This window comes from Phalacrocorax carbo, chromosome 24, assembly GCF_963921805.1.
Source record: "Phalacrocorax carbo chromosome 24, bPhaCar2.1, whole genome shotgun sequence".
Taxonomy (NCBI): Eukaryota; Metazoa; Chordata; class Aves; order Suliformes; family Phalacrocoracidae; genus Phalacrocorax; species Phalacrocorax carbo.
In genome coordinates this window covers 6608494-6680582 of record NC_087536.1, presented here as the reverse complement: position 1 = coordinate 6680582, position 72089 = coordinate 6608494, and the positions used below count along the sequence as shown (strand labels likewise).

The window sequence follows — 72089 nt, the reverse complement described above, 5'->3', positions numbered from 1 at the left end:
GGCGCGACACTAACACGGCACGCTGCTTCCAAAACAGCGGCTCCCCTCAGGTGCCCCCCACCGCTCGCTACGGACGCGTTGAGCAGGTTGGAGGTTGCGGCAAGGGGAACGACAACACGCTCCCTACAACGTCACAGGCTGCTCGGTGAGAACCGTGCCGCGTTCTCCTGATTTTACGTTGTGTTGGAAGTGCCTTAGTTCATCCATTTTTTTAAAAGCTCTTTTAAAGCTCTGCTCTAATTTAGACCTGTGTTAATTAGCACTATCCCTACTGAGGTGAACAGAGTTTCTTAGGAGAAGCAGGTAACAGCTTTCCCTGACTAAGCTGAATAAATTGCTCAGAGCATCACCGTAATGTGAAAAGCAGACCAGGTCCCATGGCATGAAAGCCTCTGAACCATACAACTACTGCAGGTCACGCAATCCAACTGCATGCTCCCGTTGCTATTTCTCCTTAGCAATCCCATGCTGTACACAAAGGCAAACATGTTTCTATTTTAAACTCTAATCCAAGGCTACTGCATGCCTTTTGGAGTGCGGATGTCCTGGAAATGTCACTGCAGAGCAGCGTGCTCAGGAGATTAGAGCCATTCTATTTTGCAAATGACAGAGTACAGCCACAGATGTTACTCTAGCCATGGGGTCAGGCACAGTTGCTCAGGCTTGACTTGTTGAATTGCATTAATAAACAGGAGAAGAGGCAAACGCTGAAAGATCCTGAGCAGCTGTAACTTTCCTCAGGTTAGTATTTCCGAGGCTTTTATCCCAGATAAATAAATGTCCTTTCCCCCATAACAACTAGTAGCCATCACAAGCTTTAGAGAGATGACTTTAGTGACTGAATTCTCAGGCAAAAGGTACGCTTAATGTTTCCAAACTGAGTTCAATTAATGTGCACTAGCAGCCCTGGCTCCTCAGACCAAGAGCTGCAAGAGGTGAGCGGTTCTCACCAAGGCTACGGTGCGTGGCAGAGCGGGGCTGCGGAAAGCACCACCTCTGAACGGTGACATGGTGCGGTTGTGACTGAAGTTCCCAGGCAAAGAGTAATGTGAACACGGCCTGCCCGACTCCCAGGGGCCTGCTTCTCCCATCAGTAGTCATTTACACTTGGGCCCTTCACACAGCGAGCGGCAAGCACAAATTGCAGACTAGAAGGAAATCAGGCTGCGTTAACAATATTTCCAGAAGAGGCTAATACTATGGGATGCTTCTATTTTTACGTACCTAATCTGAGAGCTTCTGATTTGCAGATAGTAAGAAGTGAGTAGCTTTTACATTTTTAGAAAACCAGATGCTTTTAAGATGTACCTTTAAAACCAAAATCCATTTTAAATCACCGCTGACACTCTTGGCTGGTGTATAATAACGCTGCTAGGCACTTGCTCTGAAAGCAGCCTGAGCTCTCTCCTAGATCAGCATGCACTGACACACATCATTCACACTAATGGACTACTTCTAGCTGCGTTGGGGGAGAGAGAAAGGGAAGAGCTGGGGAAAGAGTGCCAAGCCGTACTCAGAAAAAAAACCCCAAAATAAAAATCAGGTGCAGTCGCAGCTCCAGCCTGCATGCTTGGTGTTAATCATGTGCTCCATTTCGGTGGCTCATTTCTGTGGCTCATACCTGCTCTACACTTTTGCACTGTGAGCAATTCTGGTGCTCTGTAAAAAGCAAAGTACAGACAAGCTTGAATCTATAGGTAGTGCCATATCAGTGGGGTTTCTGCCTACCTGCTGCCCAGGGCAGGGAGAACCTATCATTTCTTTAGGGTCTGTAGCTGCCTGAGGAAGGCTGGGGAGAGGAAGAGCCATGAATTACCTAGTTATTTAATTTTTTCCAAGCAGAAGTTTGACTCAAGCACATGAGCCAAACACTGCTATAGCAAACTGACCTCTGCCAGATGTACTGAAGTTGGTAGGATAACATGGACAGAAAATGACAGGCATTTGTTCCCTACTGCCCACTGCTGTTTCAGAAGCAGTAGGCAGGCTCTCCATTTTCTTCTTCCAGCTGCAGCTGAAGACACGACACAATAATCAAAGCTGCTTTATGGTACATATCATGGAGCAGGGGAAGTTTCATGGGAGTGACCAGAAACGCACACAGCAACTGAGACACAGGTATACTATGGATATAAAGAACAATATGCTCTCTACTTCTCTAGGAGTTTCTCCCAGAGCTGATGCCCTCACAGAACTATCCGCAGAGCACTGACATCTCTATTCTTCAAGGTATTAATGAATTAAGAGACATTTTTTAACAAATATTTTAGAGATTTTTTTTTAACCATGTGAATTGACTAGCACTGAATTTCCACTGTCGTGTTGTCTGGCTATTCAGTACTGTGAAATCCTTCTGGAACAGGAACATCATCATTGTGACATCTGCTTTTCTGCCTCCTTTCTAAGTGATGAAACTTCTAGTCCAGAGCCTCCCGCATCACCCTGTTCTGATCACTAGTCCTACCCCAGCTCAAGAGTCGAATTTTTGCAGCAATTTGTTCCCTCCCCACCCCAGAGTTTTGCTAGAGTCACCAAGCCTTGCCACAGCAGTGGGGTCTGTAGGCTGGGCGGGTGATGACCCTGAAGAGGGGTGTGATCACTTTACTCAGACCACTCTGACAAAAACGAGTCCTGTTCTAAAGAGCAGAGGAGCTGAAGTCAAGGCTAGCAACATGTCCCTCACATCCCGAAGAGCAAGACCTACACCCTGACAAGCTCTTGATTGCGAGAGCTGATTTCTCAGCCTCAGACCGGCTTTTCCTTTTTCCTTGGTAGCAAATCTGATCCATGCACTTGCTGACTAACGCTAACAGATCAGGCCAATTGCCGCTTACTGGAATCACCTTTCAATGGGGAGCTGACAGCAAGAACAATGCATCTGTTTGCAGCCTGTGGAGGCTGCGGGGAGCATCTGTCATCAGAGGAGCTACCTGTCAAAAGAGGTTTCAGGCTCTGGCTGATTCTCAGAACGGGGAAGAGAGACATGTACGGACCTATAGCCGCCTGTTGTTTTGTACTGGTGGCGCTTTCATCTTCCCCTTTCTTTGCTTCCACAGATGACTTTGTTCTATCAGATGTGGCTTTTAATTACGAGAGTTCTACGTGCCATTAGTGGTTTAACTGAAGGGAAATTGAACCATATAAATAGCACCGTTTTGCTATTCTCTGTTTATATTAAGCTGGATTGCCCTTTTGATATTTATTGAGGGAGACGTGGACCTGTTTGAAGATTCCGTTCAACTAGTTAAGATTTTACTGGAGGAAGGAATTTAGCCACTGGAATTGCCATAGGCAGCATCGCAACTAGTTGGGTAGGAAAGAAGCAAGCAGCAACCACTACTTAGGCAAGACAGATGACATCAAAGAGGCATTCCACCAGGGGCTTTTTAGCAGTCAGTAAATTATGCGTGTACAAAGTAATAAAGGAAGTGTAATAATGCCTTATTGTTATATGGGCACCTTTCATCCTGAAGGATAGGAGTTTACAAGCTGGTGCTCTCAACACTAGAGTTGGTATTATGGTTGTCTCGCAGGACTGAAATACCATTTACCATTTCAATCTTAAGCTGATTAAGAAATTACAGTTTGGAGAATATTGTCAATGAAAAACATCACTGAAAAAATGCATGAAAAATTAACATTTGAAAAAGTCACTTTTTATGTAGTTTTAGAAAGAAAGCGTTTTTTTTCATGGAGAGAAAATTAGATCTTCATTTGAAAGATGAAAGGAGCTAGTTATGGGAAAAGGTGAGGGACATCTTTTAATTAAATCATGAGAAACACAAATTCTTTACATTGTAGGTAGCAGTTTATGGTCAGCAGTATGAGCTGGTCAGATGCAGTAATACTGGGTGGCCTGTGAGAATTCAGACAAGTTGAATTTATAAGCAGCAGCATCGAGGATAAAAAGGGGGAGACCAATGGCATAAGACACTAAAAATGCAGAACCAAGGAGAATATTGGTTAAGCCCCTAACAGGAAACTCCTCAGACTGATTCAGTGTGGCATCAATTCTCTGCAGAGACAAAATCCCAGGTCTTAACAGCTTATTCAAATGGAAACCTATAGAGCAAAGTGCTTGATCCCTAACTCATCTCACCGGAAAACATAAAGTGCTGAGTTAGTGCTACTGGAAACTGCAAGTGCAGTTGTAGGGAATCTGAATTACTTCACACCAGTATTTGGATCAAGAAGGCAAGATGCTGTAGCACCCCTTGGCTCCCAAAGCAACTCACAGCGTATGTGTCAAGTCCAAGAAGCGCCGACAAGGAATTACAAATACTTCTCAACACTGCCTATGAGTTACAGAGCACAAGCAAGAGCTGGTGGGAGACTGTTGCCCTCAGCCTTGCCTCTTTGTGAAGGTACTGCCTTCTTCTACAGTGATATATAATTTGGAAATACTTGTGCATCCACAAGGTTTACCAAATTAAGCAGGAATTGCACATGCTCAATTGCACCGTCGGTGACGTGGATCCACTGAGAGGTAATCGACCCTAATGCAGAAGGGGATTTTCAGGCTGTCTCATCTGTCTCCTTGAAAAGACCTCCTGGCAGGGATATTGCTTCATTAGAAAGCAACCAAGTGTTTTAAGTTCATTTCTGTCTTCTGCTAGGCAGAGGCTTAGCGCACCCAGAACCGACGAAGACTGCCAGCACGCAAACTACAATTCCAGTTGAATTATAAATTGTGAGGCATGAAAATAAGGGAAGGGGCTGGCTCCTTTTGTTTTAGTTAAGGCTCTGCTACCACCACTAGAAAATTCTTTATCAGTAAGGAGCGTTGTTGCTTGCTTGCACGGTAGCACATCCTCCCAGACAACGCTGCGTGCTAGAGGCTCTTCAGAAAGGAGCAGGAGAAAAATGGGTAAAATTAGTCTCTACTGCTCATTGTCCAGTTTTGCTGGACATTAGCTCGGCTGCCTCTACGATGTGTTATGCAATACAGAGCAAGGCTTGATTTCTTCTGCCCGATAACACTCACAAGCAGAGCTAGGTTGCAACATGACGTGAGGAAGAAAAACCTGAAGTTTAATAGAAAGCAGCAGACACAGACAAGCAGACATCGCCAACTGATGATGTTTGAAGAACTCCCCTCTTTCAGCCCAATGTCTGTTTGGCCTGTAGGCATTATGAACTGTATCAGTCAAAATTTTCTGTGCCACCCCTTGTTTATGAAGAAAGCTACAATTATTCATATTTGACAACTCAGTCCCACAAAGCCTTGGGAAGTTCAAAGCACTACCCACCTGGTATTTCTTTTTTACAAGCAGGCAACTACAAAGTGTAACTTTGAGAATTTTTTAACCTCTCTTTCCCACACACCCAGGTATTGTTGTTCTTCCCTCCCTCTCTTTCCAGCTTTCATTTCACTGGGTATCACACTGAGAAGGCTGAGATAATTCAGATAAGTGGGGGCTGAGACAGGAAAGATCTGTTTAGGATTGGTGCTTGACTGAGTTTTAAAGGAAGCTTGCCACACTGAATAAATTAGACCCGTGGGAGATTTTAAGTGTCCAAAATGGCCCACAGGACCCAGGTTCAGAGATGTTAACCAAGGTCTGAAATGACTCAGGGCAATGCGCTCCACACCAAAGAGCGCTATGGCTTCAGCAGAGCCACCCTGAACGCAGCCCAGACTGCACAGAGAGCAAAGGCTGGCTGCAGAGGTTTATGAGAGCTCCTCTCATACCACTGCATTATTATAGAGATGTGTGTCTGAAGATGCCGCGATTATAATGGAGAATGTTTATTTTGTCTGTAACCCAGCTGGCTGGTTTGCTGTATTTCAAATCTCTTCAAGTAAATAAATGAGGGGGCTCTACTTTCCCCTCTACACTGCAGTATGTATACACGAGTGTTATTTCCTGTATCAGATTCCTGTACAAAAACTGTTGTCAGGCTATTAATAATCTGGAAAAACACCTTGAAACTTGACTCAATGAGGGCACATTGCAAATGGGCTCTAATGGCTTTTATTTCTCATCTCTGTCACCTCAGATCTAATCTGCCATTTTCTCATTTTTTATCCTCTCTGGTCCCCTCAAAAATCATTCAGCAACTCTTCCCTCAGCGCCAGGCAGAGCAGAAGGGGGCCATGTGATGGGGTCAGCAGGCATTTATTAACAGAGGAAGGTCAGGTGTATCATGTAGTGTGAAACAGAGTCTTGGGCACACTCCCAGCACAGAGCAAAGGTGAGCGCGTGGCAGCTTTCTGCCACTTCAAGGCCTGGGATCAAAATGTAGACATCAAAGTGTGATGTAATCCTGGGGGGAAAATATTCCCGCCACCACAAACCAACCTTACACCCCCGCCCCGCAACTCTTCATTTTATGGGCCACTAAGGAAGCTTCCTGCATTCTAAGACTCGCTTGTAGCCACAGGGAAAGAATTAGGCAAGACTGCCAAGAAGCCAGGAGCAAACGCCTGGATAGCGACGGGCTTGTTTTGTGGATTGCTTTTTTTTTTTTTTTAATTAAATTTTAATTAATTTTTTTTTTTCAATTAAAAAAAAAAAAGCAGCCTGGAAGTGAAACTAGAGTCTAATTTTCTTCTGTGTTTTGGGGGCCACATCTGTGTCTTCTGTGGAAACAATCTAGGCACCGTCAAAATTTTGCAGCACGTGTCCCTGTGTTTAAACGCACACTCCTCACATTGAGTTTGGTGTGGTACATTTGCCTGGAGAAAAAATGCGAATCAAAGGCTACTTAGTTCCTTCTCCTCTGGAAAAAAATGAAAGAAAGAATGTGAGAGGACGTTGAAAAACATTATACAGGGCTTGGGGCCTATTAAGAACTTATGGTCAGGCTTTTAAAAGTTGTTCGGATGCTCTGAAGCCCTTAATTACATATCACTACATTTTTTAATTAGATGGCATTCCTAGGTAACTAATTACCTTTAAAACAACCAGACCCCAGGTACCAAGGGGGAAAAGGCATGAGGTAGTTTCTGACAAAAGTTGAACGGTGTGTGATTCTCAGAGAGAAGCCACAAGTCCTTTTTCTTTCCCTCAACCACCCTGACATTACAATCTGTTCAGGAGTTCCTTCTTTTCTGTTTTATTTGGTTATGCAAACATTAATTTAGGGAGTATTTCTCAAGCCTCCTGTGGGAATCCAATTTTCAGAGACAATGCGTGTGCAAAAATGACTAACATTTCTCTCTGAGGAGGGGAGGAGATTTAAGGCTCTTGACTCAAGGTTGATTCCCCCCCCCCTTCTCTTCTCCCTCCTTCTTCTAAGTATCTCTTTATTCATCACTTTAATTACCTAATCATAAATTTCTTTAGGGGGTTACTTAGAAGGAAAATTAGCATCAAAGCTTGGCAGTAAATTCAGGGGCTTTTGGAGCAGGTCCAAGCTGTTTCACCTGTGATTAATTAGATGATTTTTTTCTTTAAGTGCCAGAGGGCTGCTGAGGTCTTTAAGCAGTTACATGGCTGCTGGCAGCTCAGGAATTATGATTGATGCATTAGTCTGGCATTTAGGACTCCTGCTTCTTTTTGGTAGTTGCCTGGATAAGCAAGTACACAAGAGCAGCCACACTGGTGGAAACAAAAGGCTCTTTGCTGGCAAGCACCAGTGCTTGCCCTCACAGAAGAGCGAAGGTACTGGGTACCTTTGCTTCTCCACTGCTGGCAGAGTACTCAACAGGACTAAGGTGAGGGAAAGGGAGAAAGAAAAGCCTGTACTCAGATTATATTTTACAGAGTCACAATATCAAGTGATAGTAGTACTTCTTTTCTTTAAAGCTTTCTTTAAGGTATGGGCTTATTCAAGAATGAAACTGAGAGGAAAATGGAACTAAGCTTTTAACTTCAACCCTGGAAAACATCTGCAAAAAAAAAAGGATCTAAAAAAATGCATTTCTTTTTCACAAAAACCCCTAATATTCCTTTCCCCTTGCCCCAAACGGGAAAGAATGAATCTCAGTGGAATTGCATTTTTTTCTTTTAGCAGAAAACCTTACAAGACAACCAGATTCCAAGTCACAGTGACTGACCTGGCTCCTCCTTCTGGCTGGAAACAAAAGTCCTATTGTGTCACAAAAAAAAAAAAAACAACAAAAAACTAAAGCCAACCCCCAAAACCCCCAAGTTCTCCATTAAAACTGTAGCAGAAGTTCGAAACCTCAGCCAACTCCAATCATTATCCCCATGCAACTCCCACCCATACGCAGGATGGAGGAGCTTGGAAAAGCATCTTGACTTGTGGAGACAGCGAGCCCAGTGGGCCGTGTCTATGCTCTCACTGCTCCAGCTACATCTGTTTTCTGGGAGATGGAGACACTTCAGTCACTAATGTCTATTAGCTGGCACATGTGTACTACAGAAGAAGTGTCAGAAGCATTAATGATGCACTTCCAGATTGCTTAATACAGACAGCTCACCTAATTCGCTCTGCGTGGCCTCCTGCTGCAAGCGGAGAAGCAATCAGCAGTTAAACAGCTCCAGTCCCTTTATAACTGGCCACGAGAGAGACAGTGGGGGATAAGACTGGCTTTATGGTACGTTGGTGGTAGGTCAAGAGAGTAAGCCGAAGAGATGGATGGGAAAGCAGCAGAGAGCCCTTCCTTCAGTAGGAAGAGGCTAGAGAACCCACTGCCAACTAATGACTGAGGGACCTCCTGTTCTGGCATTAATTTGAACCATTAGGTGTTCAGAGTCAGCTCAGCAGTGTCAAGCCATCCTCCAGACAAGGTACGTGCTTTGCAGAAAGCTGCGTGTACGCTCTCAAAAACTGCTCCTGCTGTCATGCATCCTTCCTCCCAAGTGTTCTCAGGACAACAGGATGTCCCTTCACATCAGGAGACAGCTCCTCATCCTGCTGTGAGGTAGTTAATCTCCATGGGAAGTTCCTAGGCCTCTCACCACCCCTGCTCAGACAATAATGACACTTGGTGTTTGCAGCCACCTCTTGTTTTTGTCAATGCCCAGCCTGCCTCATCTAACATTTATAGAGTCTGGATTCTGCTCAGATCTCATTGACTATGTGTCAGTCGCCACCTGCAGCATGCCGTACTGCAAAACCCAGCCCAGCTCGCAGCAGTGACATCCTTCACTGCTCATTCTGCTGGATTGCATCTGACTGCGGGAAGGAGGAGGGAGAAAGCAGCCCTAGCCTGGATGTATATATTCACCTCCTTATGGGCAAGCGCTCTTTGTAGAGGCCTATGTCTGTGTGCGTGTCCTTATCAGCGTTCAGATCCAGATGGATGCATGTGTTGGGATGGTACTTCAGCACGTTTGAGTGTCTGCAGAGCCCACGTATCCCTGCACACATCTTCAGAGAGGTTTCTGCCTCCATTTGACAAGTACCAGCCTGAAACGACAGCGTGGCCCAGCTGACAGGAGACATAACCGCAAGAGAGCTGACTTAGCGGGGAACCTCGAGTAACTTTCCTGTTTGAAAGCATGATGGTACTTGGCTGCTTCTGTAAAGAGGCTGACCATCTCATAACAAATGGAAAAATAATTCATCAGGTAGTGCTCCATGAAGGCTACCTGAACCACCTCTGGAAGAGACTGTTAAATCCCTAGACAGGCAGGCAAGGGAATGATTGTGTTAGCAGGAACTGAGAAAGCTGCTAGCCTAGAAATCAGGAGATCTGGGTTCTGTTTTTATCTTCCACCAATCTGATATATGCTTTTGAGCAAACTACAACTCCTCTGCTTCCCTTGACTCGTTTCTGTATATACCACCTAAGCTCACTAAGGTCAGGGACCACCTTCCGATTGTATCTGACACAAAAAGTTTAATAACTCAATCGGAGACTCCGGTAACACTGCTAAGAAGTAAAAACTACTAATATTAATTGCCACCCACATGCTACGGTGGCCTTTACAGCTTAGAACGGGTGCAGATCAGCAAACTACGGGGCAGAGATCCTGTAGCAGCTTTGTGTACCGTGCCGTGGCTTTCGCTGCAGGAGCTGGATTTGCTTATACGATAGGTATACAAACATGACCCAAGCAATGCACAAGAAGATAGTGTTGCTGAAGATTCAAAGGTAGTAGCTTCAGGACGCACATTTGCATGCACCCACACACAAATTCTCTCCTACACCTTTGCTTTTCACGGTTTGTGACAACAGAGATTATTCCTTGCTGGAAGAATGTGGCATTGTTGACATAAAAAAAAAAAGGCAAAACAGGCCTTTGCTCTGCTTGAACAGCACAGGCGTTCTTGATCAGCTGTCTGAGGTGCCTCATCTGTACAAAGCATTTAAACCTGTCTAACATCAAAAAGTAAGGTAAGACAAGTCACTTTGATGCTCCAGAGCACATGCCTAACATGATTACTGCAGAATCTTCCTGGTGATAATAGAATTATGCAAAGGAGGCCTTGACCTATTAATGCCTTTACCTTTTTTAGGATTTCTCTCCCTCTTCCTTCTTTCTTGAGAAGCAGAACTGCTTGCTCAGATACCACAACTGAACAAAAAGGTGGAATAAGCAAAGTGAAAAAGGTCCCTTCTCCACTCTGTCGTCTCTCCCCACTCCACCTTACCCCAGTAAAATACACGCTCTAGCAGTTGCGGGTTAAGCAACTGGAAATATGCTGTACTGGAAAAGCTGTACGGCTGGAGATGGGCATATTCCCCCGTCACAGAGATACTGCAAACGCAGGGTAGGAAAGCGTGGCATGACTCATCCCTGGCAGTCCTGCACCTAAGGCACCTTGGAGAGAAGGAACGTGAAAATGCACTTGCTGCAAACCTCTTTTTCTGATAGAAAAAAACCAAGATACTCACACCAGGGGCTGCAACAGTTTTACACCAAGTATCATAGCTCTGGAGTAACACAGTAGAGTACCCAGTGTTCGGTGCCTAAAAGCTGAAACTAATATGTCCTGGATCTCAACCCGGAGGGAGCGCTTTCAACATTTGCCTCCATTTTCTAGGAAAAGCAGATGATTTCAGATAGAAGAATTTGCTGGCAAGATAGTCTGAGTTTCTCACCCACTCAGGGAAGTTATGAGTAAACAGGTTTTGGTGTTTCTTGCAGTTTTCTTAATAAAAGTGCCTTAACATTGCACAAGACCTGCTTAGTATCAGGACAGAGAGGTCCAAGCATGTGTAGTTATTTAAAAGCAATAGAAAAATAAGGAAGAAAAAGGCATGTTACCTCCTCCGTGCCCTGCTTAGACTGAATTACAGCTGAAATAAAGAAAGGCTCAGATGACAACAATATGGAAAGCTTGCAGAATCTTAGTATGAGGTACCCTTTGTAGTCAAAGGCCTGCAAAGCCTGCCCAGGCTCTTCCTTCCACCTTTTAACTGTCTTGTCTGTTTAAAATAATGCATGCTAGGGAATGGACTGAGACACTGTTTTCAAGCCTTGTTCTCACAGAGGGTAAACAGAATCCAGCGCACAAGTTCTTATCTAAGTTTGTATATACAGTGGGTAATTTTAAGCCAAAAAAACTTCTACCAAGAGATCAGCTGACTGCCTTGGCTCAGAGTTCAGGCCTGCAAAGGCCTGGCAAAGGGGAAGCATGCTTCCTATGTATTTTGTTTGCTCTAAGCACGGTTCACTGATTCCTACTTGCAATCTGCCCTAAATTGAGAATGTACGATTAGTTTGTTCCAGGAAAGATGAGTCCAACACATTAAGGCTTGGACCTGAATCCAAACTCCAAACTTCCCCAAGTGCAGACATGTTTCCATCTGGAGTTTTAGTCCAAGCTTTTCTCTTGCTTCTTATTCCTGTTGTTTGAGTGGAGTTCCTAAATGTCCTATCCTAAATCAGTACCTATTCATGCTAGGCCAAACAAATCACAAAAGACAGCCCTTTCCCCAAAGCTCTCATTATCTAAATTAACAAGTATGTTATTACAGTCCCTGTGTGCAGCACGCAGCATTAGGGTACAGTTAAATAACTCACCCAAGGTTACACAGCCAGCTTGTGCAGAGCTGTGTACCAAAGCCAGTTGCTTGACTCAAGGCAGTGCTTTATCTTATTCCTCAAGAGGAAAAGTGCAAGCCCAGATCTGACCACTCCCCTGGGTAGGAAAGCTTCTGGAGTATCTATCTGAAACAAAGATTTACTTTCCCCCTTCTGCTGTCTAAAATAGAAAAAGGACCAAGACCTTCTTCTTGAGCTTCAGGGATCTGTTAATTGGCTCCCTAGTAAAATTAGAGACTCAGCTGCCTGATAATGATTGTAAATGACAGAGACTATCAGGTTTACCTTGTGATGTCCCTGGGGAGCTTGCAGTTAGTTTAGTCTAAACTCTGCGTCAGCTGTTTGGGTTCCTTTCTTCTCGGCATGTGGTATCTGGACTCAAGCTGCAGTCTTTCAAACCTAATTAGTGTTAGGGGAGAGAGAGAGAGGAAAAAAAACCCAAACACCACCACTCTCCTTCCCTCAACCAGCTTTGTAACATACAGGCAGGACCTGATTTATGGTACAAGTTCATGGGGATTTTTTGCTTGGTTTTTTGTTTCATGTGTCTCAAGCCAGAATCTTCAGATCTGGCTGCAGGAAAACTGAATTTTAGTGTGCTGGAGTCTTTGAACTTTGAGAAGTTCAGCAGAGAATCTCTAAACTCCATGGAGTCATGTTTGTATATAGCTGGGTCTGTTCTGTGCAGTGCTCAGCAGAAACTCAAGTTTTTGCCCTTTTCCTCACAGAGAGAGCATTTTACTTTCCAATATGTTTGTTAAAGCTTAGCAATACTGTTTTCAGCAATAACCTCATCTTAACGTTTAGCCAAATTCAGACTAGCACCCCTCAGAAATAAGAAAACAGACAATGTTTTTTTGTCAGGATCTTAATAACTTGGACAGTTTTTATTTGCAGGGCATTTCACTCCTAAGTCTGGCATGGAAGTGTCAGTACTACCTGTTTTCTTGCTTGGTAACTGACTTCCATCCCACATCACAGGTCATCAGTTGTTGCAATGTTGAATGGAACGACACAGAACAGCAGATCTGTAGACAGCATCTTCAAATCACTGGCAGGCCGAGGAATCACGAACCTGAAAAAGCAGTTGCACATGACATTCAGGCTGCTTTGTGAGGCCTTTGAACTGAGTGTCTAGGACAGCAAGAAAGCTGTAGGGGTTTTTTTCAGTGACTGACTGCATGTGCAGAATTCTTTGGAATGATGAGACAATATACAGAGGGTTTAATTTTACTTAGGAATGGGATATATTTTAAATGAAGCTAATTAGTGTCTGGAACAGCTGCTGAAAGATGTGATGAATTTTTTGATTGCTCAAAATCTTTAAATCAAGACTAAATGTCTTTCTAGGAGATCCGAAACTCAAGGAATCACTGAAATTTTGAAATTGAAAGAATCAGTGAGTAAAACAAGTTAGATGAGAAGGTTCTCTCTGCCTGTAAACTCTCTAAAATCCTTGCCCTCAGCAGCATTACTAACTTCATGCTCCAGCAGCTCCCTAATGCAGATGGCTCACTCATAAAGATAAATCACATCTTCAGAGAATCTCATACAAGCACCAGTAAGCACCGTGTTCAGACCACACACCAGTTTGCCTCAGACTGCCTTAGCTACCTACAGGAATGTCAAAATCCAAGACAAAAATAAGGAATTCAGGTTGCCTATAACAGATGCCTAAATTCAAAGTCACGACTACTATCTTTTGAATTACGATACAACTTGAGGTAAAGTACACTTGCCTATTCTTGTATGGATTGGGCTCTTCCATCAGGCGGTAGAGCCCAAAGCAGAGTATCCCGAACAAGTCCAAAGCTCTGCAGTAAATGTCTCCAAAGGAGTCCTCCTGCTATAAAAGAAGCAAACCACTCTTATCTCAAAGGAACCAAAGTGGACAGTTCAGCCCGATACTAAATCATTTATTCAGCCAACTATCATCCCTATTCACTACTTCACTACTTTTAGTATCATAATATTTGGCAAGAAGGAAATGAAAATGACTGGTCCCCCATAAGGTTAGCATCTAGCATAAAATCAGGCTATCTGATGTCTTTGCCTCTTCAAAAGATGGCTCAAGCTACATCGCAAGATTCAACTGAATGAAACTAAACTTCAGGTAATGACAATATAAAAGTAGTAGCAGCAGGGATGAAAGCGTAGCCCATGAAGCACCACTCAGTGATGTAACTCACCCCAACACCTGTTAACAGCCTCTTGGAGAGTGGCAGGAGCGCTAGTTTGCATCTGACTTGGGAGGCATCGGGAATCGCATTGTCAGGACTTCTGCCCAGACCACTGCCCTCTTCCAGCAGCCGTTCCCCCAGTGCTAGGCTTGTCCCACTTGTCACCAAAGTCTGCAGCAGAGCCAAGATGCGATGGTTGTAGTACGTCTGGAAAGGAAGAGACGATGAAAAGCCAAAGACAAAAGAGTATGCCTTGGAAAGGAAAGCCAAGTTTTCCAATGAAAACCTAGAGAAAGTGACCGGACAGACACTTTGGAGTTTTTTGTATACTTAAAGTAGTCCTTAATTATGTTTTAAGTTTTCTGACTGGATTTCTGATTTATGGATCACCACCTGCTTATCCCATTTCAGCGTCAGAGAGCACTGAGATGATCCCAGCTCTGCTCTTATAATAGAATGCCCTAAGCTGTGTCTGAATGAGCGATTTTCAAAGGCCCCAGTGACACAGGAGTGGGTGTGAGGGCACATGTGTGCACACACACGCGTGTGGGTAAGAAAACTGGGCAGCAGCTCCGGTGTCACCTGAGTAGAAGCACACTGTGCAAGGTGAGACCGAGGAGCGCAGCTGCCCTGCCCAGCCCTATCGGGTCCAGGTGCAGCAGGAAACTCTGTCCTTGTAGTTGCCATATTGTTTTGAAAACCTCTCTCTGTGCCCTTATCTGTCAGTATTTTTTTGAAAAAAAAAGTAAAAAAAAAAAGTTACTGTGGTTCAAATTCAGGTCTGAGGCAAAAAAAGAGGCCTAGAGTGCCTCTGTCTCCCTCTCTTCTTTTTAAATCTCAAAGTGTTTCCTCTGCTTGCAGTGCATCAAATAACTTGTTTTCCACCCTTCCTCGGAAAGCTCTTTTCCTGCATTGAGCCACTTTGTGGAATCTGTCACCTGCATTTGCCTGAGTAAAGAAACTAAACAAGCTGCAGAGAAGGAACAGTGTTACTAAATCCACGCTGAGCTCAAATCCGCTTAAGAACATCTGACCATATTGTCGGGCAAATGGGTATAATGCTGTTAGAGTAATTCTCAGTCTTTTAAAGTAAGGAGCTATAGTCCAGGGTTATCCAGGAGTGATACAGCTTCGGGGGAATCTGCACTTTACATATTTAACAGAAGCGTGCTGAGCTCTTTAACATATCATTGCTGTACTTTCTGACATCAAAAGGATTGCATTTCCATACTTGGATGAATTAATAGGATTTGCATGTCACCCTCATTCTGTACTTTCTTTGCTGAGTTACACTGCAGGAATTTGAAAGGCGGGGAAACTATAGAGGTGTGTGCGTGCATGTACACTCAGGAAATAACACGCTGCACTTAGAATGGGTCTTGAAGCTGACTTCAGAGGAGCAACATTTCTGTAACGTGCCCACGAGATGTTACCTTCTTCGCCAGTTGTTGGTTACAGCTCCAGACAAGCAGATTTCCTGGGAACGCCTCTGCACACGAGGGCGAGGCTAGAAACCTTCTCCCATCCCCAAGCAGTTGCCTAGGCCCACTGAGTCCGTGTTGCTACTAAGCTTTTAAAACTGGTCCTGTATAGTTTAGGAACCCACAGCTGGGTCAGGAAGGGAATTCAGGGCTCATTAGAGTACCTGAGCCATAATGATCATGCTCAGTAAATCGTTTTCTGCCTACTGAGGCCCCAAGAGTCACGTTGAAGCAAATGCCAGTGCTGTTTCAGGCTTCCAAGGGGTCACATTTCGCTTTACAGACCACATTCTGCCCTTCAGAGTCTTCTGCCAGTCTCCTTTCAAGCTAAAAGAAAACAGCACTCCTGTTCTGAGCATCTTGAGAAATTTGAACAGATATTCACAGTGATAGCAAAAGGAGGTGATACTGGACTGCTGAAGGCTCCCTTCCTTCTCCTCCTCCTCCAGTTCACACATCTTTTCCCTGATACTGCAATTGCTAAGCAATATCTCTTTCTCTCCGTCTTCGCTGTATTTACAGAATTACTGAACCCAACCGAAGGTGCCCCTCTTCTTTAAAAGCAGAGTTGAGTGCTGATCATTCCTGGACAGACTTGGAATCTTATGCCTGAGTGAAATTTTATCCTTTAAGACAGGTCATGCTATGTCTTGAGTTACTTTTACACTTGACACTAGCAGTCATTAATTACCACCGGGCTGATTGACATATCAGTGAGTAGCAGCAATATAATACTTTCCCTAACACTGAAGCCTTCTCAGAAAAGCATAACTGGACTTGACACACTTATTTTGGACTGCTTATCCCTTGGAGAGATTTGTTTTGTATTTATTCAGTTTCTGTAAAACTGCCACCCAAGCACTATCCCCTTGGACATGAGCTGAGAGCAAGGCATGCGGAACTTGACTGCAGCGTGGAGAATTGGGGTGAAGAGGAAGAAAGGGGCTTTCAGAAAGAAAGAGAAGGTCGTTTTGGAAATGCCAGCTTATGAGCTGAACTGCTGTTTCGCTGCCAAAATCCTGGCCGAACTCCACCAAAGCGTGCCCCACACGAGTGTCACCACTGACAGTATCACTCAGTTTGGGCAGCAATGATTTTGTCACCAGGGTGGGATCACCACGTTCCCTCCATTCTTGCAGTTCTGGTGCAATGCATCCAATCGTTGTGATGCAAATGTTTTTAAAAGGACACACTACCAGGAACTTACAGAGAATCCAAATATGCGCTTTTAAAATCTGATGTGGCCTTGTGGGTCAGCAGCAGCCCCACGTGCGAAATTTGTTTTATACTTTTCAGAAAACAGCCATTGGGAGAGTCCCATTGAGTTCAATAGATTTGTCCATCCAAACTTCTGGCGAATTTCTGCCTGGGTGCTAGATGGACAGATGAGAAAAGTAAAATGTTCCGTTCATCCCCATGCCTGCTACAGTAAAGTGGTGGTGGTGCAAGCTCCCTGTTCCCTAGCTCACCAATGCACCTCCAGCCAGGCTTGTAAAACTCCTTTCTATGTGAACAGGTAAGAATTCAATCTTCTCAGCCCTCGGCATCAATGCTGGAGCAAGGGGCAAGCTGGTGTCAAATGCAATTTTGGCTTCAGTGACTGCAGTTTCCTTAGAGGGACTGACTAACATCACGCTGTCAAGGAATAAATAAATCAGGCTGGCTTTAAATACCTTTGGTAGCCTGTCAATATTTTGGAGCTGGGAACAGGAGGAACTTATGAAAACATTCTAAAAGTTTCTCCAAAGAATTCTATGTGTGTATCAACAACAGGCACAGTTGCTGCCGATAGCACATATTGAGAGCCATGTCTTTTGGAGCTGATAGCTGCCTTTTAGCGTATGGAACCCCCTACCCCAAGGAATCAGAGGCCCACTGATTAGCAAACTGCTTAAAATGGAATAGACGTGTGTATTCTTCAGGGCACTGTTTAACTAGTCACACCACCAATCTCTGCACCATTTCTTGTGCCTTCCTCTGACACACACGGCCTTGACCATTGTTAAGGCTAGATTAAGTGGGTTTGCCCTGGCTGGTAATCACTTTGCTACACACCGATGCCCCGAAGTATGACAGGACATGATACATCTACTCACCATAGACAAAAGGGAATTCAAGAAGCTATCTGAGATGATAGTTCCTGTGGGGGCACCAGTGGTGAAAAGCTCTGGAATCTCAGAATTGCCGCAGGGAGCCTGATTAATGAACTGGGCATTTGGTGAAGACTCTATTGGAAAAGCAAGGAAGAGAGAAGAAACATCTTAGCAAGAGAGAGAGAAACCATCTAGAACCAGAAACAAAAGTTAGTAAGTCCAGCACTAGCCACAGCATGCAGCAGCAGTAAAGAAAACATTCAGTAGTGCTCACTGACTGCAATGGCAGACAAGACACAGAATCCTAAAACTATGTTTTAAGATATCAAATCATAATTAATTTACCATCTCTGAAAAAGAAGGGAATAATCTAATTTCTTCCCCTCATTTTCCTGACTTAACAGAAACACAATTAGTATTTCTTTTGGCTTAAATTGGGGTTACAGAGTCCCTTTCACAGCTGTCCCACTGTTACAGGCATCTTTGCTGGTTTCTCACCCTTATTCTCACTGGCTGAGATAGTCTTGCGGAATTCCCCTCACTCCAAAAGTGATTCCTCCTTAACTTTCTTTTCTATTTTCAGGGAACTGTCGAAGCACACCCAGGCAGAAGGCCCCTGCTGTGCTACTGAAGATGCCAGGTATGTCCTGGCACTCTAGCACTACCAGGAAGAATGCTGATGAATGACAGCGGCACAGCAGGAGACTGAGAGGAATTGAGATCAAGAACCCATATCTTCCCATTAAAAAAAAGAGAGCGAGCACAACTAACTCTATGTGAGTTATGACTGATTTCTATTATATCCCCTTGGGTCAGGAAGCATTTCAGTGCATCATTTTTAAAGATGACTAAAACTAGCCAGAATCACAATACTATTAATGTCTCCTGTTGCCTTGCAGTGTTGGTGTCATCCCTCAGCCATGTATTCTCAATACAGATATTCCACCCACCCTGGATTTTAGAGTTGGCCCTGCATCTGGCATTAATCAGTATGACTCCACTCACTAGCTTATACAGTCTGGCTATGAAAAGCATGGTCTTGCAGCCTCAATAAGGGATCCATTTTATTCCTCCACACCATTCTCCTTCTCCTTTACATATTTGCTGGATTCTTTTTTCTTTGCAGATCACTTTGCTATTTCTCTCCCAGATCTCTGTCCCCTTACAGCAAGGGTTTCTAGAATCCGCTGTCTCCAAGGAATAACCATTTATAACAGCTCCTTGGGCCCCCTGAGCAACTCACAAATTCAGAAGATGCTCAACACATTGAACTGTGCTCAGCTTGGGGAATCTGGGCCCGCAGAAACCCCATGCAAAGCTTGCCATTTAACGGGCCTTGCATCAGCCTGATGCGAAGTGGCCAGTTTAGCATTTCTTATTTTTCTGCGTTTCTCACCATTGGGCAAGGAGAAGCAGCAGCATGTCAGAGCAACACAGAGCTCTCCTGCTCCTCAAGGCAAAATTCATATCCAGCCTCCTTTAGAGGATTGCAGGCCCTCAGTTAAGTGTGCCAACTCCGTCCCTGGCTACGCGCCCTTGGCTCAGTATGTGCTAGAGGGCCGCATGCTTTTGGGACCACGGCACACCTCTGGGACTCAGGGGGGTCTGGCGCGCCATCCTGGTCACACAGAAACGGTGGCAGAGGCAAGTCAAGCTTGGCAGTTCCAGCTCTGCTGAGATACCACATTGCTTCCTCTGCCTGTCAAGATTAATTGCAAAACTCCTAGTGACTTCCGTGGTGACAGGATTTCAGCCCTAGCTTCTCTTATGGCAGGTTTTGGGCAGCAACAGCGCTAGCGATATGTATCGTGTTGCTGGCTTTGGTGTGTCAGACACACCAAATGATACAGATGACCCTTGGTCAACACTCAGTGTGCTGCGAAATAAGAAGTTGCCCGGGAAGAGCAAAGCCCTTACGACTGAAGGCACATGAGTATTGCCCCTCTCAGCTTCTTTCTAGAGATAGGCACAAAAGCGAGCATTTGCCTAGATCAAGGTCTACCAGAGGGACTTACAGGAAGCTTATTCAATCACAAGAAAGCTCCAGCTGTTTTTGTTTAGCTGTTTTGTGCTTCCAGGTTTTAAATTCTTGGGGTTATTTTGCTTCGTAGCCCATCCCTGTAACTCTGAACATATTTCTATGCTGTTCAAGACTACAGCAGGGGCAGGCATCCATGTGCTAAGGGACCGGGCTCGATTCATTATTTTGTCAAAGATCTGACATGACTAAAATCCAAGTCATGTCAACAGATTGCAGATGTTTTCCCCTCTACTGACACACCACATCCTGGAGGGAAATCACAGGGGTGCAATGCCTGTCTGAAGACGTTAGCTTGACTGCACAATATCTTCTCAGAGGAGCTGGGCCTCAGTAGCCAGCTCAAAACATTTCTGAGACTTTTGGGCACATGAGAAATAAAAGCCTGAACCACAGCACAAGATAGCCAAATATCACTCCAAGAAATTCAAGAGTTCTGAAATCACTCAGGAGGAGGCATCATTATCTTATAGTTATTTTGTGCTTTTTTTATTTTGCAGTAGCTCCTCAGTGTTTCAGTCTAAGGAGCATTCAGGACTGAATATCCCACCGAGGTGCTTGGCTGCTTCTGGGACACAGCTCACCAGGTGCAAGCTTTGGCTAAGCAGCACACCAAGGCTTCATGTAAATAAAATATTGCTGGTGCCTGCTACAGGCCAGGGCTGCGCACTAGCCCTGTTCCAGCTGCAGACCTTGTGAGGACTGGAAAGCAAGGACCCCACATGCGCTCAGTCACACAGCGTTTACAAGCATTGCATCAAAAAGAAAGAAACAAAGAAAAACAAGCCTGAGTGAGTCAGGGCCAGTCATGATGCCTAGCAACATGCTACTCTAATTCGATGGGCACGTTCTTGTGTCAGCACTTTAAACGGAGCTAACCATCCATGTCCCTGGGGACTGGCAGCCCAGCCACACCACTCTGGTGTGACACTGCCTGCTATGTTACTAGTGATCAGTTAATCGGTGCACATGTTCCTAATTAACAGATCCAGTTTGTAACCATCAGGAGACGAGGACAAAGATAGCCAAGAGTAGCATGAAAGAACTCCATGGGTTACTTCAGTTATGAATGCAGGCTAGGGGGGCTGAGCCTTCCAGCATAAGGACAAAGGTGTTTGGGCTCTGGAGGAAAAAGCCTGCCCTCTCTGCCCACCTTGGCGTGTGCATGGACCCACCCAAGTCCCGCACCCCAGGCAGTCGCTGCACGACGCCGGGCACTGCAGGCTGTTTGGAACAGGCTCTGCTCTTCCACAGCCACTTGTACAAGGAAGCCTGCTGCTACCCCCATAATCCAGAAGAGGAGGAGGGAGCCATCAACAGTGTTTCAGAAAGCAGGGTTGGAACAGAGAGAATTAGGCCTTGATTTACCCCATTTTGTTATGGAATAAAAACTGGGCATAGAGTCTTTCTCAGTGCTTTTTAAAATCATCAGAGAGGAAAGCTTGGCCAAAGCACAAGTTATATTTCATCAAGGTAGTATTGCCTTTGGTGGTGCCCCTGAAAGTGGTGGTCCTCCACTGAAAATAAGGATAAACCAGGCAAATACTCTCCTGATCTATCTACATTAGTGAAGTATGTCAGGATAGGTGGGATGAATGCAGGCCATGTGACTACAACTCAGATCTCCTGAGATCCACTCCAGTAGAAAAAAACCCAAGGACATTATCTTTCTCCTAAATGGATGCTTCGGAGTTTTGCTACACACCGAGACCTTTGTAACACTTTGTTATATTTATTCTCCTGATAAACCATCCTGACTCCTTCAAAGCCAGTGAATTAACATCTAAGTCAAACCTTTTAATGTTCCTTGGACATGTAGTGCTTGTCGCTTTCTGCCTGTGAATTCTAAAAAGGGCCTGGGGTAAATAAATAATGCAGCGTGCATATTGCTTCTGTGAAATTTTTTTCCTAAAGAATAACTTACTCAGCTCAGTAGTGATGGGGATCCTTTTATAACACGGCTGTGATTGATTCCCCAATGCTCTCGCTCTGAAAACAGCATCTGTAGAAACAGTCAATAACAACATGAGGAGAGAGGGAAGTTAGCAGAAGCAGAAAGGGGAAAAAAAAAAAAGAAAGAAAAAAAGACAGAAACCAAGGCACAATGGTTCAGACTGACAAATGCAGGAAATATCTTACCTATGCCTAAAAATGTCATTGTCATGCAAAAATCCCAAGGCATTTCCTATATTTAGAAACTTTCTTGCCTTGGTTTGCTTTTCCAAGGCTTGCTTTATTCAGAGCTTCAAAGGATTAAAAAAAGAAAAGCTCTCCTGGGAGCTGCTTATTGACATCATAACTAAAATATAATTACCCTCGGTGGAGCAGCAGTGCCGGTTACAGTTTTGTTTGGCGCAAAACCCCCACTAAGCCAATTTGCACTCAGAGGGCTTTTGAGCAAGGGGCTTGTGTTTTTCCCTTCTCCTTCAAGAGGGCTGTACATAAATAGATGGCACATGTGCTGTAGGAATGAAGGCAAAAGCATATATGATTTTTTTTTTAAACCTGGCAACCAAAAAGACTTAAAAGAGAAATCCAGAAGTTCCTAGAAGGTTGTGTCTTTACTTCCTCCCAGTTCTCACCAGTTGGCTGATTTAGTAGAATCAGTCCCAGTTTGAAGCCTACTTTCTGTGTTCTGATCACATCCAGTCTTGTCTCCCTTATCGTTATGTCTAAATTTTCCCTTTGCTACCTAGCACAGCATCTGGGTAACCGAGTATTAATAATGCTACTTATTGCACACGATAGTCTCAAAGTGAAAATAATGGAACCTAAAGTCCACTAAAGATTTTTCTAGAAACAGAACTTATTCCAGTTCAGAGACTGTATAATGGATCCTCTCTGCTCGGAGGAGCATGGGAACATTGGAGAGCAGAGACCCTAACGGGGTCCTAGATGGACCGTTGTTCTAATCAACCATCTCTGAGGTCAGGCAATGGGCTGCCAAAAACCTCATTGGAGGTGTCAGGCATCACAGTCCCTCAAAACAGCAGGAAAAGACCTTCCCAAGTATAGCACGGCACCTCTGAATGCATGCTAGTGGCAGCAACTGAATGCCTGAAATGAATCATTGCCTTCATTGTACCCTTCCATGTACTGCACCGGTTGATTTGAATGTATGTCTGATCATTGCCTGGATACCTTTTCCTTATGTCAATATTTTTGCAATGAAACAGCACACAGCACTCTACCTGAAATTTTACAAACTGGCAGGGTGCTATTACAAAAGATTACTTAATTGTAGATTACTACTGTACATTTGAATTTCAGTATCTTATTAAGTTGTCAGATTTAATTACCGTTATATGTTTAGATTATGCCACAGATTATTTAGTTCGGTACCTAGGTTTGCCAACCTGTTCGCTTTGTGACATGACAGGGTGATAATTACAGCATTACTGGAGAACCTAAATTTTTCCACGGGAAAGACTAGAAGCCCTTGGCATCAGCACTGACCCTAGCAAATGCTCATTCTTGCAAGCGTAAGTAATGTTTACCTCAGCGTGGGTCTGGTTCTCTAAGACCTGTCTAATTCGCTACCCCACGAGAGAGGTAATGCGCAGAACAGGCCTGGGGTTGCTGGGTGTGAAACGCTCACAGCGAAATCTAAAACCACAGGAAATGCAACTATCTGGGCTTTGTCACAACCTCCAAACTGAGCCTCTGCCTGCTGCAATGCTTACCAAAGCACCTGGACTGCTAAGGGGACTCAGAGCCTTCCATCCAAATAACTATCTCTGCTACGGTTAGGATGCAAAATGGTATAGCTTTGTCTACAGCATCAAAGCTAGGGATGAGCAAGGACTTGGATGGGTAGGGCAGCTGGGTGCCCAGGCAAGTCATCTGCTCTCCCATCAGCAATGGCAACTACTGAAGGAGAAACATCAGCCTCTGTCTTTTCTGTTTAAATCAGATAATAGTTGCATAATCATCTTGCTTTAGAAAGGTCTCCCAGCTATTCTTCTAGCTTTTCCTACCTGCTTGCTGTCCTGGCTACTAACATTAATTGAGGCTAGGTTTCTTAGATCCAGGGTTTGGATGTAACTTCACCTTTCTCCTTCACAGAATCAGGTCACAACCCAGAGGAATGCCGTACTTTTTGGGCCTCCCCTGTGTGCATTAGTTTTTGCTGCCCATTTGCATTTCTGCACAACTTCTCCTAGAAATTTCATCTACAAATGGAAAGGATTTTCCTAAACCTGCTGATTTTGCAACTCTGCAGCCGAAAGCACCCACTGGTACATGCACTACACTGGTGGGAAACGCAGATTTCACCGGTAGGCTGTAATGAACTGCTGCAGAGATGAACCAACACCCAGTCCTGATCAGCATGGGCACAGCCTGGCTACGTTACTAGTATTTGCTGCTCTTATTGTTTCCCAGCTAACTTAACAGCCACTGAGTCTGGAAAATTTCTTGATACTCTCTGTGCTGTTGTTTCTTTTCTAGCTGTATTTGTCTTTAGTGCTCTCACGTAACTAAAATAAGGCCAGTGGCCCTACTCTCACTCCTGCCCACACAGAAAAAAATTAAATTCTGATAAAAGCCATCCTTTCCCAGCTTGTCTCCTTCCCCTGAAACCTTCCTCATTTCCTGACCCCCATGCGCTAATTCTCCTGGAGGCCATCCAGTCCATTGGGACCAGCTAAGATGAGCTGATTTTATCAGCGAAAAATTTCTCTTCTCAGAGATGAATTCCTATAAAATAGCAATGGTATGAGGGAGAACAGAGACTGAAACAGTGGGAGTGGGGACATGTACCTTCTGTTCCACTCTGGGCACCTTGACCCAAAACTTGGTGGCAACAACCTATGAGTAATTTACTGTCCCGTAGGAGCACACACCTGTTATGCATCTGGAGACCTTCAGAGACAAAGACCTTAAAGAATGTAAGATACAGCCTTAATCTTGCAGCAGAATCTGAAGGAGCTTCTGGCATGATAATCCTAACCTAAGATTTTGGTCCTATAATTATAAATATCTATGGCAGCAAAGAAGAAAATGGGCTGGCTTTCTTAGCAACTCATCTAATGAAGCTATAAGGAGAGAGAGCTTATTTTTATACTAGCAGATTTAATGTCTGACTTGAGGAAGGAGCGAAACTTGTGTTTTAGCCTTATTTTGCAAATACATCTTTATTCACTGATGATGATATCCTGTAACTGAACTCCGCTTTTCTGTCTGCAGAAAACACTGTAGATCTGAGCAACAGCCTTACCTGAGTAGCCAAATATTTATTAGACTAGAATTGTGGTCAGCTTATGGAGCGACAAGTCACTAACATCTGAGCTAGGCAACAGGTGCCTTATGAATATGCAAAGTGAAATACCTAAAATGGATAAACCAGGGTGGGTTTAGAAACACCGTATTTTGTCAGCTAGAGTAAGACAATGCTGTCAGAAAATGACAACAGAACCTATCCTCTCTAGTTTGAATCAATCTTTCAGAAATAACTGATCACAGTAATGGGTAATAAAAAAAAAGAATTTGCATTTGTGTGTTTCTACATTGTGACCTTGAATTTATCTGGCCTTAAACAAGCCTGGAAAATAAATATTGTTACGGGGCTGAGGTACAGCATGCCTCTAGGAGCTGCCCGGGGCGCACAGCAAAGGAGTAAAAGAATTAGAAGCAGCTTTGACACCATGACCTTTATTTGATCCCGCCCCCTCTCCAAGCCAGAAAAGAAACCCAGAAGCACCGATTTCCATTCCCCTGTTCTAACACCTAGACCATAACTCACCCTGGCTCCTCACAGAGGACCAACCAACCTCTATTTCTGCTCATACCTGACAGGTGTTGTGTATTTGGTCTGGTTCTGATGTGCTGAGACGCAGCGTTAGCTGTAACACACAAACAACCTCGTGCCTGCATGTCTCTGCTCTAACTGTTCTGACTGCTAGCCTCTTTCTGCACAAGCAGAAATCCTTTTGGTACTGTTATCAGGGACCCCATAACTACAGAACATTAGGTTTTTTCCAGTATGACTGAATAAACTTTTCTCCTAGCTGTCACAATAGCAAGGATGCTGAACAATTTAAATCTGCAAGATCCATTTCTCTGATGCAACTCATCACGTGCCCATCTCCCCAAGGGAAATGAGGGAAAAACACGTGCCTGCGGATTAAAAAAAAAAAAGAAAAAAAAAAAAAAGAGACTTGTGTATGCAGGTGGTGATGGTTCTGACAATGATACGCCTGGTAAGTTGCCTAACCAGCCATGCCTCAGCTTACCCAACTGATCACACCTATGTCAGCGTTGGGTCCCTGAGCTCTTCTGCTGGAAGGAGGCAAAGCCAGCCAAAAGCTACCACCTCAGAGGGAAACAAGTGAGTATGAACTCTGCGAGGCAGCTGGGCAAGGTATTGAACAGATGCTCACATCTCTGTTTTCCATATGCATGCTGTAGTTGAGAGTTCTGCACTCCATGTACTACAACTTTGAGTGATAAAACAGAAAACATTAGAGGGGAGTAGGACAGTGATTGATAAGATGAAACATCCTTCTTGCTCGGAGCCTCTCTCTTTTCCATACATAGGTATAGAGAGGCAGTAGGTAGAGTATCTGTATCTGTCACCGTGGATGGAGATACATAAATTTTTATGTAAGTACATACTATTTACTTCCTCTCTAGATACAATCAGTAGAGTTCCATGCATGTTTATATTTATGTAGCAATAAATACATTAGATAAAAGTAATCTATTGCTGTCACAATTACCTCTTACTCAAATATACCTTATAAATAATTTGTCTTCAGTTCTGATTGTATACACTGTATATTGATATTTCTTTGTCTAGTTATTATTAAAAAAACCCTGTCTCTGCCTCACTCTAATCTTTTCTTTGGCACAGCCATTGTTTTAAAAGCCTAGAATGATAATAAAGTATAGGGAAAACACTTAGGAGAGCCATCCATTTCTCAGCCCGTCTTCAGTTAATTAATACTCCACATTCTCAAGAGGAGGACAAATCTTAGCTCCTCCACCAAATTAAGGGAGGAAGAGATGCAATAAATATTCTACTGGGCTGAAGTCATTTTTGCTTCCATTGCAGTTCTGAGCTACAATCTCAGTTTGGCTGGGAACAGAGCACCCACCCTATGATGCCTCAGGGAAAAGGTGGTGTTTTTCTCCTTCTGAAGGACGAGAGTGGCCTCCACTCACACGTGCTTTCGCAAATAATACAGCAGTTACCAACACTGGTTACCACTTACCCTCCAGCCACGGTCTCTCTACTGGAAGCCTTGAAGCTTCACTCAAAATTTGCAGGAGGAACTGGCACATTTCCAGGAGCAGTGCTGTATGATCACGCCTTCCTTCACATGCCCGTAGCTACAGAAACTGGACTAGGCTATGCAGCCGGCTGCACTGAAATGGACTTCTGGCCCTTTTAACTTACGTATTTATATTTGGGAGAGACAGGCTGTGGCTCAGACTAGTGACAAGTCACCCTTTCATTCCTCCCTCCTTTAGCTTCTCTTTTTGTCACATCAGCATGCTCACAGGCAAAAGGAAGCATGCTCACCTCGCGGGGCTAGGCTGGACTTACCCTGCATGGATCGGATGTTCAGAGTGGCCAGGATGCTTTCTGTGTCCACCAGGGAGGGATTGTTGGAAGCAGTGGTGTCGGAAGACAGAATGGCGCATGCAGCACAACCCTGGACATTAACTGCCCTCAGATCTGCACAGGAGAGAGCACTGCCCTGGTAAAACCAAAGAAACAGTCGTAAGGAGAAGTCAGAGAAAGTGGAACATTAAGGCTCTTTAAGGGCGAAAGGTGAACATCAAGTGTGTTTCAAACTCAACTGGCATAAATGTGTATTGGAAACATCTCCAAAGTTTGGGCAACTTTGGAAATGGGAAGTGTCCAATAAATTGCAAGTCTAGACCTCTGAATTTTCTTCTCTGAATCAGGATTAGCTTCTCAGTGCTTCTGCAGGAAACCAGAGAGTACCAAGGCTCCCCCAGAAGAACTGAAATATTTAAGAAGGGAAAGTTTTTAAACTAGGTCTTGGATTCAAGCTCAAGTCCAGAGCCTGAGATTATTTTGGTCCTTTTCAATCCGAATTGTGCTATCATCAAGAAGTTTTAAAATGCATTTAGAAATGTGCATAAGAGCTAGAGAAAGGAAGGAAGAGGGAAAGAGAATATGCAAAAAATTCTTACTGAGAATAACCACAGCTTTGGGAAGTTCTGAATCAATTTCCATTCTCTTTGCAGATATTCCAAAGACCCGAGAAAAACAATGTCTTTCAACTCATGGTAAATGAAGTTACTAGCTCTTAAGGGCATCACGAAGTCCTGCAGCCCGATCAGTGGTGAGGTTGCATCGCCAAAGACGCAGACCAAAATGTGATCCTGCAGGTTCAGTGCTGCTCGGTCCTCGCAACTCTAAATTTAAAACAGAATTCTACTAAACCAGCTACTAGGTTTATTTTCTCTTCAGTTAGAAAGACTTAAACCATTTCTTAGCTGTGTAACATCTATGGGTAGAATGAGACTATATATAAAAAGAAGTATCTCCCCTTAAGTATTTGGATTCCAAGTGTATCCTACAGCAGTGAAAAATCCATATATGTTGGTGTAAAACATCAAAAATGTAGAACAAGGCAACAATACTAGTTTATTGCCAGCAGCTTAATAAGGCCTTTGCCCTGGTGTTTTTTCCTGGCTAATTGATCATGTTTCTCAAATGAGCTAATTAGTCTGGGCAAAGGTACCGGGGAGTGGGCTTTGCTTAGTGTGGTGCCTCACGGCTGGCAGGTACCACGGCCAAGTCGGCCGACCAGCCCTGCCAGAGCCACTGCATTAATGTCCACATTAACCAGCCAGGAGCTGTGGGATCAGTATATCCCTGCAACGTTCACTCCTTAGCAGTTTTTTTCCAAAGAGAAACAAGGGACTTTGTCAGGGAGAAGTTTCCTGATGAGAGATTAGAATCATAACCAAATTAAATGATTGTCTCTAACTAATTAGATTAGTTTAAATTGAATAATGAAACCTTTAGCTGTATTTAATGTAACATGCCTCGAGTCCAACGATTAGTCTGCTGAATGAAGCTAAACAATTAAAAACACAATCTATTTTATAGCTTATTTTATAGGAACAATTGGAAAAACTATTACTGCTGAAATCTGCAGAGGAAACGCGCAATTACAAGACCAACAGGAGCAGTCGGTACAGCAAATGAGCAGCAGGGAGAGGCAAGCCATTCTGAAGACACTACGGAGGGACCCCCAACCTGGGGCCAAGGAGCAACCACGTCTGGCACTTATTAGTTTATTACTGATGTCAAGGGAAAAAAAATACATTAATTCTCAAACATCTATGCTGCATTAGACTGACAGTTAAAATTTCCAAAAACCATTGAAGTTATTTGGTAATGTATACCTTATGTAAAACTCAGAGGACCATATTTTGATATGTGTTTAGGCACCGCTGTGTTTGCGTGGACATGAAGGAGGAACTTCTGTAAAGCATATCCGTCTAGGTGTCCGTGGTTTCCAAACAGAATGAAATGCTGAAGTGTTATGACAAATCCCATGGGAGTATACTTGCACCTTTAAGCACTTAAACAACTCTAAAAATATAGCTTTTAAAAACCCAAAGCGCGGTCTGGGACTTTGTCAAGCACCCAACTCACTCCCAAAAATGCATCTTAGACCCCCAGGCCTTGAGGGCTTGCCTGTCCCAAAAATGTGACTGCAAAAGAAGACACCACATGAACACGAAGAGCAATAGCCATTATGCACTAGTTTCCTTTGTGGGGATTCTTAATCCTCATAAAGAGCCCCTTGCGCAGTCCACCTTAGCCACACAAAACCACTCGGTACAAAACAGAAGTGGCACATGGGGAGTTAGGACACACCAGCAGTTATAAGCTTTTTCCTCATGTAAACCCGCCTGTAAGATCTTTTCAAAACATTACCCTTCGATTCACAGAGCTGAGCTTCCAGTCCTATTGGGATATTTGCCCATTTGTAATGACTAATCCTATTTGGAGGTTGCTGGGCAATAGGGCCCTTTTATTTGCTTGGAAGGAAGCTGCAGCATTTCAAGCAGCATGAATTCCAGCCTGCTACAAGTCTCCCAGCTGGCAGAACAGCTTGAACATTCTGTATTTTTGATGAAATCTTTGATCACCTCATTGCAAGATTTGGTTGCCTACTCTCAGCTCTCTGGCAGCTCTGAGCACAACCTGCCATTTCTAGATGGGATTTGTTCTTTTACGGATTGGACACATTAAATAAATAAACCAAACTGTCTTAAAGATATCCAGATCAATAATGTCACAGTCACGGGTCTGGAAACACAACATGTAAAATTTTAGAATAAAATAGATGTCAATCAGACCTTCCTTTGTCCATCTGCTGAGATAGGGTGCCTGCCCTGTTTCAGATGAACACAGAGGCATTCCTGAGCCCTTGGAGATCTTGCTCTGTTCCCAGGTTACCACCTAAACTACAAGAGAATATGGCTGTGGAACGAGCCATCAGCACCCACCACTGGAAGCCAGTCTCTGTGCGACCCTGGTCAACATACATTATCCGCAGGTCACTCCTGAAAAAGGGGCAATGGTAACCCCTCAGCCTCCCCGCTCTGCAGCGGGGTCTGTCTCCTACCTTTGCATACGAAATCAAAGTTAGGAATTGGCTAAGATAATATTGCTCATAAACAGCAGTAAAGAGTAAAGAGCAGTGAAGAGAGAGTGCTGTGCCCTCTACCCAGAGCAATGCATTGAAGTTCCAGCCTATTCCTAGGAGAACAAGGAGGAAAACACGTGAGGATCCCAAAAGCAAATGCCCCACACCTACCAGAAGAGCCTTGTGCAGTGGAACAGCATCACACCAGTGGAACATTCCTGTTGAATCTAGGATGGCTCTGCTGTTCTCCTCTCCTTGACCATCAAAATCCCTAAAACAGAGAGAGAAACTTCTCAACTACAGAACCACCTCTCAGCACTGGCAGCTGCAGTTTACCCAAGCTGAGATCACATCTCCAGCTGCTGCTGAGATGCCCTCTATCTACATCTTAGCTTTCACGTCTCATAGTAGCAAGGAAGAATTAGGCTGTATGAGTCACATATTAACCATGACAGTATGGGGGGAAAAGGGTTGTGTCATGGAGGAATTCCTTTGTCAATGTCAGCCGAGTGAGACAAACATCAGGAAAAATATACTGCAAAGTGTTTCCTTGAATTATAGTATCAGTTGTGATGTTTATATCTGTTTGGACTTGGTCCCTAGGATTATTTTAAATAATGAGTTCTTCATTGAGGACATTCACTGAAGCAGTATTTATATAAACATGGTCTTGAGTAAGAGCAAAAAGAAGTCAGCAGGAATTTTCCCCTTGAAGACAAGGACTTCAAATTATGCCCATATTGCAGGATATTCTTAGAGGCAAATTTCAGACACATAGCTGTGTTTGTGAGCACCGTGTTAGTTCAGAAGCAGCAACAAGACCACATGAAACAAAAGCCATTCAATCAGGCGCTGCTCTGAACATCAAACTATTTCAAAGGACTGCTGCAAGACAGAATTGTTGGGGAAGTCATGTCGAACGACAAACGGTTGTTCACGTCTCTTCAAGGCCCAGGCATGGACAGAAAAAGACCTGGAATGTGTGGGCTAAACCACTTGCTCAGCACCATCTCTCCGCTTTACTGTAGGTAGAGTCAGCCTCGACAGTTGGCATGAGAGCAAAGTTTATTTAATCACTCTGTAACTGAAATCACAATGATAACTGAAACTGGCCACCCAGGACTACAGCACATACTGAGCAGCAGCTTTAGCAGAGCCGTATGACCAGACAAGTGCTTGGTCCTGACATTCTTTTTCTTGTCCAGTTTGTCCTTATCTTGTCTCTGCAGAATCGGGTGAGGCAGGATTAACAGAAAGGAGAGGGGGGGATTTTGCTAGGGGAAGGTGTCATTCATTATGAGCCCTGCCAGGTGGATCTAGCTGTGCCCTGTACAGACCCGCTTAACGCTAGTATTGGGTTTAGCGTTTCTTTGCTCAGCATTAAGGAACCTCAGCATTTGCCCCATTTTTGCTAACAGGGCTGGAGGGGTTGCAGCTTGTGCCAAACTCCATGATGCCATAGCTATACAATTAACCCAAAGCCAAGATACCTACTTAAAATCACAGTCATTTCAGTAACTGCAGCATAGCTATAGAGTCTTTCCCATGCCAGAGAAGAATTCAAAGACCAGGCTGGAGCTTCTTTGCAGCTTCTACTAGCTCCCTGGATCTTAAACTAAGGCACTAGTAACAAAGCCCCAGGACTGATCATCTTAGAATAGGTTACCCTGTTCTTATAAATTAATATATTTCCAAGTTTTATAAATGTTCACTTATCCTAAAGCCAGCACAAGATATAAAAGCCACAAAGGGTCTACTAACGGCATGGACGTAAACCATAATGACTGACTTCTGCCTAGTTGCTCTCCAGTCTCCTCTGCAACATGCTGACAACATGCTGGGTCTGACTGTAACCCCAAATCTGGAAGCTGGTCCCTTCCATCTCTGCAATGCCTCCTGTCTCTGTTCTCTCCATGCTACCACGGGATAAGAGAGAAAGGGGTTGTCTACAGCAGATCCAACTCAGGCACCATCTAACCTTTAATATGGACAAGTAGCAGATAATGTGAAGCAAGGTGCAAGCTATGCCTGGTGGAGGGAAGCAGAGAAAAATCTTTCCTTCCAGCAAGAGAGGCATCGAAGAGGTGGAAAAGGTCTGTATGCACAGCTGCTGCACTACTGCAGCTCAAGAGGAGGCAAAAGCAGCAGGCACTGGCAGCTGGAAGTAGCCTAGGGGAAAAGAAAGGAAGGGCAAACAGAAAGCAGTGTGTTCCAGGTGCCAAATGCCTCGCGACAGCTCTGCTCCTCTTACAGACTGGCGGTACCAGGCCGCGAGCCTTCCAATCTTTTTCCAGGCCCTTTAGCTGAAGTCCGTTGATCTCCAGAAGTTGACAAAGCATAGACAAAGCCACCACACCACCTATCCCTGTTGCTCTCTTCTGCCACGTGCACCGTTCTTGCTCTAGGCAGCATTTGCAGCAAGACGTTTCACAGGCAAACGGCATGTGGCATGAAGCATTATTTTGATCAGCTTTGAATTACCCACCCTTCAGCAAAATCAAAGGTAATTTTGCATCTCTGACAAGGGGCAGGGAGAGGATTCAAAGCGGCTCTCCCAAATTTAGCAAGCCAGTACAAAACTGGAGGGAAAGGGGAGCGTGCACCCCTTTAAATCTCGGCAGTGTCTCTACGCAGCCCTGTGCTAACTGCAAGCAATTGCATCTATTAGCCACACGTCTCCTCTTCAGGTAGCAAATCCTTAGGCCAGTCATTAAACGGTATTTTGGCAACTTACAGACTATCTTCTCACAAACTCCCTTACTTGACTCAGATTTACCAATCAATCAATGTATATAACTCTATCATAATAAAGCCATCATCCATATACACAGCCTGTCAAAAATGACAACTCCTCATTCTAATATTATGGGAAATATATACGCCTTGGAGGAAACACCTGTTGGAGCCCTAAAGTGGGAGATCGTGGGAAAAGACAGCAGGAAACCCACTTCATCATAACAGCATCAACCTTGCCAAAGCCAAGCACATTCTGATTTAACAAGCCATTCTTTAGTTAAGGGTTCCTTCTGCCATATACTCTGCAAATTACATGATTCTTACGGAAATCTGATTTTCCTGAGAGACTCATAAATCATCCTGCACTGGACTCTGAGCAGCTTGAGGACGAGGGCACTGGAACTGACATGCTGTAGTACCCGACAGAGACAGAAATAGTCTCGGATTGGGCTACAGTCACTCACTACAGCCATGAGCAGGTTATCTGGGTCACAGATTGACTGTGCTGTGGCTGCGCAGTTATCTGTGTTGGCTCTGCATGAGTCTGGAAAGAAAACAGTTGCGTTCATGTGATGCTGTGCGCTGCCGTGTCTGTATTACCTTTCGTTCTCTATCACATTCTCATTTAAGGTCCTCACCACTTACATCACGCTGAGCAGAATATCAAAAAAGCACAAACCACGCTACCAAAGAGCATACAAGTGGAGCTTACTTACAAAAACACTGGGTGCTTTGGACTGTGGGCATTTCTGAAAACGCGGTCGTGGCCGCCGAGCATTTCAAGATACTGTTCCACAGCGTCAGGTGCGTTCGCCACTGGTGGAACCAGTCTGTGCCCAGCCCACACGCAAACTGAGTCTGCTACAACAACAGCCCACCATTAAACTCAGAGAAAAATTTGGTTTTATACTGCAAGTAACCCCAATTCAATACCTTACACATCATCTGGAATGGCAGTTCGGTCCAGCGCACCAGAATGGAACAGAGAGTGGTAAAACATTTCTCTTTTGCCCGTTTCGACAGCTATGACCTAACATAAACCAGTCACTCACTTTTCTGTGAATCAAAGTAGATAACGTAGCTCTCAGCTACACTAAAAGATGGTCAGACACATCCAAGATGTTTCAAACTTCATTTGAGGACTAACATAAGTGATTAACAGTTGTCTATAGCATTAGAAGGCAGGGAGTGGAAGTCCTTTTATCAAATTGCTAGCTGCCAACAACTTCCCGCTGACAAGCTATCTTTAAATTCTTCATAATGCCTTTGCAAAGCCCTAAAGCTGTGTTGAATCCCTCACTTGCAGTCTTCCGACATCAGCTCTTCCACTCCTTGTCGTGGGAAAATGTGGCTACGATGAGTCTTAATGTCATGCATACGCATCGAGGTCTGCGCTCGTTTGGTTTGCCTTCTGTGCTCGAAGTACAGAATAGCAGCAAGTCTGCAGGAATCCGAACTTATTTGTGTCCTAAATTTTGCCCAGAGAGAGACAAAGGGGTAGAAGCCTACTCACAAAGCACCTCAGGGCAAGCAAGGCCTGGAAGAGTGGCATCATTGGTCCTCAGAAACCTACCCACGTGAGAAATCTGTGCACAAAAGTCTCCAGAAAGAAAACACCCACAGGTACCCGAGCAATGCAGGCAGGTTGCTCCAGCAGCTGGAGCTGGAAAGCCCTGGCCCACCAGCACAAAGGCCCTGACATCCTTCCCCTTCCTCTGTACCACAACCTTGGGGATGATTTAACACTTGGCATGTGGGCCGCTCGGTTCACATCCCATTTGGGAATCCTCTTATTGTTTTTTGAATCGCTCCCAGACCCGCACATATGCTAACCTTTTCCTTTAGGGAGGAGTGGAGTTTCACACACAATGAAAATTGTCTGCAAAGGCTGCTACAAAGCCCCTTTTCTCACTCCCAGGCCCACATTGTGAGAATATGGTGCTTGTCTGGACTTGGCTTGTTCATCTTCATGGATTATATCACTCCAACCACAATGCATCAAAGTGCTTTCCCTACCTCACAATGAACTACAACGCTTAATTAATTGACACAGAGGTATTACACCTCATTGCAAAGTATTACAATTTAGAGTATTCCATCCAATAATTAACAAATACATCAGGCAACAAGTAAAACCAATCTTAAAAATGAGCAGTTAAAATTTTTCTTAATTACATCCACTGAAGCAAACCTGCCCCTAAGCAATGCACATGTAATCCCAGTGAAGTCGGTGAGGTTGTACAGAATACACTAAAATAAAAATAGTCTGCAGTTATCATCTATATTGCAGCAATACTTACAGTCCCCCACTAAGTTTAGGGACTCCTCCTTTATTCAGAGCTGTAAACACAAACATTAAAGGTAAAAGAAGCTGAACTGAGAAAACAGCATAGAAAGATACACGTAGCATTCGGACTTACACAACACACCAACAGAAAGGCTGAAGCCTAGTCAAACAGGCGCTGGCTGACACCACATTTTAAAATGGAGACAAGAGTCTCTGGTAACACCAGGACTCCAGTGATGATGCCTTAAGAAGAACTCCTGATACCTGTGTGGCAAAGCGTGGAGACTTGGCTGCACTGGAGAAATTCAGAATGCATAACGATAACTGGACTGAACCGTCTGAACATCGATCTAGCTGCATTGGGGCCTGCTTCGCTAAAGAAACCTCGGCGGGACATACAAGAGAAGACATCTTCTGCTTTTGTTATCTGCTCTCCATTTCTGCATTTAACCTCCATCCAAACCACCTCCCTCCGCTAACACTGCACTGTGTGAGGACATGTTGTTCAGCCATAGACAGAAACCAGGTGTAGTAACTCCACCACTTTTGCAAATTAATATAGCACAGTTGTTGTGGGGAAGCTGGATACTACCTCTTCAGGAAGATCTCATGTGTCAGAGCTGAGAGCCATTGTTTCTGACAGAAAACAACAGCTCATTATTCATAACATCCCTTGTGAAACCTTTGCTGAAGTCTCCCTCTCCCCCTTCCGAGGTCACAGGAGGGCCAGACAAAATCCAGCTTCTTCTCCTTGACATGGACAAGTGTATGTGCATATTTTCGTTCTTCCACTGCTACTTGGGCTGGGCACAGGTTGTATTTTAAAACCTAAAGCCTGATCCTGCTACCCACACACAGAACAGAGGCTTGCTTTGATTCCAGAAAGGCTGTTCAGAGAGTAAGACAGCAGACAGCTTGAGTAAGGGTGGCAAAATTCAGCTCCTAATTATTAGATTAAAACCTTGAAACAGTTGTCATGTATGAAGGGACAAAGTAGAATTTGGCAAACAGGAAGGGAATAAACAATCTTCTCGTAATGATAAATAATCTCTGAAGACAACCTTGTCATTTTTTGAGAGCATCTCAACAGTTCCCTGCTTTTATTTTTTTGGTCACTGCTTATCAAAATTTTCATGGCTAGTTAGTGGGTTAATTTAATTATGAGCAGCATTTGTGAACAGCCTGATGGGGGATCTGCAGAGGGCAATAGAATCTGTTCTTGAATTATGAAATTGCACACACACACACATCTGGAAGCCGTCACGGGACAGATCGCTGTCTTGTAAATGCATGTTGAGTGTTACAGTATTTTACTAAGCACTCCCAATCTGTCAAGGTTTACAGGAGAGTAGAGGCTGGGAACATTTGGGATCATTTGTGGCTTGAAGCCATTAGCTACTTCCACCCACTTATTGTGACGTTATTAATAGCAAAATAATCTAAAGAACAGAACTTGGCTTACTCAAGATCTTAGATAATAGAAGCAATTTTCACTAAGGGCCAAAACCGGGGAGCCAGGACCCAGATGAACAATAGGCTACGCTGGGTAGCACAGCCTTATTTTTGGCTGAAGGGGTGGTAACTCTGTGCAGGCTCTGTTCCTCAGAGGCTTTGCCTGCAGCCCTAGCCTAGCCCTGCTGTTTCAGGTCTGTGCAAGAGGTGGCACATGGTGACACCACCAGAGAAATAACCAGAGGACAAAATGCTATGTAAGCAATGGGATGTTGACCATCCCTTACTAACTGCCCTCCTCAACAATGGATAATGGTAAGAAGGGCATTAAGGACCACACACAAGATAGAGAGATTTACACTTCATTAAACTACGCACAGCGCAACAAAAGCTACCTGCCAGAACAGAAACGTGCGAGCTGTACCTCTACGCTATCCCTACTAACACTCAAGTTAACTGGCATGCGTTACGCTTGCACGACATCCAGGGATTACTGTATCGGCAATACCAAGAATAAGCGACAGCATAAATTCTCCTGGACTCAAAGACAGAGACTGGAACAGCCAATTAGCTACCAAGACTCAAACCATGTGGAAGTCCAATTCTAGCCTGGCACACAGTAATGCATTTCATCCCATGAAAAGCAAGCTTTTCCCATGAAAAACAGGCTTTGCCCATGAGAGAAACTTTGCATGAAGTTTCATCACCTTCTGGAGCCGTAGCTCAATGAGAAGATTTGGAAGACTTTGAAACTTCATGGAGCTTTTGGCTTCTTGTTAAGCGTTGCATATCTGTTCAGTTTAAATCCCCATCCAATCATTAAATACGGGTGTTTTTTTAAATGGGTCATTATGGTGTGATTTATGACATTGGTGTAATTGTCAGAATTACTGTGGGTAATTAAAATATGAAATGCATGCTGCCAGAGGCTTCAGTCACTCTCAGCACCATCATTAAAAATCAGGAGCTGACCAAATTATAAATAGACTGGTTTGCACAGGTTCACAGGGAAAGCTAATTATGAAACTTATCCTTATGCACTCAGAACTCACACCATCAGTCATGCAAATTCTTTAAGTGATTATACTATTGTATAACATGGAATCGGATTAGTATGTACAGGTGGGTGCAACTCCGGTTACAAAGGGCAGTACAACTGTACTTTGCATGGTAAATGTGAATCCATAAAACTCTTATGCAAGCTTGATGATAGATGTGGGACAAGGGCCTGGGGAAGAGAGAGGTGGTGTATTCTCACATGCAATATAGAAAAAAAAAGACTGAGGAATACAGGGAGAGGCTGCAAAGGATAAGTCACTCTGATCTACAATGGTAAGCCTCGGAGAAACAAGAGAGGCATGTGAATACAAGGGATGAGAGCTTCAGAAAGAAGCTGGAATAAACTTTGGATCAGCTGGCTACATTCATACGGAATAGCAGCTGGCTAAAATCACAGGGAGTTTAGGTGCCAAATACAGTGAGTGTGAATACAAACTGAAGGGAAGAAAAAATTCTATATAATATAAGGGTGGGCAAAGGCTGACACTTTTCCTTTCTAGTACTCTCAATTTTTTACTCCCCAGAAGGGAAGGAATAAGGAAAAAAAAAAAAAAGCTGAAGGCCTATATACAAAATTCAACCAACATTGAATCAAGAAGTAAATCACTGATGGAAAAAGAGTCCTGTTAAGAGGTACCAGTGACATCTCCAATGACTTAAAGCCCAAATGGAGCATGCTTTTGCTTATTATGGGGTTTCAAATAAATTTCTGGAAAAAAAAAAAAAGGAAAAGGTAAAACCCCTCTTTCAATACTAGTGAACAGACGTGGTTTTCATGCAAAGGCACAACGTAGTCTGTACAAAACAGGTTTGGGCAGATTTTGCATACTATGGAAGCTAGGTTTTCTGCATCAGAAATCCACTAAAATATCTGACAAACTGTTGTGATGGAGCAGTCTTATTGGTTGTGCAAGTTTCAGTGAAGGCAAGACCTCAGTGTTCCACGAGCAAGACTCAGCCAGCCTGCATCAACAGAACAATCTACTGGGGTGCTTAAAGATCCATTTATACCAAGGAGAGACGTGTTCCAAAAATAATGCTGATTTATATAGAACCACAGAATCATTAAGGTTGGAAAAGAGCTCTAGGATCATCAAGTCCAACCACCAACCCAACACTACCAGGCTTCCTAAACCATGTCCCCAAGTGCCACATCTACACATCTTTTAAATACCTCCAGCGACGGTGACTCCCCCACCTCTCTGGGCAGCCTGTGCCAGGGCCCAACCACTCTTAGTACAGACATTTTCCTAATATCCAATCTAAACCTCCCCTGACGCAGCCTGAGGCCGTTTCCTCTCGTTCTATCACTAGTGACTTGGGAGCAGAGACCGACCCCCCTCACTCCAGCCCCTCTCAGGCAGCTGCAGAGAGCGAGAAGGGCTCCCCTCAGCCTCCTCCAGGCTAAACCCCACCAGCTCCCTCAACCTGTCCTCGTAAGACCTGCTCTCTAGACAGTAAGTCTCTCAGACTTGCTCTTGTACAGGTATTCTGTGTACCAGTACAAGATTCTGGGAGCTGGAGATTTGCAGAGAGAAAGCTTGGGGGAAAGTATGCACAGATGATCTCTCCCACCTGAATTTAACTCAGATGAACCTAATTTACTGCATGCGTATTTATCACCTTAGCTATCACCCATCCAACCCATCACCCTGACGAGCAGCCCTCAAAAATACACAGCAAGAAAAATGGGGCTTCCCAACAAAAAGTGGAATGCAAAATATTACTGCCTCCTCTTAGAAGAGCTCCCTGCCTAACACAGTTCATAAACTTCTAGCATCCAAAATATCTGTTCATCTTCTTCCTCATGTGTCCCAAACTCCAGAAATGCCGTTCATGTAGTTCAGGAGAGGCTCTTCAGAATTCCACCCTGAAGTGTCTGAGAGGTACCTACAGGCATCCACACTTTTCCGTGTTTCTGTAAACCCTCCGAGGTTTGGCTGCCACTGAAACACCTCTTCCACGTCTCTCTCCCATTCTAGCAATAAAAGTAAAGCTGAAGGAACGTGAAACTTGTCTAACTTGTGAGGTTCTTTGCTATGCCAGCAGACTGCTAAATTTTCCACAGAGCCTCCACCCTGTAGTGTAAATACCAGGTAGTGATCAAAAGCACAATGTGCCTGCTGACAAAAGGGATCTTGCTCACTGTAACAACACTTTCTCCACCTCTATCTATCTCCTTTTTCTTGAGAACACAGTTTTACACTTGTCCTTCATACAAATAACCCGAGGGTGGGAATTATTCAGAAGGCTCGTGTTTGACACCCCATCTGTTCATTTCTGACAGCGATATATAATGTAAGGCTATAAAAACTTGAAAAATAATGCAACATAAAAAGGGATTGACTCGGCTCCAAGAGGCCATAAACGGTAACAAATACCATTGTATGATTTATTTCATGCTGTAATCTTTACAGTAAGTCATCTTTCAGACATTTCCTTGTGACAGGTTTTAATAATATTAATGCCCAGAGCAATCCAAATCATCGCCAATAGACATATTTATCAAGCTGCCAATCCAAGTAAATGAAATTCTATAAGCAATAATGTAACATGTTTAAAGGAAGCTAATAAAACAAGTCAGGAGAGAAATATTACTGCAAAGTATGCTCTCTCTAATCCAGCCCTGGATTTTATACAGCCAAAATGCAAATCTTTCCCTCCATGATTTATCACTCCAAAAATACCAATGACCTTTTCAGGAGCTCTTGTACAGCCCTACTCACACATTTATAAAGATTGTGATGCATTCTGCCAGATTAGCTGAGCTGGAGTGCTCAGCATTACTGCCTTGTTTTGCCCTGCCTTTGGACTGGGAAGCGATGGGAAGCATCAAAGAGTAGGATCTTAAGTCTTTAAGATTTATTAAAGACTGACAAGCCTTAACATAGGCTCGGCAACTCAGCAGGTATTTACCAGCAATTATCCAGGCACTAGGTAAGTTACAATTAACAGGGAGCTAAAACTTGGTTCTTCAGCCTGGTTTCCCTTTTAATCCAACTGAGTTTTCACTAATCCATTGCTTGGCTGGAGTGACTCTACACCAGGGCAAGAGGGAAGACAACGTTGCAGAGTTGTGTACACATGCAGCCTTGCTCACAAACATTCTTTTATGCCTCACTAGAAACTTAGCAGGAATGAAAAACAAGAGTCAACAATTCAGCAAAACATACACCATTAAATTTGTCATGCCTTAGGCAAGAATGTGTGGAAAAACCATGACTAGTAAAGCAAGTGTATCGATGCAGGGGCTCAGAAGCACTCGAGGAATCCGAACAGGTCTTTATGTATTCACTTCTGGGTGAGCTTTATAGGTCTTAGGGGTTTTTTTGTATTGGTTTGTGATTACTTTTTTTTTTTTTAATGATGCTAATTAAGTTCTTCCCCTGGATATAAAGATCTGCTTATTTTCAGTGGGGGAAACAAAAAGGGAAAGGAGGAAACATACAAGATTTAACACGTGCAATACAATGGAAGCTATCTTCCATTAAAATAGTCTAGGACACCAGTAGTATTGGCAAGACCTGAATCAAGTACGTGTTTTGAGTCTTATAATAGGCCATGCCTAATTCTTTCCCACTGTGCTTTATTGAATTTCCCTGAATAATGGTTTGATTACATTTTTCATTGATTAACCCCATGCAAATCTTGTCTCACTCTCAGATGCAAATTTCTGCTTAAGAAAACTCTGGAATTTAAATATTCACCTGGGCTAAATGTTCCAAAAACCACAGATATTTTCAAAGGACCCTGTAAAAGGGCAAGAGGGTAAGTATCCAAGTAATTTTAAAAGCACTACTTGCTGGACACAGTGGAAGCAACCCCTATTGTATATCCAGAGAACCCTGGAAATGGAGCTTGTGTTAAAATGTCTACCTTCCCTGGACCAGATGGCAGTTCACCATCCTAAATCAAATGGAGGAGAGATCTGAACCTGGAGCTCCCCTTAGTCACTGTCCTAACTATCCTAATTTGGAAGCAAAAGGTCAGTGGTAGCTTTTCTCTTAGCAGAACACCCCAAGTGGAAAACCTCACCTTAGTGTGAAAATGGGCAATTGGATCCAATTCTGTTGTTGGTTTAAATAATAATAAAAAATGATTTAAGGTGAATTTGAGAACCGTAATGTTATGAGAGTCAGCCCCAAAGAGCTGTATTTTGCATCGTGAGGTTTCCTCTATGACTTTCAATACCTCATTTCACCCTTCCCTCCTTCCCTTTGCCTCCCCACTCTTTGTCTGCTCTTTCTACTTAGACTGAGAGCTCTTTAAGGCAGAAACTGCCTTTTACCATGCACATATACAGCATCCAGCCTAACAGGATCCCATTCCCAGTAGAGGCCTCAAGGCACTGCTGTAATACAAATAATGAATACTGCAACTAATAACAACAGTACAGTAAAATGTCCTCCCCCGGGAAGTGTTGGAAGACCAGTCCCTGGTGTCATTTAAAGCTAAACACCAGAAAACATACCTGCACTGACTGGGTAGAATATGGAGCCTTTATGATATGGTGATGAGGGAGAATCTTGATGGGGATGGGAACAATTATTTATCTGCATATTTGGCTATTTCTTTAGGAGATTTCAAAATATCTGTTAGTAAAATTTTTGTTCCTCTCTGCTAAGCAGCAGCAGAGATCTCGGGGAAAATAAATAAATAAGAAATATATAATCCCCAAGGTGTAATCCCGGAGTATGGAAACTCACTTCACTTAAATACCTCCCTCTGGCATAATTGACTTTTCATGTGCATGTTAATAATGATATTTCAGCAGGTTGTGAGGGCTTGTTCTTCTCCCCCCGCCCCCCATGGTAAATTATGTTATTGGGCACGAGGAGGGGGAGGGACACATTATAAATCTAATTATGTTTTCGTTTATATTTAACAAGTCAGCACAATCTGCTAGTACGCGCACACGTATTTACCGTGCAGTCCCAATATTTACAGCTGACCTAATCAGTTGTAGGACAGCAGCACTGAGCAACGTTTTATTGTCCCGATACCATGTATGTGCCGGGGACAGCTGCTAAGATGCAAAGCTCTCCAGAGGACACCTTGGAGTCCTTGCCATACTGACTGTTGCCTTTGCTGCTGAAGCACAAAATAGGGTTTTGGTGGGAGGGGAGACATCATTTGTCAAGCCTCTTCAGTTCTACAGCGGCTGCAAATTGCTCACAAGCAGAAATAAGGCAAGAAATACTGGTTTGTGCATCTCTTCTCCTACTAGGTTCCTGTTTACTCCCTGCAAATCCTGTGACGCTGTTTGCCAATATGTCCTGCCACCTCTCTAGTGGATGCTTTGGAAGAGCGTAACAGCTTGCTGTCACTGACAGCTCGGTATCAGACCATGATACCCTTCCTCACGCTGAATGTAACAGCTCAGGTTATGATGAGTCCCAGTGCAAGTCAACTGGACTGGCAAACTAAGTACACTGTAGAGAAGAATATTGCAATTCACACCTTGCCTTAGACAGCAGATGACTATGCCACCAGTTTGTAAACCCTGCTGGGAAATCAGATTCCTCAGGCTAGGAAGAATTTAGATGGCCTAGAAAGGACTTCTTTAGCATGCATTACTGATGCTAGAGACAAAGGCTGTAGGGTGTCATTTCTCTTCCATCTCCATTTGCCTTTAGAGCAATCTTCTCTTAGAGTATAACAGTTTGCTAGTCTTCCAGGTTGCTGCTAGTGGCACACTGCAATTAAATACCTAAGCAAAGAGCCAAGCTTGGTGTTGGCGTTTCTGTTCCTAGCCCTAGCTGCTCCTGCCTCCACTCTGCTCTCTCAGAAGAAGCCAAACACAACATGCTCATGAGTCAGCTGCTCAGTGGTGGTGTCGCTGGGCTTCTGTCTGGAAGGCAGTGAGCAATTTCAGGAGGTGTACCAATCCCTTCCCTTCCCCTTGTTCCCCCACAGCAGTGTCAGGAGCTCACAGCATAGGCTTTGAGCTTGTAGGAAAGTACAAGAGGCCAAGGATTTGGATGCATAGGCGTAAGTTGCATTTTCTATGCTATTCATTTAATCAAGATAGGGAGAAGCCGTAAACCACCCACTTCAACCACAGCCACCAACAATGGCAGAATAATGAGTAGAGAGGTGCATGCCACTGTTCCCACTTTCCACACAAATTCTGTCAGTCAGTCCAGGAAATGCCTGCTCAGCATATATGCAGACTTACGTTTCTTACCCATTAACAAAACTCTGAGGTAGAACACCAAGGGACCTCGACTTTGCAGGCTCTCCATCTGAAACATGCGATTCTCTACAGATTTTCAGTTTCTCTGAAACAAAGGCAATGAAACAGAATTGGGTTCCTTTTGTTGCAGCCTTCAGTTGCATTTAGATTGTGTCTGCAAATGGCTACCATGGCATTTGAGAATTCTGTGGGGGCTTCAGAAATGCTAGACAAAGGAGCTCTGAGTAATTGGTTATTCATACCAACTGCTCAGAAACACAGCACAGTGTTATAAAATAGTAATTCCATCTAGTATGCATAAAACAGTCTTAAATACGGTGAGGACTACATACTTAACGCACCATTTCATTCCAAAGGCAGCTCCTTTTCTTTGTGAGGTCCTTGTGGAGGAATCCAGAAGCTAAAAACTCACTCAGAACTGCTGAGGTTTCCCCCCAAAGTGAAGGAAACCTTTGTCACTTCTGCAGGTGGAAGCATGGATGAAGGAAGCATACCCTCAGCACATAAGGATCACACAAGTGTGTGTTGGTTAAGACCTTTGATCTCTCATTCTGCATGGAAAAGAGTGAGATGTGCTCTCAACTAGAAAGAATCACAGCTTACATTTGAAAAGGAGGGGGTCCCAGGGCTGGTCCTGAAGGGGGTGAGCAGGTTTCTGGGCTGGTCCTGTAGGGAGGGGAAGGCCAAGGTGCATGGGGGTGCTGGGGCTGGGCCTGTCCTTAAAAGTGTGGAGGAGAAGGATCCTGGTCCTGCAGGGGAGAAGAATCGCTCCCAGTGCTCTATGAAAACACCATCATGCATACGAGCCAAAAAAAAAAAAAAGCCAGAGGGTAGAAAGAGTTCATACTCTGTGCTTGTACTATCCTCATACTTGTCTTAACTGACTTGCAATTATTTACAACACTGCTCTCTGCGAGTCAAACAATTTTTAACTTCCTCGATTTCCCACCAGGAAATCAAAATTTAGAAAGGCTAAGTGGCCTAAAGTCCCAGATTGAATCTGAGGAAACATCAAGAAAATGAGCTCAAGTTTCCCAAATCCTAAAGTAGCCATTTAACAGCTGGAACATCTTTTCTCTGACATTTGATCTAGTCTTTTCTGGACCATAATCTGAGGTCATGAGCCATTAAGCCCAGTGTTATAACACCAGGAAGTCATTTGAGGATGTATAAGCAGCACCCTCTGAGATTGTTCTAAGAGCACCAGAGCCTACCTACATCTCCTGCTTTCACGGTGAGGTAGCTGGTTCAGGAGGCATGATGTTACTCCTCACACGCCCCTAGTCTGTATCTTCGTTGCTAATCTGCATTCCTCCCCTTGTCAGCATTTGACAGGAGGCGCAGCAAAGCCCTCTGTGTCACATGTGTCTAAACATGTCCAACGCATACAGATGGGAAAGGTTGGACTGGAGGAACATTCAGACACACGTATCTTTTTATCTCAAGCTGACAGATGAACCCTCTCACGGAGCCTTAACTTTCTTGCGATGTCATAACTATTGCCAAACCATACTAACCCAGGTGAAACAGCAAGCAATTCCAAACATACCCCTGGCAGAAAAAGGGGCATCTCTCCAAATAGGTGGGTTGTCAACCTTCAGCTCTAAGTGTGCTACACAGGTGTGCTAAAAGCAGGTGCATTTCGCCTTGGTAACAGGATACCTCTTTCTGCAGCCCTGTGTTCAAGGAGCTGGGAGTTGGATGGGGAGAGAGTGCGCTCTGAGGATACTACATGCCACTTGGTTCCTCTAGGTCAAGCTTAAAGGAAGTTACCATAAGTCAAGTCAGAGAATGAAAATTCCAAACAGCCTGTCTTACACAGGCACTGATAAGTATCCAAGAGAACTCTTTTACAGTCTTCTAACGCGAGGTACTTGGCCAACTCCACAGAGCTGGGCTCAGTCCCAGCCTTTATCACAGGCTTCCTGGGTTACTGTGAACAGCCTCTGCAGCACCTCAGAGCTGCCCTGGGCAGTCAGATGCAGAACAGGGAGAAAAGCTCTCATTTACTTCTATTACCTGGCCAGGTCCCAAAGCAGGGCAGGGTGCCATTGTCTCAAGAAGCCCTATTGCCTCTTAATGCACATCTGATGATTAAAAAAAATAATAACCTAGTAATAGCTTTTCATGAAGTCTGGATGATAAAGGAAAGAGTAGCCTTTGTTGCTGTTCCGACTGCACTCTGGTACACCATTTATGCTCCTATTAAAGTGACAACAGTAGCTCCTTTAACTAAAGCTTCCAATCTGTGAGACTCCTGTATCAGTTTTTAGATTCACGACCATGAACTTGCTTTTTGCCAACTAAATCTCCCTATTTCCATTGCAAGTTCTGGAGACATACTCATCTACACCAGTCTCTCTTCCATCTAACCTTCCCCTTTGCTCCCTCACAAGGAGTTTGGAGGAATCCAGAGCACCACGTACCACTTAAACTACATCATATGGAGAGTGGAAGAATGAACCAAAGTGCTTGTAATTAAGCTCTGTTTTGCTCTGATACATCCAGAATCCTAGCAGAAACCAGTGGCAAGATCTTATGCCTGGCAAAGCTCCTGATCCACCTCAGGCAACCACTCTCTCTGCAGCTAACTGGTGCAGAACTGCAGGTTTGCAAACAACTGCTTTTTATAAATACACATTTATACTGAAATGTCATCTTGTCCTTTTAAAATCTAAGATTGCCTAGGAAACGAGAAGAAAACCAACCAGGTGGAGAGCTCCTACAGCGTCAATGTCTTTCTATTCATCTGCCATTGACTTTTATTAAGATGTCTTCACAGTTTATGGAAGTCTCTTTTCTGGGAGGTAGCTGGCTTTCAGGGACCTTAGTTACATCTATGCTGATAAGTGTGCTGGACTGAAAACGGGCTCCAGCTTCTCTTTCTACATGACATTACTACATGGAGTCCTCCAGGTGTCAGCATGTTTGTGCTTGTTCACTGAGTCTGGCTGGGCACAGGGTGAGTAAGTTTTGCCTTTATCTCAACCATCTGCAGTTCAGAGGCGTGTTTTGTAATGGGGCTTGGCTGCCATCTGCTGCTTAAAGGATTTGCAAGTGCTTGAAATACAAGTAGGCACACACATGTACATCCACATTTAATGGAAAGCTCCTTGTCAACTCTTTAAAGCAAAACACCATCTCTGTGGAGGCAAGACACTAGCAGAGATGTTTACAGGAGCCTAGAAGAGGCGTGCCTCTTCTTGGTCTTAAACACTTAATGAAAATGCGTCACACTTCACTTTGGTGTAGTTACATGTAGATCCGAGAGGCTGTTCTCTACTTCAACAGAAAAGTAACACCTAACAAAGCCCACATCTGCAAAATGGAGCTTGAGGTGTAGAAGGAATAAGCTGCTCTGGTTAGATGTTACCATGATTAATCTGTTCTTCCAATCCAGCTAAGATTCCCAGTCCTCAGAGCAAACACCAATAAGTGTTGCTATACAACTTGTAGAACCTCAAAAACATTTATCTGACTTCATGTTTAAAGTTTTATATTCTAATGACAACAGTGATTCAGACACACTTCCTCAGGGAATCCTGACCAAGAATCTAGTACAAACCAGACAGAAAATTCTGGGTTTATCCAGTTGCAGCTTTGGCTCATACACATGCTATAGGAATAAGACACATTTGCTTCAGTCTCTGCAGTTAAGAACAGTATTCTGTGATAAACCTGTTAACGAGTAAAGTGAAAATCTTGATCAAGGTATATTCTGTCCTACTGTTTTGTAGCCAAGAAGCTTTGACTCCTAAAGAAAAGCATAAATTCAAAGCATTTAAAGTATAATCATAATTTATAAGACTTACTAGTATGATCAGAAAACTCCCTGTTTTATCAGGTAAGTAAAGGGCTGTGCATTCCAACCCTTCTAGAGAAATAGTTAATAAAAATACAATTAAGAGATATTCATTCAGCATGCTTTTTTTTTTTTTTTTAATAAAAGACAGATTTTTAAAAATTACCTGAGAAAGGTTTTGAGTAGAGCCTGCTTTTACACTGACATTTTTTAATCTCCTCTGGATCCTGTATGTCGCTGTGACAGGCTTTACAGTAGAACTGTGCCCTAGAAAACAGAAGTGAATTACACAGAACTGAATTGTGTTTAACTCATAAAAGAATAAATGCACTTGCCTGGTCTTAAAAGTTTTTCTGTTCTAGACCTTTTTTTCAACAAAACAGTAATAGGGAATCTTACCTTTTGACTTCTGCCAGGGAATGAGCAATAAAAAAGCCGACTGTTTTCCGATGAAGCTTTATCTGCGCAGATGGATTGATCAGGATAGTGCTGTATTGAGAAACAATCAAAAGAGTAATCACAGTTTGTCCATCTGGTGACATTTTTCACCTCTGTTGTGAGAATTCAGACTATATGATCATAACAATCTCCTCTCACCTCACAATCTTACATTAATCCTCTTTGTTATAGCTTCTGTGGCTTACAAGAAACACATGAGACATGAAAAAGTTAACGTGCTTAACTTTAACTGTGGAATTTACTGTCCACAGAAACCTGGGGGAGCTGTGGAAGACCAGGGACTCGCAGCATGCAAATCAGCTTCTGTTAGGATTTCTGCAGTTTCTTCAACTCTGGGGCTCCTGAGGATTTAGTGGCCCTTTTTGTAATTAATTTGCTAAATTGTAAACTTAATAGGAAACAGGTGCTTTCATTTTCACCACATTATTTTTGAACATTTAATGTAACAAAATCATTCATAGTTTACTGCAGCCTGGATGGGCCACTTCTCCATGGGGTCACTGATAATCCTGAATACTCACACTTAAAACACAAGTTCCGTGCAACCGAAGATACTAAGGATGTGCAGGGTTTGAGGTATCTGCTCTAATGCTGAACATACCAGGTAAAACAAGGGGAAGAAACCTTATTTTCTATGGTTCCCCCTTCTACATCCAGAGTGAGTATCCCCACTGGGCTGCTTTAAGCATATCTATACTGAACCCCCTGCGACATCACTTAATTTACCAGTTTCCCCTACAAATACCACTCAAGGTACCAGCTCAGTCCAAATTCCTATTGCTTTCAACCCAGTTTTAATGAATATTGGTAGTGTGAATGGCATAGGGAAAGGTGACACGGTTGTTCACGTTTTTCTTCTGCAGAAGTGAAGGCTTGTACTCAGCTCCTCCAGATTCATGGCTCAGAGGACAAGCAAAATATGAATGACTATAATTATTACTATAGATATTGTAGCCACACCTAGAGGTCCTGCTTTTAGAAGAGGTACCTTGTCTGTGCCAGCTGTTGTGTAAAGAAAGCAAATATATAGTCTCTATCTCTCAGAGAGCATGCAGCTTTCTTTTCTTGCTCTCTCTTTCCATCACTATTTTCAGCCAGACAACGTATGAACTCAAGGAAGAGTAGATTGAGTTGTGGCCTGGTTTTCATTAGTGCTAAGCAACTACGTCTACTGCCTGCTTTCAGCACAGAGTTCATTCAACACTTCTGGAAGAGCCCCAATGTATTTCTCACAGCAGTGTTTCCCTGCCATCCTCTGTTTTCAGAGTTTCTTTTCTACAGTTTCGTCAAAACAGCCATTTCCTTTATAAAAGTGGAAAGAGAAATAATTGCACTCAATAGTCTGCATTTTCTGGGTGACTTCTCAAGCATTTTAAAGATCTATGGCACTTACTTATTCCCCTTTCTGAACTAGTTCCAGCTTCCCCATTAGGATGTCTTGTATTTCATCGTTAGAACAGACAGAGTGCTATCTGGCCCAGGACCAGATCAGCTTCAGAGAGCAAAAGCTCTGCTGCCAGCATTGACAAATTATCCCTTTATTGACAACACTTTATAGCATTTAGGAGCCTCTGTAAACTCATGTGGCTAAAAAATTAGGAGATGTTTCCTTTACCAATGAAAATAAATATGCTTGAGTCACCCCAAATCAAAGCGAGACCCGTGCTGTTTGCATGTGGAGCGGAAGGTAAGAATGGTGTTTCATCTCCCGCCTCTCGCCTGATTCTCTATGAGAAAAGAGAACACAGAAGAGATTGTTGTATGTGGTAAAATTCACCCTAGCACCTCAGTAACCAGGAACAGCACCTTGATCCTATTTCCTAAATACTGTGCATAGCAAGATGAGAGGTGTATAAAACCTGTGCAGAGCCTGGGGTATGTGTCTTCTGAGTTCTTTGGAACTTGTTAGTTTGGAATTAGTTGACTTCTTACTAGAAGAGAAGTCTCCCAGACAATTACCTCTCCCCTTGACTGCCAAATCTGAGTTCAATTCCCAAGAGGACAAGGTTCAGTTTTACAAAGCACAACCTGGGGAAAGAAAGCAAGCCACGGTTGGTTGCAATATCTCTGTACTGTAAAAAGACACATCTGGAAGGAAATAACAAAAACAACCACATCTGTACCACATACCGACAAACCTCTATAAAAGTCATGTCTGCAAAATCATTGGAGAGCTGAAAAGTTATTACTTTGTAGTCTTTGTCTTCCAGAAGCATTTTGTCCTTCAGATATTTTCTCTTTGTCTAAAAGAATCAACCATAAAGATAATGTATTTATTGGAAGGCAAAGCAAGTAGGGTATGTAATCTAACACTCGGCCAATACTCTACCACCACATGGTATTAGATCAAAAGCCCTTAGTTACTAGAAGCAGAATGACATCAGCTGTGTGTTGTCAGAGACAATATCAGAGTTAATAAACAACAGACCAGGGAAAGTTTCAACCCTTCTAGACGCTTCCAGTTCATACTGCCATCGAAGAACAGGTGCTATTACTGCATACAACGTTACAGGGAAGTTTCATGACTGCAAACTTTTGGGAGCCCGTTCTTTGAGGAAAGTTACACCTTACTTTGCAATAAGATTAACCTGCCTCCTTAGTTACGCCAGTGAGGACTGGTCTTGTGTTAAGTGTCACCAATCACAAATACAGTTAATAGGGATGTGATTTATTGCTGAACTGTGATCGCCTACTCCAGTATAAGCACTTTTTTTCCTTTGGTAGTTGTGTGGGTAGGGAAGGTTTGTTTATACTGAGGTAGTTAAAGCAGCAACACTTCTACTGCTTCCAGCTCCTTCAGGTTTTAGGCTGCCGCTCATTGTGTCACAGCATATGCTATTCCCTTGGCATATGAATGCCTTCCACGTAAAAACTTGATAGGCTACTAAAAAAAAAGTCTTAAGAGTGTTGCTTTCCAAATAAAAATTATTTAATGGATTTTGACATAAAAGGTTTTTATCAATTTAAAAAGTTTGCTGAGTTTTCATAGTATGCTTAAAATACCACTTCTGCTAGCTTTGCCATGTCTGTGAAATATTTAGACTGGAAGAAAACCACACATGTCAATGAAAAAATGTTGTCTAACAAGGAGCCCAATTCTACATACAACTTCCACATTGATAAACTCTGTATTTATTTCACCTGATATCTGTTTAGTTTGTCTAAATGAATTTTGTGAATGAAAAGTCCCTGAAGAAAGAAATAGCAGTCAATTTCTTCTGTGCAGGAGATGAATGTGAATTATCACATATAGCCACTAGGTGATAGCAAAAGCATGTCCACTGCAGGACTAGCCAACCTGAGACTTGTTCAGGCAACTGCACACTTAACTAACAGTTCTGTCTTTTTATTTTTTTAATTAAATCTTCTGGTATTGATTTGGAAATATTTGAGCAACTTATGTACTGTAAAGTTAATACATAATTTATCAATTTTGTGTTCTAGCAGATACTGACGAGCACAGACAGAAAGAAGTAGGATAAATTTGAATCACCTTCCTTGCAGAGAGATGGCAGGATTTCTAATTGTCGCTGTTCCTGTGTAAATTACCCCATAAGACCTAACCAAAGAAATAAAAACGCCTAAAAGAATACTGAAGAAAAGCATGCTATTCTGGAAAGGGTACATGGGACTGATTCTCAGCCCATTTTTGGGTGTCTCAAGCAGGAGTGGTTCTGCTGAAGTGCTTTAAGCACAGATTCAGATAACGAATGCCAGACAGAAGGGAAGCAAGACGCAGAGAAGCTAACAGGGTCCATACTATGCAGTAACCAAAACTGATTTACTGTGTTCTCTCAAGGCAGCGGAGCACCAGCATCACGTTAATGCTTTTGAACCTACAGCAACAGGCAAGGCGCTCCCACAGATCAGCTAAAGGCAGCAGCAGGGCTTGCTGGGGGCCATCCTTTACTTTGGCACCTCCTTGCACACTACTGTAAAATGCAACCTTAGGCTCTTTTGCCTCGGCGTGCTCTAGAGCACTCTTTTCACATCTTGCACTAAATTAGAGTAGTAAATTAGAAAGAGTATGTTAGGTTTTCTTGCCTTCTGCGCCAAGCTTAATCCCAGGATGATCAAGATAAACTTCAGCAGACCTGGCTGCTGTTTCTACTCACAAGTCAGGCACATGTTTCAGAGAAGATCCCACTGGGCTGTGTTCACATTATTTAGACAAGTGAAGGACATACCTCAGTATCCTCTTTCATGATGAACAAACTGGTTAGGAGAGTAGACAAACCAGGAACAAGGCAGCTTTGTGCTACAAAGCCTAGCTTCAGTTCAGCTAAACAGATGACGCTGTCTCCTGCCCTCCAGTCCCAGTTGGGGATATTCGGCAGGTACACCTGTTTCAGAGGAGGAAAGTGGTGACAGACCAGCATAGAGATAGGCAAGCCACAATGTTCCTGTGAAATGATGGTTCTTGTCTTTCTTGCCTTCAACTTTAAAAAAAAAAATAAATCTGTGCTGAAATATTTTAACAGATAGCTAAGTGGAGTTCTGAGGTTCTTCGGCTGGGATTTTTTAGGTTGGTTTATTTTCTTTTAAAATTCAACATGCATTTGCTGACAACTTTGACAAAAACAATAAAAACAAACAAAAAGTCATTCTTTAGTGTTAGTAATGTTAAAAGTAATCTAGTTAGGTTAGTAACTGGACGAATAAGAGACACTGGATAAAGATCCTGTTTTTATAAAAGGAAGAGATTTCTGATTCCATAAAGGCCAGCATTTCAACCGTGACAACCCACATGACAGACAGACAATTGTGATACCTTGTTACGGGACTGAATTATCTGTAAAATTACTCTCGTGTTCGGGTGGTGATTCTTGATAGACAGCACTCTGTACAAAAGATACAATTTCTGATTAACGTGCTCAGTTCTGGCTTGGGTCTCTCATTTTTAAAGTCAGACTAGTTTACTCCAGCAGAGAGCAACTGGAGAGCAGTGACAAAGAATGGCATATGAGCCAGTGCCCATATCTGGGACCTCTACACTTCAAGCACATCCAATTCCACTATCTGGAGAGGAAGGCATCAAAATATTTTAAGATAATGGCACATGGCTTGGACAGAGGGTGAAGAAGCATACCTGCATCCCACTAAAAGTCTAGAGCTAAGAGAAGTAATGATAATGAGTATTATTTGCTTTGCCAATTCCACCTGTAAATTTCATTCATAAACTGACATCTCCACTTCAGGAGATGCCTTACAAACAGAAAGTAAAGATAACCCAGTTTGGAACTTGTATCTCTGGATTGCTTTCGGGGTACGCTAATTATGCCATCAGATTCACACAATGCAGCCATACTAAGGAAGTCCCCAGTTCAAGTCTGCCTTCTACGAAGATGTGTAGAATTATCAGACCTGACAGCAGAGCTGCACCAGACAGTAGTGTGCAACCCTCTCCAGTGTAAAGGAGCCAGACTCCTCGACTGCTAATATTCAGGATACTGAAGAAGGTAATTACACCATATTTAGTAACATCATATTCTGTATGGGGTTGCGAGGCTGCACAGCTGCTACCTGTCTCAATCCTTCAACACATCTGATAAAATCATAGCAGAAAGCAGTCAGTTGGCTTTCAGAGTTCTCCAGGCAGAAAAAAGACGTGACAGGACAAATATGTTCCCCTGCCAACAGCACTATCTGTGTCACTGTTAATATCAATCAGATAGAGAACGAAAGCACTGGAGTATCTCATCCTACCTCATGATATTGGAAGTATCTTCAGTATAAGGCTGTGGAGAGTGAACATCTGCTAGAATGAGACAAGCATTTGCAGATCCCATCTGTATCCCAGGAGAGAAAAGTTAAATCAGGGTTTAACCCCATATGAAGTACAGCAATCTCTGATAGCAAGCTGATTTAGTGGCACATGTCTTTGGTTAAAAGCTTATGTAAGATCATCACGATCCTATTACTCGGAGTTGTACACATGCCTGAACGTCTCAACAGTGATGCAGCTCCAGTCAGACATACAGTATGTAATGCATATTTCTGTTTTCAAAGTGCTGGAACGTGTGAAATGTTTAAGTTCCTAGCACTAACACCTTCCTAGGAGAGGTTACAAAATACACAGCTTTGCTGTAATCTTCCCCAGCAAAGTCCCGCTGAAGCACTTCAAGGGTCAGTATTTGGGCAGGTCACAAGACCTTCGTCTCAGTCACCTAATCAACACTAGGGCTGTGTAATGAAGTCATTAACAACAGGTTTCATTTATGGTGGAGGTTTTATAGTCTGCTGTGAACCGGGTGGAGATCTACCACTGCATTTCAAATGGGATACTAACAAACAGAAACCACACTAAAGTTAAAGAAGGCAGTGGCATTTTGGGGGTTTTTTTTGGGGTGGTTGTTTTTTTATTTTATTTTATTTTTTATTCCAGGTCTATTCCTTCTGCTTCTATTAGAATATTTTACCAAGTCTTCAGTATTTCAAAACACTAAGTGTCTTCTGGACATCCATAAAAGAGACCCAAATACGATGCACACTCTATAGATGAGCTAACTAAGGGCTATTCCAATTTTCCAATTATTTAAATACGATTTCCAGAAATGCTGCACTCCATAACATTCCTCTTTCAAAACCAGATGATCAGTTTGGCTTTCCTCTTTATTTTTTGTGCTTCAGTGCTTGAAAAATCTATAGCCTGAAAAGTCTGTTATGCCTGACTCTTCCATTCTTGGTTCCCATGAGTGATATGTTGGTATGCAAAAGGTACGGAAAAGGTTCCACTAAAATAAGCAGAGCTGCTTGAAGTGTAAATCTCAACATGAATTGAGTAAATGCAGCTCGACCATCCTTTCATAAGGGACAAGGTTTTCCCAAGGTTGGCTTATCTACAAGAGAGGGCAAATGATGAAGTTCTTACCCCAACTCTCTTCAGATCTTCAGAGTTCAGTGCAGAGCCATAAAAGAAAGTCGCGTAGGCTGAATAGCATTTGAACACAGCTTCCAGCTCCAGACTAGGAAGAGACCTGTTCAGTACAAACAACAACGGGGGGCAGGAGGGGGGAATCCATCAATCTCTCATAATTACATTCTCTGCAAGTCTCCATTTCTCAGAGAAGCTATTTGCCATAACTACTTGCTGTTTAAAAAAAGCTACAGGGATTTTGGCAGCTGAGTTAAACTACGTAGTTTAGATTTTAATGAAAACAAGCTTTTATAAAACTTAACAGTCATGGAAATGTTTCCTGGATTTTTCCTGTCTTCTACTATTGTCATTAATTTTTCATGAGTATCATTCCACAGCCATCCATGCAACTCTAATTTTACAGCTCACTGTTACTCCACGAGAGTCAGGAAATGACACTTCCTAGGGCTTGATTCTGTATTCTCTTTTCAAACGAAACTGCTGAACTTCAACTTTCTCTCCAACTCAAGTGTTATTTTCCTATTCAATTTATGCAAACTGTATCTCATCCGGGAACCTCTGTAACATTCTCTTCTACACAAGCTGTACAATACATTATCAAGATATCCCTACATTGATCCCAGTAATGAAGCATGCCCTGTAGGAAGATATCCAGTCTTGATTTAAAGACAGGAGTTGGAAAATCCACCCATTCTCTGAGCTGTTGCTTTTAGTGGTTATTAATCACTTCCCACTTTCAAAAACGCATGCCTTGCTTCTTACTTGAGTTTGCTCGACTTTGAACTCTAGTTATTAGCTTTTGTTATACCTTTCTTTTCCAGATTAAAGAAGATTTTTATACAGGTTATGAAGCTACTTAGGCACTTTAATTGAGCCAAACTCCCTATCCTCTTCCTGTTATGCTGAACAGGCTGAACTCTACATCTCTTCCTCTAAAGCATTTTCCTGTCTTTGAACCATTCCTGTACCTCATTTCCATGCATCCTCAATTCAACAGCTCCCTCAAAATGTCATGGTATTTCAAAAGAGATGCCTATAATATTTTGCTCACCTCTTGCCCCACCTCCACTGCATGCCAAGGTAAAATCATGTTTGTGCTCCCAGCAATCACCTCCCTCTGAAGCGTCTGCTTTCAGAAACATGTCTAATGGCTTCAGCTAGGCAGAAGAAGGGGATCTGACAGGACAGTTGAAATGCCTGATATTTTTAGCACAGAAAAGTGGCTTCGCTTTCCCCTTTTTGCCATACACCAGCATGACCAAGTGGAAATTACAAATTTTCTCCCCAGGATGAAAAAAATGTATAAGAAATTGAGACAGCTGACAATTATTTGATTGCCAGACTTGGCAAGACTTGAAGTCGGGTATATCTGGCAAAGCTAGTTTGCTATGTAATTTACAGGGAAACATTTTTTTTTTTCCTAATTGATCACAACAGAAAACATTTTATCATAAACATTCCAGCATGAAAACTTCACTGCTACGATTCGGTTTCTAACTCTAATTAATTAGTTACACAGCATTGCTTTCCTTTACTTTCAGATCTCCTACATTTCCCCTAAGCGTTCAGGGAATCAAAATGAAATATCTCAGAGAAATAAGGATACTTACTCTCCCAGAAAAAGGATTTCTGTGCAAACATTCCCCTTGTCCTGAAGCAAAAAGTCTCGTAGGAATGTAGTGACACTCTCCAGAGTGATATTACCACAGACAACAATATAGCTACAGGAAGAGATCAAGCAAGATTTGTCACTTTGAAAATAGAATGGCTGTTGCAAAGCTGACGCTGTATGAAGCTACACACCTGTTTGTAGCATATTAATCCCAGTAATGCAGAACACAGTTTGTGTATTCGGTTTGATGGTAATTTCATCCATCGTGACTATGTACTTCAGGAGTTATTTTGGAAAAGAAGAGGAACTAGAAGTTTTAGAAGCAGTGAATGGTAGGCATTCCAAAAACAGAGAGTCATAGAAAGAACTTTATAAGACCTGGTTAAAGCTGTACCTTCCCAGTCCTGCGAGTGACCAAAAAACCCCCAACCACACCTACACTGAAAAAACCCACCACCAATGAAATAGGCCTTTTCGCTCTCTCAGTTAGGCTATCAGGTCAGCTAGCTTCTCTTCCTTTGAAGATAAAATCCATGGTGAATAGTGCTGTTGAAAAGGTTTATTCCAACAGTCTTGAGGTAAGGATCAACCCAGAGTAAGTTTCAGGATTTCATTTAAGTTACTACTGAAAGCTTTATTTAGCTTCTTACTTCTTCTGAGCTGGTTCCCAGCCTAGTCACTAACCTGTTTTTTATTTTCCAAAGACAAATAGCAACCATACTTACTTTTTCCCACTCACCACTTCATAGGAGGATTTGTAATTTTTATGGCTTTCAACAATTTCCACAACTTCAGGGATAAAGTTTGCAAATAGTACCTAAGACATTTAAAAAAAAACAAAACATCTTTCTCAGAGCCAATTCTGTCTCTCCTAACCACGACACATTAGTTTGTGAGAGTTTAAATTATGTGGAACAACAATGAGAAATTTACTTCAGATTGCTAAAATCCCTGGCAGGAACGTACAACTGTATGACGTAGTGATAATGGATTTATCCCGTTGATGCTTTGGATTAGTTTTGTCCACTATTTTGGCTCTTGCCAGTATTTGCAGCCGCAGGAAGAAACGCTAGAAGCCCTGCCAGCTTTTTGAAGAGAAAATTACTCTATAGCCATGCCAGTAAATACTTAATGTCAAAACTCTCTTTGCTCATAGACATCCAATCCCTACTACAAGACCAAATTTTTTGAGACGCTGCTGTTCACTATCTGTCCCCAACTGCCATTTTCAGAAAAGAAATATAGGTTTCTTACCAAACCACCAATAATGAAGAAAACAACGAAGGTTCGGCCCAACATTGTTTGAACCACAACATCACCGTAGCCAACCGTGGACATAGTCATCATTACTAGGTACATGCATTTGAAATAGCTGAGGGACTGGGAATTCGCAGGCTGAACCCAAGGATCTCCATTGTTTTCTACCTGCCCAGGGGCAGGAAAAGAGAAGAGAAAAGGGAAGATTAAATTGGTTTTGGTTTCAGTTAATCTCCAAATCACAATTATTTCATTTAAAAAATTGGCACTATTTTAGTTATTGCAGAAGTGATTCATTACTGGGGAGCGGGGGAAGGAATGGGGGGGACTGCATCCATAGAACCACATCTGATAACATATGCAAGTAACCTACACTGGCTTGAGCCATGCTTTGTCCTGGTACAACAAAATTGTTCTCTCCTAAGAGAACGCTGCATTTGTTAGGAAAAGGCATATACCTAAAGTTCACGTGACAATACTGATTTAAGGGTGACAAGGAAGGATGTGTAGATGATTATACATACCAGGTGAATAAATCCTGCAGCTGTGAGCCAGGTACTGATAAATACAGCAAAGAGCTTGGAGAGCTTGATTGAATAACTGGAGACAGAAAAGGAAAAATCCCAGAACATTAAAATGTAACATAATCTTTGCCAGAGTCAAGAATTTCCTACATGACCCAACTCCACTCAACAAAACTCTTCTCTAGTGAGTGTAAGATTACATATGAAGGATTTAAGATTAGAAAAATCTTCCTACATCCAGCCCTTTCTATCATAGGCAACATGTCAAATAATCCCATTTTTGACATTTTTTAGAGATGATCCCTTTAAGATTTCTGGCATTTATGATTTCCACTCATTTCCTCACTGCCAGAGTCTCACTGAGCTGATGGTTATAAATTTTTTTGTGATTTCCAGTGCAACATTATTGAGAGTTATTTTTTTTTTTCCATATGCAACACCAGCATTTTCCTTTATTACCTGAGTCAGCCAAAATACACACATCAGAGAGAACGTTAGGCTTCCAAGCGTACTTGGCGAGGCTTTAACTTACTTGTTCTTCGTGATCCTGAGGAACTGCAGTATTCGTGGAAGTTCTAACAACCTAAGTGCTCTCAAAAAACGCAAACCTGCAGAAAAGTGAGAAAGTCAGAGAAGGAAGAAAAAGTCTGTCCAGAAGTAGAGTGTTCCACGTATTCGATATGTTTAAACATGCATGCTTTGTTTTCCACATATTTATAGTGGAGCCTACCTCACACTTGTCAAGAGAGGATAACATTGCTCAGTATTCAGAGCCTTTATGTCACTGGATTTCCACCTATACCCTCAACTGACGCCTTCAATTATGAGAAAAATTAAGAATTGCAGTTCCTTTGAGCTATGACTGGAAAGCTTAAGCGACATACAGATCCACTAGGGTATAGACCCCAGAGCATGCAAGAAAGCCATTCACAAAAATCAGGGTACCATCTTTGCTTCCCTGCTGGGTAACTCCTCATCCAGTTCTCAGGTAGAGTGACTGCCTGGCTTCTAGTATCTCAGCAGACAGATACACATAATGGAGACAGACTTGGGTAAATTACAAGCCCCTCAAAATCAAAGAGTTTTTGCAAACAAAGCATAATTTTGCTCCAAGAGAACAGTTTTCATACTGCTGGTCAAAGCCTCCCCAAATCAAAATAAACCTGAAGTGATTCTTGATGTAAGATGCAGAAAACCACGGATGGAAAGCAGAACTTCTAAGTCTTACTTACCAAGCCAATTCTTCTTTAAATAATAGGAAACAAAAACTGGAGGGATCGTGAAGAAATCCACAAGAGAATTCAGCTCAAGCCAGAACCTCAGCTTGTCATCTGCTGCCACAAACTAAAGATGAATAACATCAAAAAGCATCAGTGTTGTGTGATCGTGGGTCTCATCGGAGAAAGAAGGCAGCTCTCTGAGGAGACCCATTTTTTGCAGTCTGCTTCCTTCTCTATTGTTTTGGCTCTGGTGGACACCCCCTTAACATTTCTGTTTTGTTTCAGAAAGGCTTGGGCTGGAGCCCCAAGAACACAGAATGGGTTGGACCTAAAGGTATAACAATGCTCTTTTTCTCTCCCTCTTTCTCATCTGCTCCTTTCTTCTTTTTTCTAGGGTGTCTTTCTCTGTGGTGCTGCAGTATCAGTAAAAATGAATTATAAAACCGAAGGGCAGGCAAGACCCCATCCTCATCACATCAATCTATAACTTGGAATATCCTGTTTCTAATGACTTAAGCAAAAATTCTCATATCAAAAGCTACAATCAGAATGTATTTCACACCAGTGCAACTAATGTCATTTTAACAACAGATGGCACACAGCTATTACAGTTTGTTCAAGAAAAGCTGAAGAGAGACCCGACTAATTCATTCAGTGGTTTAAAGACATGGAGAAAGACTGACAAGGCTAACATGTGAGCTGGGAAATGTTGCAGAAATGCTGGAAATAACCAGATTCCAAAGGGAGAAAACAAAGTAATTACAAGAAAAGGTGAGAAACCAGAGTGGCTCTGAGTTAAGCTAGGGCAATCAAACATATACTACAGAGCACCTGCTGTTCACACAGGTAAACTGCTCCCAAATATAGGTCAATTTTAACTCAACTTTCCCATAAAGGTTCCTTACCCGTAATCCAAAGTAAAGGAGGAAGAAAGCATTGAAGCCTGTATCTACATAAAGGATGCTCTCTGGAAAGGAGATCTTGAATTCCTCTGTTCTAATTGGGAAACAGACATCGCAGCCAGTGGAGGGAAAGGAAAAAAAAAGAAAACAAAAATGAGCAAGAGTGGCTATAAAGTGACATTCGGTTTGCGTTTTTACTACAAAATAATCACAAAACCAGAATTTAAATGTATTCACAGTTTTGTGTAATTTAAATCTCTTCTCCCTCAGTGGGTTAGGCAGAATAAATGGCTGTTAATAGCAGGCTTTCATTAGCATTAGCAAGCATGTTAAAACATGACATTATTTATCTATCACGCAAATATACTGGAAAGATGGGTTTCATGTATTTATAGAGTGCTTATGCAAATCCTTCTGTTGACTTCTTCAGGAAAATGGTTTCACCCTTCTCCTGTGGGCCAGTATACTCTTCTGTATTCAGTTTAGTCAGCAGAAAAGAGAGCTCCTGTAGCTATTTGTCACTGAACCCCTTCTGAGCATGCCCTCTGACTGCCACGGGAGTGGTTGGAGCACTGAGCAGCTTCCATCAAAGTCTGCAAACTTTAGCTTACAACACCAGCTTACATTTTCTAGGCCAGCCTCACTGACCTTGCATGAAATAGGCTTGCAGAGTGCTCCAAAGTGTAACAGTGCCAACCGATGCAAGCGGTAAAATCTGGCAGCAGAAAGCTGTGGGAATAGCTTTTCCCGCTGGCACCACCTGGTCCAACAGCGGATGTTTGACAGCGCCCAAAGAGATTACAGGCCGTATTCTTACACTCGCCTGCTGACATGTTGCCTACACCCGGCTGACAGCAAGCGAGGTACATCCACTATGAACCATCTGAGGCACCTCTTCCTCCACCCATGCAGGGGAGATTCTGAAAGCAGCAGCACGGAGTAAACTAGTCCCATAGGTCAGCCCAGGTGAACATCTACTCTCACCTACAGGTGCAGTGCTATTCATGGAAAGAACTCTGTGTAAATAGGATTAGCTGCCTGTTTATTCCTTTAAAAAAATCCAACTCTTTCCCTTCAGAAGCTATTCCTAGATGTTTGTCAGCTTTATAATGTCTTGGGATTAAACTCAATATTGGACTGCTCTTGATGTAGAATTCTGCTTCTCAGGTTTACCCTTGCTGATTGAATTCAGTTCAGAGTGCTCCACAGCTTTTATATTTTATTTATTTCTTTTTATTATTCCATTTTATTTTTCCAGTGCTGTTCACCAGTCCAAGCAAAGAACTGAGAACAATGCTCTGGCATATTAATTCAATCAAAGGGGTTTATATATTGATATCTTTTTACCCCTGAGCATATTCTACAAAATATATGTATTCAGGTAAAGACTGGTAGAGGCTACAGTGTGCTTTCCTCCTCAGCCTCATTATTTTATTCCCATCAAATTGTTTACTGAAGGCTGGGTTTTATAGAAGAACTCCATTCCCATTTAGATACAAAAAATGGATGGCCAGACTTTCAAAAGAGCTTTGGGTAGTGGGTGGTGAGCTGTAATAAGAATCTAGCATTCTCTGAACACTGCGATAGCAACAGCCGCGCCTTGAATGCTTCTGAAAATGTCTGTATCAAAATGGGTGCCAGACCCTTTTCAAAAGCTGTAGGATTTGGACATCTGTCCCTCAGTTCTCCTGAAAATCCAGCCTTGAAGGAACACACACAAAAACCCCACATACACTGAAACCTCAACAGCTGCAACAGAAAGATACAAACCACAATTTTTCCTTTCTGGCTGCATCGTGTAGTTCCATGCACCACTCAGGCTGCTGCTGTCGTGCAGTTATGCCCAAGGTGAGCTCTCCTGGCACCTGTAATCCCTGTTAAGTATTGGTGTCTTAAAGTAAGGGAGGAAGATGTACCTGACAACCCATGGAGCTCAAAAGGGCCTGTCACACATCAGTGCCCATCAGCTCCTCTGGCTCCTATCTGTGGCCACAAAACAGCTCTTAGAAAACACATCAGCTTGGCAGTTTATTTCTACAGTTTGTTTAAACAAGCTTTTTGGATAAACATCAGTAACGTACTTACTCAGCAAGATTGACAAAATAAATGATGAGAGAGCCAATATTCAGAAGAAACACCAGTATCACCTGAAAACATCAAAGGGGATGTTATGAAGCTCACTCTGGTAGTAACACACCTTCCATCCAAAACAAGCACACATCTAAAATACCATTTTTTCTGGTTTTTTTTATGACTTAGCGGAGAGGCAGAAGGAACAAAACTCAGTTACCCACATACTGCAGCAATCCCAAGATAGATATTTTATTTAGGCATATGCACAATGAACCAAAATCTCAACCAACAGAAGTCAATGCTGGCATGTTAATTTGCTGCTGTGGAGGGCTGGATGCAGCTGACCACAGAACTCCAGTTCCCTGGTTGTCATTGTGAAAGGCCAGGGAATCAACCCCATGAGACTAGTTCCTCATTCGCCTGCAGCCACCAAAATCTAATATGCAAAAGGATGCTCATATGAAAAAAAGACAGTGAAGTTCAACTGAAATGTGCCATTGACAAATCCTTTTTTAGTGGATAAAGACAGCTCTCTCAATCCTTTGGACATGCATTTAAAATAACAAAAATTATTACTACTGATACGGTTACAATCAGTTCCATTGAAGCCATCAGGACTGAATCACTCAGAAGTGATTCAATTACCCAGAAGATCGAGACTGTGCAGGCAGACCCAGCAGTCTGCCTACAGCCAGATCTAGGGAGACATCAGATGGTGAGTTTCAGTCATTTTATGTAACTTTTCCTGCTTAGGAACTTTCCAAATCATCTTCTCAGGCCAAACATACTTGTATTAAGAAAAAGTGTGACCTAGATCATATGAACTGCAAAGCCTGACGTACACTTGTGTTTTCACTTGATGTCCTGACAAGACCAGCTATGCCTCACCACTGGCTGCCTTAGAAGGGGAAACCTGTGCTAGCCAATCTACTTACCAGTACACACCCCATAGATGTCTGAGCCGATAGCATCATTTCTACCTGCGTAGAGAAGACTCTTATCCAGTAGACTGATCTTTGTTTCCTTTTGTGTGGCCACCAGACATGTTTGTCCTGGCAGAAAAGCAAATAGATTGTTAACATTGGCTTTGCCAGACACTGCTTCCAAGGACGGCTAAAGCCAAGACAACCAGCCGCCACCAAAGCTGAATGAGGACTGAAAGTAAGAGGGGGATGGAATATATTTTCCTCCAGTTAAGCTACTAAAAGCTTCAGAAAGCCTTATCTTCCTGGATTTCGCCGAGGGCATGCTGTGCAGACACATACTGTGATATACAGCTGCAGTCGCATTTCTTCTCTACTGGTTGCACCAATGAGCATTGATTCCTGTCACCTTGAAGTGACTGCCTCATAACGTTGAGCCTGAGGAGTGTGCTCTGTGGCTAATAACATCTCTCTGCTACTCTCCCCACCCCTTATGCCAGGTATGAATTCATTTTCTTTGTTTTGACCATGTCAAATATTTCCCTAGCACAGACCCTGCAATATCTCAGTTCCAGTGTTCTGCTTAAACATGGCTTGTTACCTTTTTTAATATATGCCAGTAACAGCCCCAGGTAAGACTTAGATTTACTGTGCAGCTTCAGCTAATTCTGATTAGCTTTTGCTATGAGGTAGGATTCTGTCCTTTTTCAGATACAGCTATTAATAACTGTAACAAATAATGAACACAGATTATTCAGTGACAAAAAACCTGCAAACACATACTGGGAAAAAAAAACCAAAACACCCCAAACCAATGCTGCTTGTAATGCGAGATGCTGTGCTGGCTTCTCTTCTTTTACACTCAGTTTCTCAGGCATCAGAATCTCTGGAGCACTAACACTTAAGAACTAAACCCTACCTCTGCTCAGCAGCCAAAAGAACAGCAGTGAATCAGATTAATTTAACGTTTTGGCAATCAGAGATGCCTACAGTTTGCCAGCAGCGCAGGTGTTCCCTTCATTTTCTGCCCACACAATCCAGGTGAGCTGACGAGAATGTCAAGGCCTCCCCTGGAACTGATGGAGTACAACGGCCTGTGACAGTTGTTGGAGGCAACATGAAGCAACACAAGGAAAGAGCTCTTCAGTCCTGCAAATTACATAGCATCCAGGCCACTTATGTGCCTGGTTATGTCATACGAACCATCCTGGTGATATCCTTGGGAGCTACTAATACCTTCTCAACACTTCCACAATGCACACAGGGAGGACTGGGGTCAAAAAAATCACAGATCTTTTGCTGGTGAATTTGTTTTCAGCATGCTTAATCCCATCCTTGCCCAGTCTGTTTGGGCCATGTGAAAAAGGTTATTCTAAAGTACCAAAAAACTACTTCAGACAATTTTTCCAAAAGCAGAGGTAAACAGGGTGGGGAAGTATAGTCTTGAGAGATGGACTGACCAGGAACATGTACTCCTTGTTTCTGTTATGAACTCTGCCTTAGTGTTTAAATATCTATGTCTATGAGATACTGTGTGTTTGCACATATTAGTTTGCGTGTTTAAGAATCAGAGGTTGTACACAGTGTGGACTGAAAAGGCAGGCATTTCAGTGCTCTTGTGTGCATCTGTGTTTATCTACGTTCATATGTAGGTGCTGAGGTTTCTGTATGTATATGTTTGTGCAGCTGGTAGTATCTGCATTGGTAAAAATCTACCTTGTCCCCTTCTCTTAAAAGGGGAAAGACAGTAACATCCAAAAGCACTCACATGTTAATCACCTCTAAGATAAAAGTAAACCAAATCAGCCTTTCCCTGAACACAACACGTTTAGTGCACTATAACAGAAGATACTTTCTAAGCCAGTACTCCTTCCATACCAAACATATTTCTTGCATTCTCGCACCCACACAAAATATGAGGCATTTAAAAAAGATTTTGCTCTCACTTTTTTCATCCAGATCTTCTCTATACTGAATCCATAGGCATACCTAGCCAACCTGAAGGCCACTATGGCAAACAGGCCTCCCAAGAAAACAAACAAAGATGGTATAATAAAAGCCAACTGAAAGGAAAGATCACAGGTGAGGTTAAATTTCCCTGCCATATTAGGAACCACTTTGTTCTGCCTTCTTCCTCCTGAGCCTCCTTCGCTGCTTGGTCTTGGCCTTCTAGAACACTCATTGCTCTTGTGACACTGCAGTGACCTCAGTACCAGTGCTGTGCATCGTGCTGGCCCTGGTCAGACTGGCAGGCTAGGATACCGAGAGGGACTCCCTCTGCAATGGAAGGATTTGAATGGGGGTTCTCATTTAGAACTGTATCTTTTCAGTGTCATGACCAAGGCACTTTCTCTCTGAATATCTCAGTTTACAGAGCAGGTTCTCACTGTATATAGAACATAAGCTGCTTAATACAGACGTGTGAAGTCTCACACACAGCACTCCAGACTCATCAGTTCAGACCCCATTTCACGCTTCCTGTCAAGGGCTGCAACACGCACGTACTGCAGTAGTCCCTTGGGAATCTCCACTCAACTTTCGGATCGAGTCCTCCTACTGCTCAAAAACCCAACACGAGCAAGATGCCCTGGCACTGAAAAAGTAGACATGATAAGAGCTGCAATAGCAATAAAACAGAATAAGCAAGATAAGACTGGTCAGATGAGTCAGACCAAAGATGCACTTCACCTGGTATTTTCTCTCCATGATTGCCCAGTTGTTAGTGGTGAAGTACATTATGACCTTTCCACTGCTGTCTTAATTTCACTGGATTACTTTCTTTCTTTCCTAGTTTATTAAACTTTTTAATCAGAAGAATTTTAACAAGCTAAGTCAGAGTTTCTAATGATATGAAAATAACCAAGCTGGGATAAATGTGCTCTCACGCCCACAGGTGGCAGCATTTTCTTGGCGTTAGGCAACCTTTGCATACCTGTATGTAAAAACAATCTGCTTCCCAGCATCACTGCAGCCTTGGACAAAGGGAAAACCAAAGCAGAACAGCACAGTAAGCCATCGCCCAGAAACTGCTCGGTAAAAGCAACAGCTCATGTTGTACCATGCAGGCCTGGCTGCCCCACCCGCAGCTGGCGGGGTAGCGATGCCATCAGATACCACCAGTTCACGCAGTATCTTTCCCCCTTTCTATTCAAACAGAATGTCAGTAAAAGCTTTAGGTCTAGTCAAGAGTTTTGAAGTCTTTTATGAGCACTGCAGATGAATAATGCAATCAGACTCTTCTTCATGCAATCAGGACAGCTGAGTATGGAAGTAGTGATTTTGCCTGAATTGGGAAAAACATGTGCCCAGAGAAAAAAAAAAAAAAAACAAACCACAGAAAAAAATGGTGAAATAAAAGTCCAGCAAATAGCTGGTGGGGAGGCAAAAATATATGTTAGTGTAGCCTTTAAATACAGCAATATTTAATGTCTGCCCTCCCCTTTCCTCCCTTGCTGAGCATCAGAGGAGAGTATGAGTGATCAAACCTGTAGGATGTTTTGAGTGGTGAGGGTGGTCCCGGGGACAGCCTGCCAGCCAACAGGAGTCATTACCTGTGTTTTCATGGAGACTAATATGACAAAATTGCAATCAGCTCACCTAAGGCTCCAGGATGCCTGAGCCAAGAATGGAAAGAATTCTAGGTAAGTTCCCAAAGGGAGAAGGGTGGGAGGGTGGAGTGGAGAAAAGCAGGTTGGCTCTCCCTGTGACAGCAGCGATCTGCACTCTGCAGATAACCCCACTCAGTAACAAAGTGTTTACCTGCAGGACTGGAGTCTGGGGACAGAAATACACCCAGACAACAAAGGCATGCGACACCAGTCAGCACAACTTCTGCTCCACATCTAATGCTTCCTTAGCACACTTCTTCCACCTGGTCCCTGTTCTGTCTCAGACCTTCCTGTGGTGCAAGCTCTTCTCTGCTGCTGAAGGGAGGTTTTGACTGAAGATGGCAGCCTTTGCCCGTTCGTCGCTGCTGAGGTAGGGCTGGAAGCAAATCAGCTCACTGTAACTCCCAGCTGATTTCTCAGCCCAGCTGTCCCCAGAGCAGAAACAGGTCATTCACAAATCACAGCCGCTCAGCAGGAGCACAGAGCTGCAAAAAGAAAGCGATTTATTAGCATGCAGTAGCACACTGCCCGTCTTTGCAGTGACAGATACATAAAGCAGGAAAGGGAGCATGCGACAGAGAGCGGACTTTTATTTTCTTTAGTGTGACTAAATTGTAGCTTAGGCTGCACTGATGCACACGTTTGGAATTAAATACAGAGTGAAAATCTACGAAAAGGCATCATGTACTGCTATGTTTCTGGTGCAAAAATAGCATCACTGGTGTTCAGAATGCTTTATGAACATGAGGACGTCCATGCCTGTCTTCTGATGGGAAATACCTCAGTGCTATCATTTTTTATGGGTAGGAAAACTGAATGATAGAAATTAAGGCCCCAAAGGAATTCAGCAAGATACCAGGAACCTGATTTCATAGTTTTCTGGCATAGAAGCCTGTGTCTGAAGCTGCTTCCCTTCTGCAGCCACACCACTGCAACATGGCAGCATGATGCTCAGTGCATACCATGACACATCATTTAGACTAGTCTCTAACCAGTAGAATAAAATAATGCTTCTCAGAGAGAATTACGGATCTCCTAAATTAGGCTCATATTCTGGATTTTCCTAATTTGTTACTCCAATAGCAAATTCTTCCAATGGCTATTATCTTACCCTGAAAGCATGTGTACGTTTTTCCAGCTCTCGTGCTAGCTCCAGCTTGCAGTGAAAGCTGAATCCTGACCTTCCAGCCAAATTTCACTGTACATTTTTCTGCTGGCTAGTGGGGCCATCTATTATAAGAAGTCATCTTCCCTGTATTTGTGCTTGCACATTGTGATAGAGTCTCCTGTCTGATAGCCTAAATGGATCAAGCTCCTTACATCTTTCGCTAGAAAGATGTTTCCCAGACTCTGAATCATTTATACAGCTCTTTTATGAACCTTTCCAATTTTTCAGCATCCTCTTTGATCTGCAGACACCAGACCCTGAATCACTATCCCAGAGAAGATCTGGTTAATGGGGGTGGATGGAGTGGTAAGCTTATTATATTAGATCTGTGAAAGGAAAGATTTGATTTTAAAGTGCACCAGTTTGACTGAGAGGAAGGAAGGATAACAGAGGCATTGAATTGGGGAGACATTTCCTGAAAGGATTAAACTTCTGTCTGGGTAATGAGAACATCCACAGTCACATTAGACCGGATTAAAGAGAAAGATAAATTCTGCTGCTTCAGAGGATAAACCAGTAGCTGGTGGGGACTACAAATAAATGTCTCCTTTGGGTAGATTCTTCTGTAATTGTTCACTGTGGAGAGAGCTTACATCTTCCACTGAAGCAGCTGGCTACCAGCAGACCCAGAACACGGGGATAAATGGGTCTAGAGGAAATCGCCCATCTTTCTATTATGTGGGGACACACACACACACACACACACACACACAGAGACTGAAGAGACAAAGGGTTTGCACTTAAAGATTAAATCCTTATATCAACTCTTTCTGCTTCCAAGCCTATCTAGGGAAGACAGCAAAGAAATTAAACTGAGAAACGTGTATTACAGCCTGCATTCTCCCAGCCTCCTTCCCACTGCAATCTCCATTTGGGATGGAAATAAACAGATGTGTGTGAGTGTGACAGTCCTCTTATCCCTGCTTGGTAAATAGTTCCCACTTTTACTGTGCTCTGAACCTTCCAGGTGCAAAATAAAACAGATTGGTCTGGAATTTGGAAGCAAATGAGCCAGGCTGCTTGCTCCAGGCTTCCAATTTAATAAACATGCATCTATATCTAATGGACAGTCTGTCACTTCCCTTTAATAGAAATCACCTGCTCCTCTAATAATCATTAAACAAATTGACAGCACAATAGCCAAGGCCTCTCATCTTAATGCCACCTGCAGCAAGAGTAAAATAATCCACTAATATCTTTTCAGAAAGGCCATTATTCTGCCTAATATGAATGCATGTACACCCACTCCATGTGACAGAATCAAACATGTCCACAAAGGGAATAAACTGCACGTGAGTTCTCTTTATTTATATAATGCATGTATTTTATTAAGATAATTTCTTATTTTCTCATGATAAGGATAATAATCTCTCATGCCTCCCACAGTGCTTTCCTCTGATGGAGCCAGACCCTGAACAGCTTTATGGGCACCATCAGGCTGGATAGCCAGACATGCCTGCACCTACATCTGAAATGCAGCTGCTTTCCTAACTCGGAACTTTCAGGCCATGGTTTCCTAACGCTGATGAGACCTAGAAAGTTTTTAAAGTCCCTTTTGGAAGGGATTAGGATTGCTCTCCTATACATCCTTGTCTAGTTGTGGCAGGATCCACAAGGGTATTGGGACTTCTGACAGTTAACTAGCGAGCTCTGCTAAGGCCCAGGATGGCAATTCTGCATACAAGCAAGAAAAATACTTCAGGGTTAGACGGAAGCCCTCAACAGATAATTCAGCATGCTTGAATACCCAAGGGGCTGTGTGCAGCCTTCCTCAGTCTTCAGAAACAGAGCAGCATTCAAGGAGTACCACAGTCCTGTGTGGACTTTGCTATTTGTCAGTCTCTGAAGGATGGTCTTTCTGAGCTCAGCCAGAGCATGCAGTGTTTTTGAGGCAGCCAGATGCATGCCATGCCATAACATTCTATGTTAGTACATGTAGGTCACTTGAGCCTTACCAAACTTCCAATAGTAGAACCCCACCTTTATTTGCTGAAATCACATTCCATATCCACAGAGTGGTTATGGCCACACCTTAGGGTCACAAAAAGGGAGGGGAAAAAATAATAATAAAAAAAAATCAGAAAATAAACTCCAGTATGACAAAACTTAGACCCACTGGTGATGGAGCAAGTAGAGGCAGACAAGAGCTTGCTCTTAGACTCAGTCCTCCCTTTGACTTCTGCATTTTGTCTGCATTCTCAGATGCCCGTCTTCCCATCTTGAATGTTTCTCTCCTTGGCCTGGCTCTTGTTCTCCCTTTACACTCACTGATTGTAAATACAGCCCCATCAGTCTCAAAGTTCTGCTTGCTATTGGCCTTTGAAAGCTGTCTTATCCACAGCATTCATTACTGAGGGACACTTGAGGTTAATGAAGAATTCTCTTAACAACCATATGCAACCAGTTTGATTGTCTCAATCATGCTGATTTGGAAGTCATGTTACACCGTAGGGGGCCTCTCATATCTGACGAGAGTACAAAAAAAAAAAAAAATGCTGGGAGAAGAGACCATGTGCCAAAGGGACAGTGACAGCGCCGCACCAGAGCACTTCACAGGCCGTGCCCTGAGGGACGCCTCTCAAAGCCTGGGACAAGCTGTTCTATAAAGGCATGTGCAGAAAAGCCGTACCCACATGTTCGCACTCAGAATATCCTAAGGAATCCCCAAACGTCCTTCAAGACACCTCTGTATCTAGCCACACAGTTCTTGCAGCGTGGGAAGCGCCTCAGGAGGTATTAGTGTTTTCAAAGCAGCCTGTTCCCAGATGCCACTCCCCAGGCCGCTAACATGCGGCACAACCAAGAGCTCAACGGTGCATAAAACAGGACGCATTCACTAGCTCTCCCTTATGTGCAGAAGCTGTTCTGCAATTCCTGTTCGGAGGCAAATTCACTACTGTGCTACAACTACTTTCTGGCAGCTGTGCACAAAAGCTTTGTGGTGAATTACTCTCAGCTCAGAACAGAATCAACTGTCCTTCACAACTCCTCTGCAGGGGAGTATCCACACACACAAGTACTCAGGAGAAATCAAGGACATAGCAGGACTGGATCTACTCCAGGCAATTCCTAGACTTACAAACCTCATGGGGTTACTGATCATCTGGTGCATAATCTGGGAGTTCGGATGGAGGATGCAAGTGAGGAGTCTGAAATGGGTTGTACAGGGATAAATTGGGCTCTTGCTGTTTGTCTGGTCCTTATCACCACAGTACAAGAGCATATCAGTCATTTGCAGAGTTCTCTTCACAGCATGCCTGTGTGGGAGGGAAATTGCGCATCCCCATTTTCCAAACAGGGAGGTGAAACAAAAGGAGCAGTAGATGATTTTTCTGTTCCTCCCCAAAGTCGAGCAGGAGGTCTGCAGTTGAGCGGAACTGAAGCCATGTCTCCCGAGCCTCCCAGCTATCCTCCCGTCACCAGCAGTGACAAACCGCTCTGCGGCCAAACTTGCCTTGCAGAAATCTCAGCTAGGCTGATGGCGTCTCAACATACATCTTTTTACCAAAGACTTCTTTTGTTGTTGTTGTTTTAGGGGATTCCTACTTCTATAATCAGTTTGAGGCCTGATCCTTGCTCACTTCATTCCTGTG

At 43.1% G+C, this 72089-nt stretch overlaps 1 protein-coding gene across 1 annotated transcript; it reads right to left on the bottom strand.

Annotated features, from left to right (window-relative positions):
* Window positions 1–12859: 12859 nt before the first annotated feature.
* KCNU1 (potassium calcium-activated channel subfamily U member 1) lies at window positions 12860–65825 on the bottom strand. Its single transcript, XM_064472532.1, has 27 exons — window positions 65661–65825; window positions 63733–63849; window positions 62810–62871; window positions 60728–60818; window positions 59835–59946; window positions 59135–59210; window positions 58603–58678; window positions 58076–58246; window positions 57547–57638; window positions 56820–56930; window positions 55204–55309; window positions 54039–54121; window positions 53104–53173; window positions 52520–52675; window positions 50463–50575; window positions 50292–50360; window positions 48273–48362; window positions 48040–48140; window positions 44063–44156; window positions 30513–30612; window positions 27865–28089; window positions 27224–27401; window positions 21623–21700; window positions 17664–17794; window positions 14096–14293; window positions 13646–13752; window positions 12860–12981 (listed from the first exon to the last, which is right to left on the bottom strand). Exons 1-27 carry the CDS (start codon window positions 65823–65825, stop codon window positions 12882–12884), a joined length of 3072 nt encoding a protein of 1023 aa, XP_064328602.1. The 3' UTR covers window positions 12860–12881.
* Between the last annotated feature and the right edge of the window lie 6264 nt (window positions 65826–72089).

Coding starts and splice junctions, on each gene's coding strand:
- KCNU1 (XM_064472532.1), bottom strand. CDS start 65,825: ATGGCAGGGAAATTTAACCTCACCTGTGATCTTTCCTTTCAGTTGGCT. Junction 48,141..48,272: donor TCCCTGGCAGAAGTCAAAAG/GTAAGATTCCCT, acceptor TCTGTTTTCTAG/GGCACAGTTCTACTGTAAAG. Junction 44,157..48,039: donor CTACTCAAAACCTTTCTCAG/GTAATTTTTAAA, acceptor CCTTTGTTTCAG/AGAAACTGAAAATCTGTAGA.